General features: G+C 44.6%; 4 protein-coding genes across 4 annotated transcripts; all 4 read right to left on the bottom strand.

Annotated features, from left to right (window-relative positions):
* Window positions 1-6,834: 6,834 nt before the first annotated feature.
* LOC144266313 (olfactory receptor-like protein OLF2) lies at window positions 6,835-7,773 on the bottom strand. Its single transcript, XM_077819761.1, has one exon. It carries the CDS (start codon window positions 7,771-7,773, stop codon window positions 6,835-6,837), a length of 939 nt encoding a protein of 312 aa, XP_077675887.1.
* A 6,252-nt stretch (window positions 7,774-14,025) lies between these two features.
* Window positions 14,026-21,217, bottom strand: LOC144265902 (olfactory receptor 4S2-like). The gene is made up of 2 exons (XM_077818960.1): window positions 20,309-21,217; window positions 14,026-14,046 (listed from the first exon to the last, which is right to left on the bottom strand). The coding sequence occupies exons 1-2, from the start codon at window positions 21,215-21,217 to the stop codon at window positions 14,026-14,028; spliced, it is 930 nt and encodes a 309-aa protein (XP_077675086.1).
* A 14,191-nt stretch (window positions 21,218-35,408) lies between these two features.
* Window positions 35,409-36,347, bottom strand: LOC144266737 (olfactory receptor 5AS1-like). Its single transcript, XM_077820232.1, has one exon. It carries the CDS (start codon window positions 36,345-36,347, stop codon window positions 35,409-35,411), a length of 939 nt encoding a protein of 312 aa, XP_077676358.1.
* Window positions 36,348-50,272: 13,925 nt separating this feature from the next.
* Window positions 50,273-51,211, bottom strand: LOC144266808 (olfactory receptor 5AR1-like). The gene has a single exon (XM_077820329.1). It carries the CDS (start codon window positions 51,209-51,211, stop codon window positions 50,273-50,275), a length of 939 nt encoding a protein of 312 aa, XP_077676455.1.
* Between the last annotated feature and the right edge of the window lie 7,547 nt (window positions 51,212-58,758).

Below are 58,758 nucleotides of genomic sequence, written 5' to 3'. Positions count from 1 at the left end.
CTTGTGGTGGGGGTGGAATTGTTCATGTGGATTTTTTTTTCTTTTGTTGGCTTTTTAAAGTATGCCTTATAATGTATCATTTGAAAACTCATAATTTGCTGATCAGTATTGTCCTGACAAAATACATGTGGCAACATTGTATGTGAAGTTATAAGATTACATTGTATGGTGTTTTCTGAAAACATCCACTCAGTGTGCAGCGGTAGTCAAAGAAGTGAACAAACTGTTGGGAATCATTATGAAAGGGATAGATAATAAGACAGAAACTATAATATTGCCTGTATATAATATCTTGAATACTGCCACATCTTGAATACTGCATGCAGATGTGGTCACCCCATCTCTAAAGAGATGAATTGGAAAAGGTTCAGAAAAGGACAACAAATATTATGAGGGCTATGGAACAGCTTCTGTATGAGGAGAGATGAATAAGACTGGGACTTTCTAGCTTGGAAAATAGATGACTAAGGGGGGGATATGATAGAGGTCTCCCAAATCATGACTGGTGGAGAGAAAGTAGATAAGGAAGTGTTATTTACTCCTTCTCATAACACAAGAACTAAGGGCCACAAAATGAAATGAATAGGCAGTAGGTTTAAAGCAAACACAAAGAAGTATTTTTTCACACAATGCACAGCCAACCTGAGAAATCCTTTCCAGAGAAGATTGTGAAGGCTAAGACTATAACAGGGTTCAAAAAAGAACTTGATACATTCATGGAGGATAGGTCCATCAATGGCTATTAGCCAGGCTGGCCAGGGATGGTGTCCCTAGCCTCTCTTTGCCAGAAGCTGGGAATGAGCGACAGGGGATGGATCACTCAATAATTCCCTGTTCTGTTCATTCCCTCTGGGGCACCTGGCATTGGCCACTCTCAGAAGACAGGGCACTGGTCTAGATGGACCTTTGCTCCAACTCAGTCTGGCCATTCTTATGTTCTTAAGTTCTTATTAATACATTTCATACTGAGGTTGGCAAACCAGTCTATCCTTAACAAAGAAATCTGTGCTCTGCTTCATTTTATATTTAAGCAGTAAACAGAGTTATCAAGCAGGAATTGATATCAAGCAGGAAATGCTGCCTCTGGTTATTCAGAGTGCAAAGAGGGAAATATGTTTTATATGCGATGAGAGATTATTTTATTACACACAAATCCATTCATTCTTAAATAGATGTGATAGATATATCAATAGACAGATGTCAGCAGCAAATCAGCAAAGTGAAAATAACACTACTAATATTGTTCCTTTCGATAGATAGATAGATAGATAGATAGATAGATAGATAGATAGATAGATAGATAGATAGATAGAGGGGGTTTCTTGGGATAGATAGATAGATAGATAGATAGATAGATAGATAGATAGATAGATAGATAGATAGAGGGGGTTTCTTGGGATAGATAGATAGATAGATAGATAGATAGATAGATAGATAGATAGATAGATAGATAGATAGATAGATAGATAGATGATACTTCACTCCAGGGTTCACAGATAATTCCACTATCTATCTATCTACCTACTTTTACTGCAGGTGTCAGCAAACACCAGAGCACTTTATGAGTTCTTTAACATTGTGCATCTTGGTGTTAAAGGGCGAAGGGAGTGGACCGTCCAAACACTCAGCATTGTTGATCTTAGCCTCAGTAAGCAAAGGGCCTTGAAGTTGAAAGGCTCCGTAACCCGTTCTACTCATAATCAGGGACATGCACAGGCATTTAAATGTAACTATTTTGGGGGGACACTTTAAATATTGACCCCCCCATTCTCCCATTCCTCCAGGCCCTGCTGCCTCACCCACCCCTTTAGCTCCCCTTGCCTCCCTGGGATCCCCACCCATCCTCCCAGGATCCCGCTGCCTCCACCCCCCATTGTCCCGGGCTCCGGACACTTACTGGTGGCTGCGGGCGAGAAAGGGGCAGGGCTCCCTGGGTCCCTCCTAGCAGAACTCTGCTGCCAAACCGGCTTCCCTGTTCTGGGTGCCATCTAGTGGGGCTCAGCGGGAGTGCGAGCTGGAGTGCCGTTCCCAGGCACATCTCCAGCCATGGTCAGCCCGACTTCCACCCTGGCAGAAAGGGGGAAAGAGCAGGGGAGGGAATCTAGGGGCGGGGGCCAGTGCAGAAACTGCAGGCAGTGGCAGAGATTCTGGGGGGGCTGTGCCCCTGCTTGTCCCCCGTTGTGCACGCCCCTGCTCATCATCATCGCTTGACACCGTGACCGAGACACAAAATTTAGCTAGAAGAGGGTGAAACTTTCCACGCATAGTTTTAGCCATGGTTTTTTTGGCCAGGAATCGGGTACCATGTCGGAGGAGGAGATGGTAAAGTGGTCAGGAGTGACTCTTGAAAATGGGAGGGGGCACCGACAGGAAACTCTGGGGGCTTGTGTGGGCCACTGTGAAAAAAGGGCACCTGACCCAGTTTCTCCCTCTCACATGTTGCCGCTGAAAGTCGTGGTATTGAAATGATTCAATCAACCCAAAATGAATATTTCTTTGGCTGACACTTTGAATTCACAAATATTTTTGGTGGTTTTTCAGTTTGGGTGAAGCAGAATTTTTTTTTTCAGCAAACTGAAAAATTAGTTCCGGGTCCAGAGCTATCCATGTCCCATTCACCATACCCTGAGCTATAATGTTCCCTGAATCCCTGCTCTTCAGAGTCTAGAATATTTTCCAGGAGACCTAAAAGCAAGAACTCACAGTAAACATGGTGATGGGGTGTAAATATGTTGTGTGGGGTATGACTTTTTTCCTGTTTATTTCACTTTTACAAAAAGTGCCATCCCGCCTCCTCACCCCCAGATGCCATTTTGCTATTCAGTTCACTGTCCTAGAGGTTTTGGAGCGGTAGCCGGGTTAGTCTGTATCAGTAAAAACAACGAGTCCTTGTGGCACCTTCGAGACTAACAAATTTATTTGGGCATAAGATTTCGTGGGCTATAACCCACTTCATCAGATGCATGGAGTGGAAAATACAGTCGGCAGGTATAAATATACAGCACATGAAAAGATGGGAGTTGCCTTACCAAGTGCGGTGGTCAGTGCCAACGAGGCCAATTCAATTAGGGTGGATGTGGCCCATTCCCAATAGTTATTTACAAGTTGACAAGAAGGGGTGAATATCAACAGAGGGAAAATAACTTTTTGTGGTGCTAACGAGGCCAATTCAATCAAGGTGGATGTGGCCCAGCCCCAGCAGTTGACAAGAAGCTGTGAGTATCAACAGAGGGCAAATTATGTTTTGTAGAGACCCAGCCACTCCCAGTCTTTATTCAGGCCTAATTTGATGGTGTCAACTTCGCAAATTAATTCCAGTTCTGCAGTTTCTTGCTGAAGTCTGTTTTTGATGATTTTTTCTTGAAGAATGGCCACTTTTAAGTCTGTTATTGAGTGTCCAGGGAGATTGAAGTGCTCTCCTACTGGTTTTTGAATGTTACAATTCTTGATGTCTGATTTGTCTCCATTTGTTCTTTTGCATAGAGACTGTCCGGTTTGGCCAATGTCCATGGCAGAGAGGCATTGCTGGCAGTGTCCACAAACAGTGCACTTTATAATGAAACTTTACATTTGTTCTTACGTGTGCTGTTGTTCTCTTAACCTAAAAGAAAGGCCATTCTGACTGAAAGCCTCTTTCCATGCTTGGTGCATGGACAACAAGCCAGGTGACAATCTCTACAACTGATTTGGACAGCACAGAACACATGAAGGACAGCAGAGAACCAGCACGGTGTGTGAACTTCCCTTTGGTGCAGCCACAGAAATCCTGCACTCCACACTTGCCACTGTCTAATGAAACCAACTCCATGTCAAAGGAGAGGGAGATGGATTAGGTGCCTTATTTCTCTCCCAACACAGACAATTGCGTACTTGCAAAGCACATCACATATATTTGTATATTTAGACTTGTAACCCTAACAACCCCTCAGTGCCCACTGGCAAAGAGTCTCATGTCATGTTAAGCAACTCCTCTCAGCCCTGACAAACTCACTACACCTAACGCGTTGATGTGATGGTATTTCTCTATAAAGAACATCAGGTAAGGAATCAAATGAAAACTGATATCATACCGGTCTTCATACTCATTGTGTGATGTAACAATTAGAAAGCTATGGATATGTACTAACGATATGCTCAAATGATGAAACCAGGCAGCGCTGGTAAACAAGTTTCTCCAAGACAAAGAAATGTCGGTTTGCCTTGTGACCCTGACAGACCACATGCCAGCTCATGCTAAAGCTGAAGGAAGACAACTACAAAGCTGGAACCAGTCTGGCTCCCCTATGGGTTTGTATTGTTAAAATAGGCATGAGAATTATAGGACTGTGTTTAGAGTTTAGAGGTTATGAAATGCTTGTAAGTTTCTGCCAGTATTCATCTCACTTATAGTGCCTCTATCCCATGTCTGTTATTAGGTTATATTTAAGTGCTTGTAACAGGAAATCACCAGACAGGAGAAAAGCATGAACAAGTGTGAGATACTAGTTTCTAACATGCATCAGGGGGTAGCCGTGTTAGTCTGTATTCACAAGAACAACAAAGAGTCCGGTAGCACCTTAAAGACTAACAGATTTATTAGGTTTCAGAGTAGCAGCCGTGTTAGTCTGTATCCGCACAAAGAAAAGGAGGACTTGTGGCACCTTAGAGACTAATACATTTGTTAGTCTCTAAGGTGCCACAAGTCCTCCTTTTCTTTTTGCAGATTTATTAGGGTAAGCTTATGCCTTAATAAAGCTGTTAGTCTTTAAGGTACCACCGGACTCCAAGTTTCTAACAGGAGATGTTATCTTCTGTCCAACAAAAGAGACCCATCAACACCCGCCAACCACCGTGGAACATCAGAGCACAACAGACTTCATTGACGGCTCCCTCCCGCCCCCAGAAGAGGAGATGTGCAAGTGATTTGCTCCCAACAGCTCCACTTGCAACTTGAAGCAGAATAATCATTAAAAATAAATCAATAAAAAACCCCTAAAAAGGAAGAACTGTCTTTTCTTCTGCTTGGACTCTGAGGGGGCAAAGATTACGAAGCATAAGATTTAGCCTGCTTTTGCCCTGAAAGATACATGCAGCTTGCTTATTATAGACGCTTCTAGTACCTTTTGAAACCTGATTAACTCATCTGGGTGTGTGTTTACCAGATGTAATCTTGTAAAGAACTCTCATTTCTTTTTTCCTAGTTCATAAATCTTTAGATAGTTTCTTATAGGACTAACTACAAGTGTCTTCAGTGTGAGATTGAAGGTGCAATTGACCTGGGCTAAGCCAGTGGTCTTTTAGGACTAAGAGAAATATTAAGATTGCTGAGATCTTCAGTGTAAGAAACCATCGATCACAGAGGTAACCTTACATTGGTGGCAAGATAGATAAAGTAACCGAGGAGACTATCTGTGATTCCATGTTAAGGCTGTTGTAATGACCATGGAGTTTACACTTGCAAATTGGTCAGTGAAATCTAAGGCTAGATCTCACAACCAATTTGGGGTTTGTGCCCTGGTTGTTAACAGGCTGCCCTTGGGATGGTATTTACACTTTTGAGCCATTGCCAGCCATCTTGACATATCGGTCTGCCTAGCTCTCCAATGTAAATGGAACGGGGTAGGCCAGAGACAATGGGAATTATATTTGCATTTGAAGTCAACCGGAAAAGCCCATTAACAAAAGGGTGAGAAAACCGGCTAGACAGCAAGGCATCCACTCACCAGCAAGGCAGAGGAACTCTGGAGGTACAAGAATACATTTCAAAGGTATACGGGTCTATAAGAAGAAGGGGAAAAGACATTTTGTGCTTCATCACTGAGGGGGACAAAGAGGTCCATGAACAGCAGATCCCCAGCCATGTGGGTTGGTACTGCTGAGGAGGTGCCTTTAAGTGAGAAACAGTCTCAGGGCAGGTCTACGCTCCGGGGAAAAGTCAAGCTTAGCTACACAATTTGAGTTATGTTAGCAGCATAACTCAAGCTGAAGTAGTTTAGATCTACTTACCACAGGGTCCACACCAGGGGGTCGAAGGGAGAAACTCCCCCGTCAACTCCCCTTACTCTTCTCGTTCTGATGGAGTACCAGAGTCTACGGGAGTGCGTTTGGTGTGGATCAATCGCTGCAGCATCGACCCACCTAGTAGTGGAGATAAGCCCTCAGATAAGGATTGCAGCCTGTTGAGTTTTAGTCAGGAGAAAATGCATTGTACTTTTTCTTTCATTTGGAACCATTTTCTGTTTCTATTATCTTTGCTTAAACCTCTGCTCATTTTTAGTAAAGGTATTCTTGGTTTGACTCTCAGTTCATCTCAGTGTAATATATTAAAGCGCGAATCCTCAGCTGATTGAGCAGGCTGGGGTGTACACTATCTCTCTGAAGACAGTGGACTCAGTCATTTCGGTGACAGCCCAGGGATAGGGGCTGGATACTGCCAGGAAACATGTTTCAAGGAGCTTTCAGGGTTGGAGTGCAACTGAGGTGACCTGCAAGGCAAAGTAAAGGCTGGCTGAGCTTTGGAGGAGAATGGTTGGAGGGCGGGGATGGAGGAGGGTCAACAAGCTGGCCAGTCCGAGAGCTGACAAAAATAATTTAGCCCCTGCAAGTCGCTTGCTCACTGATACATGAGAGAGACAGGGTGACTCACAATCCTGAGTTCCCCCAGAAAGCGTCACAACCTTCTTGAACCTTTCTGGGGCTGCCAGACATTGTTGGAACACAATAAAAGAAAAAAAAAACAATCCAAATAAAGCTCAGTGATAACATGCATGATGAGGAATGAGATTGCAGTGGAGCGGGAACTGAGTTCTCCTGCTTCCACCTCCCAATAAGTAACGCAGTATGGAGTAAACAGGATCAAGAGAAAGTGAGCAATTTGTGCATCACTTTCCAGTGGGCATCTTTCACCTCCTTGTTCCTCAGGCTGTAGATCAAGGGGTTCAGCATGGGGATCACCACCGTGTAGAACACAGAGGCTATTTTGTCAGTGTCCAGGGAGTAACTGGTGGAGGGTCGGAAATACATGAAGAGGAGGGAGCCATGGAACATGGCCACGGCCGTCAGGTGGGAGGTGCAGGTGGAGAAGGCTTTGCGCCTGCCCTCGGCGGAGCGGATCCGCAGGATGGTGATGATGATATATGCGTAGGAGAGGAGAATGATCACAATGCTGCTCACGACCACGCAGCCAATCAAGGCAAACATCACAATCTCATTGACGCGTGTGTCGGAACAGGAGAGCAACAATATCGGTGGAACATCACAGAGGAAATGATTGATGGCATTGGAGCTGCAGAATGATAAACGAAAAGTAAAAACGGTGTGTACCACTGAGTCCAGCAAGCCCACGGCATACACCCCAGCCACCAGCTGATGACAGAGCCATCGGGACATGGTGACTGTATAGAGCAGCGGGTTACAGATGGCCACATAACGGTCGTATGCCATCACAGCCAGCAGGAGGCAATCTACATGACCAAAAGTACTACAGAGATACATTTGCACAGCGCAGGCATTGTACGAAATCCTTTTACTTTCGGCTAAGAAGTTCAGCAGCATCCTAGGGGAAATTATGGAGGAATAGCAGAGATCAGAGAAAGACAAATGACCGAGGAAAAAGTACATGGGGGTGTGGAGACGGGAGTCAATCTTGATTAACACAATCATCCCCAGATTCCCTACCAAGGTGACAATGTAGATCACTAGGAACAACACAAAGAGAGGGACCTGAAGCTCCGGACGATCTGTCAGTCCTGAGAGAACAAACTCAGTCACCATTGAGTGATTTCCCTTTTTCATCTCCTCTGAACCAAGACCAGGGAGCTGCAGTTACGTGGGCGGGCAGGTGGCTCAGGAATTCTATCCCCTCCCTAGAAGGAGAGGAAGGGAAGAAATTATGGAGGTTAGTTTCTTAGGGGACTCCCCTGCTGAATCAAGAAAAGGCTACAGCGCCAGAGGTTCAGAGCCGATCCAGTTATCTGAAAAAATGGACACACAGCAGAAATGTAAGAACCAGTGGGTTAACTATGCCCCACCCATGGGCATGGCTGTTCCTACACACAGCAGCAAACAGTGACTTCTGACTATTGCACTGAAATAGTCGGGCTGTAAACAAGGGGTGAGAGTTTGTGCCAAGCGGTGCTCTTCCCAATTCATACAAGGTGGGATCTGCCATTTCAGTTCTGGGTTACTTAGTGTGATCATTAAGCCTGTTCAGAAAATGAAAATGGGCTTTGCATTACTTGCTATGAAATCCCAGAGTCATAACATAATGCACACACCACACCACGCCCGCCTCCGGCACCTGTAAACTGCTGCTTTCTCCAAAAGATGAGGGTTTTTTCCTTTAGCACAAGGCATGGAACGTGATGCTTTGGCTTCCAAAGATCTTGCTTCAATCCCGGGTGATGACCACAGTGTCTGAATTTGTATGTAAGCATGATTCAGTCAAAATGCATGTACCTGCAGAAGACAGAGAGATATATCTTTGCCTCCCCCATCAAGAGAAGCTGCTACGCGGGAGAATTCAGAAGGTTTTACACTGTTCTTGGTGACCTGGGGGACCTGATCCCTGAAGCAATTGGGTTCACCAAGGCACACAACACACAATTAAAATGCACTGGGTCGGCCAAAGCTACCCTACTGTAACTCGTTCACTGGGGTTTAATCTGTTGCACTCTTTGCTCCTTTTGTTATTAAATGGCCCCATGTCTGCACAGTTACCCAGGGCAGAGCTAGGGGTACGTTTCATTCCACTGCTTTCACTGTGCGCTGGGGGACGAGTGGCATGGGTGTGATGACTATCATGGGCATGGGGAGGAAAGGAGATTGAGGGAGAAAATGGGATGTCAATGGAGTTACCCCAGTGGAAGACGTCCTGGTCTCCAAATCCCTTTTTGTACTACAAAATGATGTTGTCATCATTCTTCCAACCCCATGACTGTGATTACAGCAAACACACCCGGGATTCGGTCTGCTATCCCACGATGACCCCCACGCGCCCTGATGAATAATAATATTAACCAGAAACAGCTCCTTTATTCTTATTTTTTATTCTCCCTTCTCTCCCCTCCCTTTCACATCTCCCCATCTCTTTCCCCTAAGTCTTTGCATGGCGACTTTCTCCTCGCGTGATTTCCATTCTCCCTGCCCCCTCTCTCAGGGCTAGATTGTCACAGTCCTTCCTCAGCAAGGGAGAATAAGGCCTCTCCCCTTGCCCCTTGCTCAATGATGCTCAAATCATGGATTCTGGCCATGATGGAGATGGCAGGGGCTGCTCACCCAATAGACCCCTCTGGAAGCAAGCGGGTGAAAGAGATGACAAGGAGTGGGAGGAACTTCCCCCACTAAGCATGACAGAAACTGTGATTGTTTCTGGTCTCCTTGGGTGGTGCAGATACCCACTGACCCATACTCGGGGCAAATTGTAAGGTTAAAATCTAGAATTGCATCTCCTTCCATTCATCCCCTTTCCCATCTTCCTACTCCTCTCTCTTTCTCTAACTTGTCCATCTTCAGTGTTCTCCTCTCAGCTCCTTCACCCTGCCCCCCTCTTCTCCTCTGGTTCTCAGCCACTTCCACCTCCTCCTGTAGCTCTCGCTCATCAGCGTCGGTGCCCTTTGGGATAGGGAATCTCTCTTCTCCAATAACATAAGTGTCTTCAAATCATAGAAGATTAGGGTTGGAAGAGACCTCAGGAGGTCATCCAGTCCAATCCCCTGCTCAAAGCAGGACCAACCCCAACTAAATCATCCCATCCCAGCCAGGGCTTTGTCAAGCTAGGCCTTAGAAACCTGTCAGGATGGAGATTCCACCACCTCCCTAGGGAACCCATTTCAGTGCTTCCCCACCCTCCTAATCAAATAGACTTTCCTAACATCCAGCCTAGACCTCCCGCACTGCAACATGAGACCATTGCTTCTTGTTCTGTTATCTGCCACCACTGAGAACAGCCAAGCTCCATCCTCTTTGGAACCCCCTTCAGGTAATTGAAGGCTGCTATCAAATCCCCGCTCATTCTTCTCTTCTGCAGACTAAATAACCCCAGTCACCTCAGCCTCTCCTCGTAAATCAAGAGCTTTAGTCTTGTGACATGACTCAGTTGCAACACCATCAGCTCAAGAGCACGGCAAAGTTGAACTCTCTTCCTATAGAGCCCACAACTTGGTTATTTCTGTGATACAGATGGGCCTTTACTGAACAATCACTCCCATGGAGAATGTCCTCGCAGCAGCCCCCTGTCCCTGGTCAAGCTAAGGAAGACAGAATGTGCATTCTTGATTTAGTTGGTGTTGGTCCCGCTTTGAGTAGGGGATTGGACTAGATGACCTCCTGAGGTTTCTTCCAACCTTAATATTCTATGATTCTAGAATGATCCCCTGCCTTCTAGTGATGTCACACAGGAGAGCAAGGCTCTGTCAGAACCTGGATTCATAGATTTTCAGGCCAGATGGGACCTTTGTGGTCATCTAGTCTGACTACCTGTACAACGTAGGCCAGAGAACTGCCCCCAAATCATTCCGAGAGCTGATTTTTTTTAGAAAAACCACCAAGCTTGATTTAAAAATTGTCCTTGATGGAGAATCCACCGCGACCCTTGGTAAATTGTTCCAGTGGTTAATTACCTTCACTCTTAAAATGGGTGCCTTATTTTCAGTCTGAATTTGCTTTTGGTGCAGCATATCTTCAGAGAAGTCCTGTTATGGTGAATGAATGTCTCATGGTGGAAAGAGAAATAAGTCCCTCAAACACTTATGAATGTGAGGTGTGGGGTAAGGGTGGAATTGGGGAAAGCTCTGTCTCTTGTACTCTCAGAAAGACAGACACCCTCCTTTCCACTGTGGGATGTTACCTTGCACTTCATATGATTTTCCAGGATGATCCAAATCCTTCCCCCGTTTCCGGTCCCCATGCACCAGGCTGGTAGCACGAAGGGGGCACAAAGCCAACCCAGTCACCAAGTTGAGAAGTCCCCTGCCATGGGTGAGTTGCTGGGTAACATAGAGTAGGGGTAGCCATATCTACACCATTAGCTCTAGCCGGTTGCCAGTTTAGGGGTGGGGCCAGAGAAAAGGGGGTGTGGACAGAGTGGCCTTGTGCTCTGTTGAATCAGACTGTACAGTGGAGTCTGCCTGAGAAAGCTTGACTCATGGATCTTATCTGTACTAGGAAATTTACTACCTGCCAGATGCAATGCACGCTCTAATGAGACTGGGCACATCTACACTGCTGCTGCAAATCAAGTCTGAGATGCCCAAGGGTTTCCACTGCATTTTCTGTAATTAAACACTCTGGTAACGATTTTCAAATTAGAGCATTTGGATGTCTCCCTTTTGGCGTATGGAACATGAGATGCCCTCACAGTGCCTGGGAGAGTGGTCAAGCATGTTCTGAAAACCAGCCCTTTTATCACAGAATCATAGAATCATAGAATATAAGGGTTGGAAGGGACCTCAGGACGTCATCTAGTCCAACCCCCTGCTCAAAGCAGGACTGATCCCCAATTAAATCATCCCAGCCAGGGCTTTGTCAAGCCTTACCTTAAAAACTTCGAAGGAAGGAGATTCCACCACCTCCCTAGGTAACGCATTCCAGTGTTTCACCACCCTCCTAGTGATAAAGTTTTTCCTAATATCCAACCTAAATCTCCCCCCACTGCAACTTGAGACCATTACTCCTTCTTCTGTCATCTGCTACCACTGAGAACAGTCTAGAGCCATCCTCTTTGGAACCCCCTTTCAGGGAGTTGAAAGCAGCTATCAAATCTCCCCTCATTCTTCTCTTCCGCAGACTAAACATCCCCAGTTCCCTCAGCCTATCCTCATAACTTGTGTTCTGGTCCTCTAATCATTTTTGTTGCCCTCCCGCTGGACTCTTTCCAGTTTTTCCAAATCCTTCTCGTAGTGTGGGGCCCAAAACTGGACACAGTACTCCAGATGAGGCCTCACCAATGTCGAAAAGAGGGGAACGATCACATCCCTCGATCTGCTGGCAATACCCCTACTTATACATCCCAAAATGCCATTGGCCTTCTTGGCAACAAGGGCACACTGTTGACTCATATCCAGCTTCTCATCCGTTGTAACCCCTAGGTCCTTTTCTGCAGAACTGCTGCCTAGCCATTCGGTCCCTAGTCTCTAGCTGTGCATTGGGTTCTTCCATCCTAAGTGAAGGACTCTGCACTGTCCTTGTTGAACCTCACCAGATTTCTTTTGGCACCATCCTCCAATTTGTCTAGGTCCCTCTGGATCCTAACCCTACCCTCCAGCGTATCTCCTCTCCTCCCAGTTTAGTGTCATCTGCAAACTTGCTGAGGGTGCAATCCACACCATTCTCCAGATCATTTATGAAGCTATTGAACAAAACCGGCCTCAGGACTGACCCTTGGGGCACTCCACTTGATATCGGCTGCCAACTAGACATGGAGCCATTGATCACTACCCGTTGAGCCCGACAATCTAGCCAGCTTTCTATCCACCTTATAGTCCATTCATCCAGCCCATACTTCTTGAACTTGCTGGCAAGAATATTGTGGGAGACCGTGTCAAAAGCTTTGCTGAAGTCTAGGAACAACATGTCCACTGCATTCCCTTCATCCACAGAGCCAGTTACCTCCTCATAGAAGGCAATTAGATTAGTCAGGCATGACTTGCTCTTGGTGAATCCATGCTGACTGTTCCTGATCACTTTCCTCTCCTCTAAGTGCTTCAGAATTGATTCCTTGAGGACCTGCTCCATGATTTTTCCAGGGACTGAGGTGGGGCTGACTGGCCTGTAGTTCCCAGGATCCTCCTCAATCTGTCTCAAGCTGAGCACCCCAACAATTTAACGCACTAGGCACTCTTTACAGTCTTGGTCTCCACGCCGGGCAGTGTATGGCGTGATTTCAGATCGGCTGCAATCCCCCCTAGGAATAACATGGCTACAGCAATACGGCAAAGAATTAACAGGGTAGAAGGTGCTATCGCCACCTAGTGGGAAAAATGTAAAACTGAACATAATTCTTGCTGTGTTATCCTGTTCAGGTGGGGTTTGTTTGCTTGCCTGCAGAAGTACTGTTGTTGTGGTCTGAGCCTTCATGCAAACACATAAGACTGTGCCGCACATCCAGCAAAGGAAATGGCCTTGTTCTCTCTTAAGAAGCTGAGCAACATCTTGGGAATGATGGCAGAAGAGTAGCAGAGGTCACAGAAGGACAAGTGACTGAGGAAGAAGCACATGGAGGTGTGAAGCTGGGGCTCGATCTTGCTTTTCACCCCACTTTTTACCCCACTTTCATGGGAAAAAACTCCCACTTCTTCAGATACATAAGAAGTGGGATTTTTTACCCATGAAAGCTTATGCCCAAATAAATCTGCAAGTCTTTAAGGTGCCACCAGACTCCCCCTTAGTTAAAATGAAATGACAGGTCCGAAAAACAGATATTGTGTCTGCTTTAGAGGCTACATTATAGGGATGTCACACCTAACTTAAGACCCTTTGATCATTTTTTCTTGTACAATTTTCCCTGGATTTCTTTAATGTGGCAATAGTAGGAGGGTGTTGGCCAGACATGGAGGACAGAGATGTTCCCTGACTTCTTCTATGATGTCTGAAGATATGGATGGATCAGGGTTGTTAGTGACGTGGGAAATTGAAAGAACAGAGTGACAGAAGAGGGGCTAATTGTCTGTATTGGGGAGCCCGTCTCTGCCCTTCGTTTCTCCATCACAACCCAAATTTCTGGAGCACAGGAGCCTGTCTACCTCTGCATCTACTTTGTCTTTCTTGCTCATTGACTGGGAGGTCTCTGGCCCCACCCCTCATTCCTGCTCCCATTTCCCTGAGGCCAGAAAGAGATGGCTGAAGCATTGCTTTAGCACAGCTCCAAATCTCTGTTCATGGCTTGGTTGGGAGAGTATGATCTAGGCTACATCATGACCCTTATAGTTCTTCTGGTTAGGTCTCTATTGTTAGAGAGACATAAAGACTTGACCTAAATTGGGACTAATCACAGAGGTCCTGTCTAGAATGATTCTTCAAAGGCCAATATCCGTTGTGCGTGAACAGCCATTAGTTGTCTTCAGTTAAGACCTGACCCAGTGTCCAACAAAATCAATGGAAAATCACCTTGTCGATTTCAGTGTTTTTGTGTTAATCCTTGGTATACAGGACTGAACCTTTGGATTTCTGTTCCAGATGATATTGTGACAACTGTGACACAGGGCCAGGCCTGTTACAAAACTGGGGCAATGAGATTTCACCCAGTATTAGTTCTCAAAGATACCCTGGCTGCACTAGATGATTAGAGTTGGGAGGAAAAGCCTGGTGACCTGGCCACTGCTGCTTACATTCCAAGATGCCGCTTGTATTCCACCCCATGTTCAGTGTGGGACCCCCACTGGTGTGGAAGAGGAACCCAGAAACTTTGGGAAGGCTAGCAGTACCACTGGTTCTGCGATTTCCTGCTTTGCACTCCAGCCCCTTGACACCATTCAGAGTGAAAGTGTAGCCCACGGGGCAATTGTGCATATCTGACCTTCCTAGGTACCCAAGTGTCTCTTTAGTTCAAGCTGTACCAGCTTCTGCCTTTACTTATGGAGATCCCTGATTAAACTCATCATGTGTCAGTCCAGATGGAAGCTGTCACAAAAGCAGGATTGGAACCAGGTGGTCAAGGATATAGACTGTATTTTTCCTTCATATACCTTTACAATCTCTGTACGTGGGGAGCAGGAAATAAGGCTAGGTATCCTCTCTTCTACTTACACAGTATTCCACATATTTCTCCATTATGAGAGATGAGTGACGTTAACCACTCCTACGGCAACAAGATGGTGGGTCCCAAAAGCTCAATTGTGACCATAGCACACAAGAGAAGCCAGATGACATGATCAAACAGTGACAGTGATCCTTGGGAAATTTGCCCTTTTTTGCCAAGTGAATCATTCATGAATGCAACCCTGATTTTTTTTGACTATATTTGGTAATTCTGAAGAATACATTCAAATGTTCAGATGGGTAATTTTCACTTCTGGTTTCAGAGGGGCAGCTGTGTTAGTCTGTACCAGCAAAAACAGCAAGGGGTCCTTGTGGCATGTTAGAGACTAACAAAGTTATTTGGGCATAATCACAAACTATTCACTTGGACTCTTCCGTCGTTGTATTGAGTGCAAGAGGTTGATGGCCTGACGATCCCTTCCCAGGGGCAGGCTTAGGTAAAGTCCCGCTGTCCCAGTCATGACTGCAACCAATTCCCCTTATATCCCATTTCCAGACAAAAGCCAGGTGAACTAAGGGAGGAACCTATCCACATAACACCTCAGAGACCTAGCTCACCAGCTGCTGCTGTACTTGGACTTCACAGATCGGGGAAGTCATTTCCCCAGATCCAGGGTGTCCAATCAGCTAAGGACCTGACTGAGCCATCCTACTCAATTGTCATTTGTAGCCCCCAAAATGTATCCCCCACAGCCTGGGGTTGCCAATTCCTGACCACACTTTGCACCAAGGCTCACAAACTGACCTGCCCATAATGACCACCCTAGAAACCCCAACCTTGGTATCCCCCTCTCTGAAAAGCAGTAGATCATTGGCGTTGCTCTCCTATTCATCCATTGCTGACGCCGTCCACCCCGTTCCTGTCCCTGGCCCAGCCGTCTGGTTAGCCCTCCCTCCTAGCACAGCATCCCCTGGGATTGAAAGGTGCTGCAATTGCACAGCCTGTTTCCGTGGGGGCAGAAGAAATAACAGGAACTCCGGAAACACCAGGCCGGCAGCAGAAGCAGTAATCTGCCGAGCTTCCAAAACTCCCATTGCTCAGCCCTGCATTAACTCCTCTAGTGTATTCCCATAGGACTTGCCCAGGACTGTTACAATCTGTTGGCTCTTCAGGCACACGTGTCTAATAAGTTGGTGAGGTCTCAGTACAATTGCTGACTGGGCAGGTGTCAGCAAATCAAAAGCCACCATCACAATTGACACCAGGTGTCCCCCCCGAATCATGGGGGCTGAATTCCCCAGTCCGATAGCAGCTGTCAGGGGTGGGATCTTGCATCGTCATGGCTGAGACACATTTCGGGGGAATTTCTTTGTCTGCGTGGTGGGCACCTGGTCTAGTAATAACTGTGGAACATTCACTCTCCAGCTCCGTCAGTCCAACCCCTCTCTCTAGCCTCAATACATTTTAAATACAGAACAACCAACAAAACATGAATGGAAAATGGAAAACATGTTCCTCAAAGGGGAGAGTTTAATTGGGCTGAGCCAGCGCTAGGGTCCCAGTCAAATGCCCACTGAAGTCGATAGGAAGATTCCTATTAACGTCAATGGGTGTAGGGCCAGTTTTTAAAGGATATTTACAATTAATGTGACTTAGGCACCTAAGTACCTTTCAAAATCTGACCCCTTTGTGCTTTAATTTCTTTGTAAGAAAAGAAAAAGGAAAGGAAAACAAACTCTCAGAAATAGGTCTTATCAGTGAAAGGAGCAAGGAGTACAGTCTGAGTGGAAGACTAATTATATTTCAGCAAATTCTTCTATTTAGTGCTAGATGAAGGATGCATTAGAGATTCACAGGACAGACAGACAGTTGGGATGGTTACATTGGCTTCATTGCAAAGCTTTCTGAGGGTTTTTTTTTATTTTTTTTTTTGTAATTTCTGCTACTTTAACCTGCTCCTGAAGAAAGGTCCTTCAGGGGCAATCTGCTTAAGAACCTACAGGGAAGCCTGGTTCCTACAGGGCTATTTAAAGTGTGGCATTGGCCAATCAGTAGAGTAAAGAGTTTGTTGCCAGCTGATGTTTAAACCTCACCCCCAGGCCAGAAATGAGACCCATTCTTAGGGTCCCTCTATGCAATCCAGAGGTCACTAATGATGTGCCTAAGGATCTGGGAAGGGTATTTAATCCTGTCAGCACTGAGTTAAATTTTCATACCAAGGCCCTTCTGAGCTCAGAATGGACCAATGGCTGTTTCTGTCCTTACTGGCAGACCTTGACCTAAGTGAGTAGCTTCCTTCCCTATCTCTCTGATCAGTTCTCTTTCTTCTTCTGGCAGTCATTGATTTCCTTGGGAGGAAGTTGAAGGAGAAATAATTAAAGTAAGTTATGTGAAAACCACAGAATCATAGAATCATAGAATATCAGATTGGAAGGCACTTCAGGAGCTCATCTAGTCCAGCCCCCTGCTCAAAGCAGGACTAATCCCCAACTAAATCATCCCAGCCTGGGCTTTGTCAAGCCTGACCTTAAAAACCTCTAAGGAAGGAGATTCCACCAGCTCTCCAGGTAACTCATTCCAGTGATTCACCACTCTCCTAGTAAAAAAGTTTTTCCTAATATCCAACCAAATATCCAACCTAATATCCTCCCCCCACTGCAACTTGAGACCATTACTCCTTGTTCTGTCATCTGCTACCACTGAGAACAGTCTAGAGCCACCCTCTTTGAAACCCCCTTTCAGGGAGTTGAAAGCAGATATCAAATCCCCCCTCATTCTTATCTTCTGTAGACTAAACATCCCCAGTTCCCTCAGCCTCTCCTCATAAGTCATGTGTTCCAGTCCACTAATCATTTTTGTTGCCCTCTGCTGGACTCTTTCCAGTTTTTCCACATCCTTCTTGTAGTGTGGGGCCCAAAACTGGACACAGTACTCCAGATGAGGCCTCACCAATGTCGAATAGAGGGGAATGATCACGTCCCTCGATCTGCTGGCAATGCCCATACTTATGCAGCCCAAAATGCCATTAACCTTCTTGCCAACACTGTTGGCAAACTGTTGACTCCTATCCATCTTCTCATCCACTGTAACTCCTAGGTCCTTTTCTGCAGAAAATTCATGCACCTGGGGTTCAAACTCTGATTCCAGAAGCATTTGCAAAGCAATTCAATTTTTTATAGCATCAGCCAAGTTCTAGGTGGCAAACATTTGAGGTTTATTTTGCTAAAAACTCAACTTAGGTTTGCTGCTGTGACTTATTAAAAAGTTGCATGACACCGGGACCCCCTTAAACCCAACTTTTAATTATACTGAAGGGAACCCACTCTAAGAATTGTTAACAGATTTTATGGAGAGTCTGTGATCATAGTTACAAGCAGTGAGAATAGAAAGCAAAATCATTTGGTTTTGGAACCAATGTCCTGTCAATTTAAAAGTTAATAGGACCAAATCCAGAGCTGGTATCAGTTGACATGGCTGTCTAGACTCCAAATACCAGCTGGGGATCTGGATCACTGATTAACTTCAACAGAAATATGATGATTTATACCTGCTGGGGACTTGCCCAATGCTTGATTCCTCTGGGCAGCGCTATAGGTGTTCGACAAGGTAACGGCTCACTAAGTACTATGGTCACAATAACTAGGAGTTCAAAATACAAAAACACTTGATGTCACTGGGTTATTAGTATTTTGAACCCAAATCTGCAGCCAGCACTCAAGGGTTTAGGCTTTTTACAGGCTCTGACTGATACTCAAGACAGTAATTCTCCGGAGCATTGTCCAGGAGCTGGTGAGCCAAACAAACCAAGAGAAGGGAGAGAGAGCAGACTCTCATGCCCAGCCACCTGTCAGGGAGTGAGGAAGACCCCATTTCACCCACCCATCCCTCTCCCATTTACCAACCATCCAGAGAGATGGGGAGAGGAAAGGGATTCAGCCATGACTTCCAAGAGGTAGTTAGGGAAAGAGGATTGTGAGGAATGATGAAGGAAAAGGGGGAACAGTAGCTGCAGCCTCTCAGCTACCTCCACAGCAATCGATCCCCCCCGCCCATACACACACATGAAATTCTGTGTATAGTTTCTCTCAAGTTGCAGACTGGGCCTGGTGTGCTCCCTACTAGTTCCCCTGAAGACTGTATTTTATCTCAACTTCCTCAAGAGCTATGTAAAGATTCATCTCCAAAGGGGACTTTAATAAATAGCTGAGAAGGTGATATTACCACCTGTCCCATATATTCCATTCAATTTCCTGAGGTTGTCTGGTTTCTGCTTGCCCTGGCTCCTGGGGGTGAGGTCCAGTTAAATAGCCTCAAGTTTGTTTTGGGTATTGAAAACCAGTATCATGGTGTGGTGACATGTTATCTTTATGTTGAGTCAACAAGTCTTTTCCTAAGCTGTTCTTAGGACACAATGACATCACATGCTGATGTGACCTCACAATGCACTATCAGGGCTTCTGGGACATGACTCTTTTCTACTGTGGGGCAAACTCCAAGAGGCAGGAACCACAGGTGGAGGAGGTGATAAGCTAGGAGGCCCTTTCCCACCCATCTCAAACCATCCCAAGTCAACATGAACCAAAAACCATTGCCTTCTACCAATTGTTTTGTTGGGTGAATGAAATAACCTAGTCATCACAATACAGCTCCTTGCTCCTTGGCCTATTCGTGTTAGCCTTGTCCATGAGAGACAAGCACAAGGGTGAAAAAGTTCAGGGTTGCTCCTTCTCCGGAGATTGCTAGCCATGGTATCCAAGTGGGGTAGTTCTCTTGGGTGGCCTTGATGGCTCATAGTCTAAAAAGATGATCTTTCTGCCTGGGTATGAGATGGGAGCATAGGGAGGGACCATATACATTTGTTTTAGAGGAGTCTCTTATTCTCACAACTGGAGATATGCTCTGCTTTGTGTGTTCTGAATTTCTGGTGGTCACACTCCCAGAGTTTGCAGGAATCTGTTGATTGTGAGGAGAAGTATTCATGTCTCAAATGGAATGTCGCTTCCTTAGGAGGGTAAGTAGCTGGATTGTGGTATTCAAATGAGGGTGGAGTTGTTCATTATGGGTCATGCGCCAGATTTCAAATGTCTTAACCATTGCCACTCACAAACATTCTCTTTTCAGATAGGTCAAAAGAACCCCATTCCATGACTCTCTCCAAAATAGCTCTAATTCCAGAGAGACCCATATTGCACAACCATCTGTGGGCAGCTTAATTAAAATGTACGGCACTGACATGACATAAATGGCATTGTACTTAAACGCAAAGCTAGATGGTTCGGAATGCTGCATGCTACACCTAAGATGCAATAAGCTTTGTTTCTCCCTCGCTCAAAATGATAATTGTTTGCAAAGGGACATAGCAAAACAAGGACAGATGAAAGCTCAAAGGGATTCACACAGTTTTATACTATTTTATAGATATACATTTTCATTTAACAGATCCTCAGCAAGCGTTCACAATGAAATAGAATAGCAATAGGAGGATTCAGAGAAAATCACTGGGAATTTTCACAGAAAAACCGAACACCCCTGATATTAAACTCTCTTTTCTCTAAAATTCCTGGTGAACAGCATTACTATGCAGAACTCCCATCATTTTACACATCGCATTTTCCCTTTCACCCCTAATGTCACTTTTCGGCTCCCTAATTTTCTCATGGCTTTTTTCACCTCCTTATTGCGTAGGGTGTAGATCAAGGGATTCAGAAAGGGGATGACAATGGTGTAGAACACCGCGACCATCTTATCCGCCGAGAAGGTGGTGGAAGGTCTTAAATACATGAAGATACATGGCCCGAAAAATATAATCACTACAGCAATATGGGAGGCACAAGTGGAAATAGCTTTGCGACGACCTTCAGAGGAGCGAGTTCTCAAGGAGACTAAGATGATGACATAGGACACAACCAGCACAACAAAAGAGGTCAGGGAAATCAACCCCGTATTGGCAAGGATCATGATGCCAACAAGATAAGTGTCAGTGCAGGCCAGTTTCAGCAAAGGGTGCACATCACAGAAATAGTGGTCAATCTCATTGGGCCCACAGAAGGGTAACTGGATGGTCAGGACAGTCTGAACCATGGAATGCACAAAGCCGCCCACCCATGAAGCCATCACAAGGGAGCCACAAACACATCCAGTCATGACAGTTGTGTAATGGAGGGGTTTGCAGATCGCAATGTAACGATCATACGCCATCACTGTGAGGAGGAAGATTTCAGTGCACCCAAAGAAATGGGCCACAAACAGCTGGGCTATGCAGCCATCAAAGGAGATGGTTCTCCTCTCCACAAAGAAGTCTGCAATCAGTTTTGGGGCTGTGACAGAGGAAAGGCACATGTCTACAAAGGACAGATAGCTGAGGAAGAAATACATGGGAGACTTCAGATACTGGCTGCTCTTTACAGTGACAATGATGAGAAGATTTCCCAGCAAAGTAGTGATATAGAGGAGTAAAAAGAATACAAAACACACTGGCCATAACTTCTCATTGTGGCAAAGTCCCAAAAGGATGAATTCAGTCACATTCTGTGTGGGCTCCATGTACTCAGTTTAAATGATGGGTATATGGAATACCGCTAATCCACCTGCCACGACACAAGACAAAGATAGGAAGAATCAACACATATTGACCGGTGATGAGGTGAATATCAAGATGCATTGACTGAAGTGGTAGACTTTGTCCAAGAATAAAAATGAGCAATATGTAACTCAAGGAACTAGAGGAAATTGGCTTGAGTTATATATTGCCATGAACAGTATATACTCTAAATAATTAGAGTGGAAAATCTGAAGATGGTTCATTTTAGTCTTCCCCCACAATGAATCATTAAAGGCTTTAATTGTCAGTGAAAAACTTAACCTTAACAACGCTTTGCAATCAGCCCTTCCATGATACAAATTCTATTTTACCCTTATTGCATTTTTAAACACCTTCAGAAGTCCCATTTTTCAACCCAGGATAACCACATCTCTCACCTTTGCATGTGAGCACATAAATGCTCACAAAAGTATTGATTTGTACACGCAAACATGAAAATGAGTTACCTCGTTAAGTAACCAAGGATTGAAAACTGGTCTCTGATTATTTTCATCACAAAATTATTTCACAAAATTTATATTTAGTTGAGAAGGTATTTTCATTGAAAGAAAATGATTTCAGTGGAGACTTTTGACGAGCTTTACACAAAACCCCAATTGAAACAAGAATTGAAAGAGTAATTTATCAGCAGGACTCATGGATACACTTTAGATTATTTATACTGTTCCAAAAATGCAAAGCAGCCATGAACACTGTTTGATTCACCAGTTAACTCTGTTGCCAGAGTGGTTGAAAGCAGCTGAAGCCTACTAGCGAACTTGACCCTTTTATCATTTGATTTGAGGCGACTGAATTAAATTTTCTGTGATCAAAAGAAAGTATTTATGAGTGGTCATAAGCAAGAATGGATCAAATGTAGTGTGGGGGTGGTCATTGCTTACAGACTAGCATTGAATGAACCTATTTTATACATTTCAAAACTAAAATTAAAACAACAAATAAAAATAATATGAAGATTTTTCAAGAGAGAAGCTTGTAATGAAGATTTTAGACACATTCATGGTACTTTAGGTGAATTAGTTGGAGACTGATTGATGGAGCGGGGAATTAGATTAGAATGAATCCTAATAAGGTAGTTTTCTTTTTCTGTTACGTTGGTAGAGCTAAGCAGGGAAAGAAGAGCATAAAATACTCACCCTTGCTGGAAAACTCACCTGGGTTGTACTTGCAGATATTAAAACGGATGGTGATGGGTTTTATTTCGCCTGCTTCTAACCTGCTCCTATAGCAAAGGTGTTCAGGTCTGAACAACAGTAAGCAGTTGATGAGGGTGATCAGATACTCTCTGCTATATAGATTTTCTGCTTTGTACATTTCATCCTCACACCCGTCTTTACAAGCCCTGTCTTAGGATGTCCTTTGCTGTCTGTCCATTCTGTGAAGAGCAAATTAGTGAACTAGAGAAGTTCTTTGGTCAAGGCAGCCCTCTGGAATCTTTTCATATCAACCACTTCCCCAACTCGCAAAGCCTCAGATCTAAGAGTGTCTCCATCCCTCGCTCCGCAAAATCTAAGACCCAACAAGATCTTTGGGAAAAATTGTCTCCCTCTCTGCTGTGAAGTCACAGCAGAAATATTTAAAATCAATATGTAGTGGCAGTGCGTCATTGCCTGGTTAATGAGCTCCCTGAGGCATTTCAAGGCTTCTCCACTGGAAATAGTTGTTGAAGAAGCACTCCCCTATATAGCTTTAAACATATATTTGAAGCAAACTTTCAAAGTTCTGCTGAGAGTTAGTCCCTTTCATTGTCTTCAAACTCCAACTTTCAATATGACTCCCTCCCCCACGCCGCCTCCTCATACTTTCACCAAGGGATGGCCTTAGAGATCTTGCTATTGTCCGGTTCCCTTTACTCACGCCCCCCACATAACAAGAGGGCACAGGAAATCCTGTGTCAAGTTCCTCATTTCACTCCTATGCTTAGAAAGGGGACCTTGAGAACTTGGGCAAAAGGCAACAAGCTCTGTGGACCTGCTGTGTGTGAACAGCCATTGGATCAGGCCTTAACCGAAGAGAGCTCATGCCCAGCATAATCAATGGAAAATCACCGGGTTGACTTCAGTGGCATTTGCATCACCCCTTAATCACTGATCTACAGGATCGAACAACATTTGGATTTCTCTTCTACGTGATAATGTGACTCAACTGTGACAGGACCAGGGCTTGTGGTGTCAGTTCTCAGAGACACCCTGGCTGCACAGGATGATGGGAGTTCTGAGGAAATGCCTGGTGATGTGGCCACTGCTGCTAACATTCCAGGATGTTATCTTGTATTCCACCCTATGCTTAGTCTGGGATGCCACCGCTGTGGAAAGTTTGGGAAGTCTAGCAGCATCATTGGTGCTGGGATCTCCCACCCCATATAGGCACTTGATACCATTCACAGTGAAAGTGTAACCCGCTCGTGAATGTGCGTATCCGACCTTCCTACATGCCTGTCAAGGTTCCTTCCCCACTCTGAGCTCTAGGGTACAGATGTGGGGACCTGCATGAAAGATCCCCTAAGCTTATTCTTAAAAGCTTAGGTTAAAAACTTCCCCAAGGTACAAACTTTGCCTTGTCCTTGAACAGTATGCTGCCACCACCAAGCATGTTAAACAAAGAACAGGGAAAGAGACCACTTGGAGACGTCTTCCCCCAAAATATCCCCCCCCCCCAGCCCTACACCCCCTTTTCTGGGGAAGGCTTGATAATAATCCTCACCAATTTGTACAGGTGAACACAGACCCAAACCCTTGGATCTTAAGAACAATGAAAAATCAATCAGGTTCTTAAAAGAAGAATTTTAATTAAAGAAAAGGTAAAAGAATTACCTCTGCAAAATCAGGATGGTAAATACCTTACAGGGTAATCAGATGCAAAACATAGAGAACCCCTCTAGGCAAAACCTGAAGTTACAAAAAGACACAAAAACAGGAATATACATTCCCTCCAGCACAGCTTATTTTACCAGCCATTAAACAAAAGGAAATCTAGTCCATTTTCTAGCGAGATTACTTACTAACTTAACAGGAGTTGGAAGGCTGCATTCCTGATCTGTTCCCATCAAAAGCAAAACACAGACAGCCAGAATCCTTTGTTCCCCCCACTCCAGATTTGAAAGTATCTTGTCCCCCATTGGTCATTTTGGGTCAGGTGCCAGCAAGGCTACCTAAGCTTCTTAACCCTTTACAGGTGAAAGGATTTTGCTTCTGGCCAGGAGGGATTTTATAGCACTGTGTACAGAAAGGTGGTTACCCTTCCCTTTATATTTATGACAGTGCCAAAGTGCTGAAGCTGTTAATCTTTAATTTAAGCTGTACCAACTCCTGCCTTTACTTCCGGAGATCCCCAGTTATATCCATGGTGTGCTGGCTGTCACAGATGGAGGCCGCAACAAAAAACAGTAGTGGGACCGTGTAGTCAAGGATATCAAATATGTTTGTACTTCATATGCTTTTGCAAAATCTGTACATGGGAGTGGGGAGAGGAGAGAACATGGCTTGATGCCCTCTCTTCTACTTATGCAGCCATAGACAAACTGGCCCATCAGAAGAGAAGAGTTCATTATTCCCTGTGGCAACAAGACGTTGTGTCATGAAACCACAATTGCAATGATATGGCCAAATTGAGCAGATAGAGCAGCCATTTGAGACAAACAAACTATGCCATTGACATAGTATTCATTGGGAATTTATCCCCTTTTTTGCTAAGCGAATCATTCATAAAAGCAATACTGATTTTTTGTGACCATATTCGTAACTCTTAAGTGTACATGACAATGTTCAGATGGGTAAATTTCACTTCTGAGTTGTTCACAAACTGTTCGCTTGGACTCTTCTCTCTTTGTATTGAATTTGGCAGGTTGGTGGCCTGCCAATCCCTTCCTAACTCTAAGTGGGGATCCCAGCTGGCTTCAGTAAACTCCCGCTGTCCCAGTCATGAATGGAAACAATGAAGGGGCTGCAGAAGCCTCTTGACGCCCCTTTTAGGTCAGAGGACAGAGGAGCTAAGCAAGGAAATTATCCATGTACTTGTTTGGAGACACTGTCCGTCGACCGTGGTGCTTTGTCAGGTCAGCTGGGGCCTGACTGATTCACCCTGCCGAGCTGCTGTTTGTGACTTCCAGGGTGTCTGCCCTATAGCACAGGGAGGCCAATTCCTCAAAATGGGTCCACTAAATGACCTGCCTCAGCAGAGCAAAGCACAGGACAGAGCCCTCTGTTATCCTTGCCTGGTGGCTCTGCTGGCCCTCCTTCTCTTGCTGACCATCCAGGAAAGCTGTGCCTTGGTTTTCCCCCCTCTGAAAAGCAGTTGTGAATCACTTTCACTCTCCAACTCACCCATTGCTGACTCAGTTTCTCCCCTTGCTGTCCCTGCTCCTGCCCTCTAGGTAGCCCTACCTCCTGGCACCGTATCCCCAGGGTGGAGGGGTGCTGCCTGCTCCCAGCCTGGTCTTAGGGCAGCCGCAGAGGCTGAAGAAACATTGGGGACTGAGGCATCGTTATGGCAGGAGCATGCCTAGCTTCAAAATTTCCTTTGGGCAGCCCTGCATTAGCTCCTATGCTATATCCCCACAGGATTTGCCCAGTACTGTCAGGGATGAGGCTGGTGAAGGGGCCTGAGGTACAATACCCGATGACCCATGCCTTGGTGATGGCCAGTGTTTGCAAGCACTGTGCAACCAGAGAGTGGCCGCACCAAATGGAAGAGACGAGCACAGAATCCGTATGTCCAAGATGGTGGAGAGGGTGAAGGAATCTCCTGCCCCTCCCGCTGAATAGACACAAGGCTCAGAGTGTCCCTTTGTGGCACCCTGAAGCGAATAACCCACCCAAACCCTTATTTCTGCCAACTTAGCATGAGCTAAAAGCCAACAAGCTGTAAAGTTACAGCAGAAATATTGAGAGTGAATGAAAGCTTATGCTCTAATACATTTGTTAGTCTCTAAGGTGCCACAAGTATTCATTTTCTTCATGTACTGGTAGCATGTCATTGCCTGAGACAATGAGTTTCCAGAGGCATTTCAGGGTGTCTCCATTGGAAGCAATCAGTGAAGAGGCAGCTAAGCCATATTGCTTTGGACACATCTTTCAGGCAAACTTTTGGTGCGTTTTGACAGTTAAGCCCAGATTTTTAGACATTTCTCTGCTTGGTGTTACAACGGCTAAGGTACTTAGCTACACTGCCTTTTCAAAACTGACAGGTACTAAGCAGCCTGAGTCACACTGAAACTTAGATTGCTAAATTCCATTTTCAAAAGTGATTTAGACACTTAGAAGCCTTAGTCACTCACGCCTTGTAGTACGGAATGGAGCAACACCTAAATATCTTTAAAAATCTGGTCTTTAGTCTCTTTAAGTGTTCTTTAAAAGTGGCAAAGAGTCCTGTGGCACCTTATAGACTAACGGACGTATTGGAGCATAAGCTTTCATGTGTGAATACCGACTTTCTCGGATGCATATAGTGGAAATTCCAAGAGGCAGGTATAAATATGCAAGCAAGTATCAGGCTAGGGATAACGAGGTTAGTTCAGTCACGGAGGTTTGAGGCCTTTCTATGTCATACGGGGTTCATATCTAGTTCATTCTATTGAAACCTTCCTACATAACAAGACATTGCAGGAACTCCTGTAACCAAATCTTCAGTTGTCTCCGAATGTTCAGGAAGGGGGATCTTGAGAAGTGTAGCAATGGAGAGTTAGCCCTCTAGGAAATGGTGGGTGTGAACAGCCATCACTCCTAACGAGAGCTGTGTAAGTAGATTTTTCAGTTCGCTGGAAATTCCAAAGATAAATGGTGGGGGAGAGGAACTGTTTGGGGTTGAACCAAAACCAAAATTTTGGTAAATTGAAAAGTTTAAAAAAACTTTCATTTTGGGTCAAATGAAACATTTTGTTTGACCAATGAAGAAACATGTTGATTTAGTTTTGAGCAATTCTTAATGTTTTATTTTTTTAAATAAAATTAAAGGAAAATCAAAACAATTTTTTTTTCTGAAATTTTTAAAAGTTTCTTTCCCCTCCGACCAAAACAATTCAGTGAAATCAACACTAAGTATATCAGTTTACCTGAATCTGCATTTTTTGCTGGGAAATAAGTTTCAGTGGAAAAATGTCACCTTGTTCTAGTCCTAAACAATCACTGAAATAAGAGATTTAACAATATTCCAATTTCTGTTCTACACGCTCATGCAGTAAAGTTACAGGCCTCAATCATAACAATGCAATGGAAGGGACGATTCAGCGAGCTTTACAGCAGACACATTATAGCAAAATCAACCAGTGAGGGCTCTGGGGAAGTGCATGGCCAAATGGGTCCTACTACATTTTGTCACCAGCTGCTGCTGACATGCCACTGCAGGCCTGCTCTGGGCCTACAACTGGAGTGAAGGGAGGACCCAGCATGGGTGGGAAGTCTAGCACTACCAGTGGTGCTGTGTTCCTAGGGTGAAAGCCAGTGAAAGGTTCCCACTGATTTCACTGGGACCTGGATCAAAGGCCTGATGGAACCAGTCCTGCACTGATCCATAGTGAGAGACCTGTGATGTTAGCCTAGCTGTAATGACACAAAACCAAGACTCTGACATCTCTCTCAGAGCGGGCACATGGCAAAGCCAAACTATTCCTTTAAAACAGTATTCACTGGGAATTAGACTCCGTTTTTACTTAACAAATCATTTGTCAAATGAAACTCATTTCCTTTGAATGAATTTGGTATTTCTAAGTATTTGGACAGTAGTTGGGCGTAATGATGTTAATGAATCGTTTGTTCACAAACTGCTCATCTTGACTATTTAGTCTTTGCTATTTGTTCTTTTGTGAGACAAGACACCCAAGCCATATAATATACTTCCTACTCCCCGCTTGAAGGGATGACATTTTTCAACTGGAGAATAATGAAAGGGGGGAAAGTGCTCTTTCTGGGACCAATTTTCAAAGAATTTGCAATAATATCTGTGAAAAGTTTGGGGTTTGCAAAGACATTCATCAACACACCAGTGTTGAAACCACACAAAACAAACAACAGAACTCAATAGATCAGAGTGATCCAAAGTTCTTGCTTTGGTTGTAGATATATTCATCAATCCATATTTTGTTTTGCTTTGTTTTAACTATTAGACCAGGCATGGGAGCTGGGCTAATGTGAGTGAAGCAAACCAGTGTCTGTAATTCTTTTGTTCCACGTTTACTTCAGTGTCTGGAGATTCCCCTAATTGTATTGTGCATGGCATATTCTCACCTTGTAGCTAAGTAATTAAGTATGTGTAACAGGAAAATTTAGTTTTCAACTTGCGTCATTACAGAACTTTTCTTTTTCCCCAAAGAAGTTTTAATTATGCCCACTGGGCCTATGCTAAGTACCTCCGGATGTTACCATGGCATCCCTGTGTTGGTGTTTATCTGGGATAAGAACAAGATTATTAAAAAAAAAAAAAAAGTTATCATCAGACCCGAGTCCTACTTCAAAAGTTACTAAGTTGCCTACAATCAAAGGAAATTCTTAAAGGAACCTGCAACCTCCAGGATTTTAAAGCTCTGCTGGATTGTAAAAATAAAAGATGGAGATTCCATCTTTTGCCATGATTTGTTCTGACAATGCTGGAACACAGCTGCACTTGACTAGGAATCAAGCATTTGGCCCATTGTTCCATAAGTGCTCTGTCTGGTTTTGGTATATTTTAGCAAGGCCACGGAGTACATAACATGCTCATGTGCATCCAAAAGGTTAACAGTGGGGCTGGTCGGAAAACTGTTGTTAAAAGTTTCCTGTCCGACAATGTCATATCAAGTTAAATGATTTTTTTTTCATGAAATAATATCTCTTTCAGTGAAAATTCCCATGAAAAGACATCAGAACATTTAATTTCAGGAAAAAAATGACAACTTTTTGTTTTGAAATGTTTTCTACTTTATTTTCATTTTTATGATACTTTTATTATTTTCATCGTAGCGGTGCATAATTGTCAGGGTATGTCATAATGGGACAGCTCATGTCAGATTATGATAATATAACAGTCAACATTTTCATAGACTCATAGAACTGGAAGGACCTCAAGAAGTCATCAAGTTCCGTCCCCCGCATTCATGACAGGACCAGCACCATCAAGAACATCCCTGATAGGTGTTTGTCTAACCTAATCTTAAAAATCTCCAGTGATGGAGATTCCACAATCTTCCTAGGCAATTGATTCCAGTGCTTAACCACCCTGACGGTTGGAAAGTTTTTCCTAATGTCCAACTTAAACCTCCCTTGCTGCAATTTAAGCCCATTGCTTCTTGCCCTATCATCAGAGGGAAGGAGAACAATTTTTCTCCCTCCTCTTTGTAATAACCTTTTAGGTACTTCAAAACGGTTATCATGTCCCCTCTCTGTCTACTCTTTGCCAGACTAGACAAACCCAGTTCTTTCAATCTTCCCTCATAGCTCATGTTTTCCAGACCCCCTAATCATCCTTGTTGCTCTTCTCTGGACTCTCTCCAATTTCTCCCTATCTTTCCTGAAATGTGGCACACAGAACTGGACACAGTACTCCAGTTCAGGCCTAATCAGCGAGGAGTAGAGTGGAAGAATTATTTCTTGTGTCTTGCTTACCACACTCCTACTAATGCATCTCAGAATGATGTTTGCTTTTTTGCAACAGCGTTACACTGTTGACTCATATTTAGCTTGTGGTCCACTAGGACCCTTTGATCCCTTTCTGCAGTACTTCTTCCTAGGCAGTCATTTCCCATTCTGTTTGTGTCCATCTGATTGTCCTTCCTCAGTGGAGTACTTTGCATTTGTTCTTGTTGAATTTCATCCTATTTACTTCAGATAACCTCTCCAGTTTGTCCAGATCATTTTGTATTATAATCCTATCCTTCAAAGCACTTGCAGGCCCTCCCAGTTAGGTATCATCCGCAAACTTAATAAGGGTACTCTCTATGCCATGATCTATATCACTGATGAAGACATTGAAAAGAACCAGTCCCACAACTGATCCCTGCGAAACCTCACTTGTTATGCCCTTCCAGCATGACTGTGAACCATGGATAACTACTCTCTGGGAGCGGTTTCCCAACCAGTTATGCACCCACTTTAGAGTAGCTCCATCTAGGTTGTATTTCCCTAGTTTCTTGATGAGAAGGTCATGTGAGATTGTATCAAAAGCCTTACTAAAGTCTAGATATACCACATATACCTCATTCTCCCCTATCCACAAGGCTTGTTGCCCTGTCAAAGAAAGCTATCAGGTTGGTTTGACATGATTTCTTCTTCACAAATCCATGCTGACTGTCATTTATCACCTTATTACCTTCTAGGTGTTTGCAAATTGATTCCTTAATTATTTGCTCCATTACCTTACCTGGTACCAAAGTTAAACTGTCTGGTCTTTAATTGCCTGGGTTGCCTTTATTTCCCTTTTTATAGATAGACACTCTATGTGCTCTTTTCCAGATTCCTGGAATCTCCCGTGTCTTCCATGACTTTTCAAAGATAATAGCTAATGGCTCAGATATCTCCTCAGCCAGTTCCTTGAGTATTCTAGGATGCATTTCATAAGGCCCTGGTGACTTGAAGACATCTAACTTGTCCAAGTAACTTTTAACTTCTTCTTTCCCTATTTTAGCATCTGAGCCTACACCATTTTCACTGGCATTCTCTATGGCAATCTTCTTGGTGAAAATTGAAACAAAGAAGTCATTTAGCACCTCCGCCATTTCCACATTTTCTGTTATTGTGTTCCCCTCTTCATTTATTAATGGACCCACCCTCTCCTTCATCTTCCTCTTGCTTCTAATGTATTTGTAGAATGTTTTCTCACTACCCTTTGTGTCTCTAGCTTGTTTGATCTTATGTTGTGCCTTGGCCTTTCTAATTTTGCCCCTACATATATATTTTATTTGTTTATATTCATCCTTTGTAATTTCACCTTGTTTCTACTTTTTTATCAGACTCCTTTTTGATTTTTAGATCATTTGAGATCTCCTGGTTAAGCCAGGGTGGTTTCTTGCCATATTTCCTGTCTTTCCTATGCAGTGGAGAGTTTGCTCTTGTGCCCTTAATAATGTCTCTCTGAAAAACTGTCACCTGTCTTCTATTGTTTTTCCCCTTAGACTTGCTTCCCATGAGATCTTGCCTACCAACTCCCTGAGTTTTCTCAAGTCTGCCTTCTTGAAATCCATTGTCTTTATTTTGCTGTTTTCCCTCCAACCAGTCCTTAGAATCATGAACTCTATCATTTCATAGAATCATCAAATATCAGGGTTGGAAGGGACCACAGGAGGTCATCTAGTCCAACCCCCTGCTCAAAGCAGGACCAAGCCCCAGTTTTTGTCCCAGATCCCGAAATGGCCCCCTCAAGGATAGAACTCAAAATCCTGGGTTTAGCAGGCCAATGCTCAAACCACTGAACTATCCCGCCCCCCCCAAGTTGCCTTCCACTTCCACTTCATGATCAGTTTCCCCCAAGCTGCCTTCCACTTTCAAATTCTCAACCAGTTTTCCTTGTTTGTCAAAATAAAGCCTAGAACAGCCTCTCCCCAAGTAGCTTTCTCCACCTTCTGGAACAAAAATTTGTCTCCAATTCAGTCCAAGAACTTGTTGGATAATCTGTGCCCTGCAGTGTTATTTTCCCAACAGATGTCTGGGTAGTTGAAATCCCCCATTACCACCAAGTCCTGGGCTTTGGATGTTTTTGTTAGTTGTTTGAAAAAACTCCTCTTCCCATTCTTCTTCATGCTTAGGTGCTCTGTAGTAGACCCCTACTATGACATCACCTTTATTTTGTACCCCTTTTATTCTTACCCAGAGACTTTCAACAAGTCTGTCTCCTATTCCATCTCAACCTCAGACCAAATGTTCACATTCTTAATATATAAGGCAACACCTCCTCCCTTTTTCCTGCCTACCCTTCCTCAGCAAGCTGTACCCTTCTATACCAATATTTCAATTGTACGCATTGTCCCACCAGGTCTCTGTGATGCCAATTGTGTCATTGTTGTGTCCATTGACCAGCATTATGAGTTCTTCCTGCTTATTCCCCATACTTCTTGCCTTAGTAGACAGACATTTGAGATACTGATTTGATTCCCCCCACCCAGTTCTGTCTTGTCTCTTGTTGATCCTTGCTATTCCAGCCCATGCTCCCCCCAATTTCTGACCCTTCTCCCAGATCTCCATGTGTTTGACTTACCTGTGCGCTTTGGTCTTCTGCCCCCTTCAAACCTACTTTAAAGCCCTCCACACTAGGTTGTTGAACCAGGCTGCTGAAGCTTATTCTCCCCTTCCCCATCCAGCCTGCACCCCTTTAGCTGGGCCCCTCACCCTTGTTCCTGCCAGTCTCCCTCCACCTACGCCTCTTGCCACCCACTGGGCAATGATGTGGAAGAAATCATAAAAACATCACTGATAGTTTGCAAATGACAAAGAACAGTAACTTCAACAAAGTTAAGATCAGCATCCTACCACTGTGAGAGCAACTCCATGGAGGTTTATTTTAACAAGGAAGCGATGAGTCAAAAACCGCCTAATGACAAAACTGATGAAATTAAAAGACTTAGACTAACCATGGCGACGACTCAAGCAGCCATCATAGATTCCTAGATGGTACTTGTCCCCCAAACCACAAAACAAGAAGTGGGAAGGAAGAAAAAAAAAAGAAATCCCACAGCTGAGTGCGGCCGAATGGCAAAACTCAAGGAAATTAACTGGGCCAAACAGGTATCCTTCAGCAAATGGAATTCTACTCCCCAGAAAGCCAACAGCACATTCAAAACAGCACGTAAAGTGTACGATGGACATCAGCAGGGCTCAGAGGGAATTGGAAAAGAAAGTAGTCAAGGACCTAGAAACAACCAACAGTATATTCTTTCATGCTATTGGGAAGACCGTCAGAGAATCAGTGGTGCATGCAGTGTGGCCATGTCAGTCCCAGGATATTAGAGAGACAAGGTGGATGAGGTGATATCTTTCATTGGACCAACTTCTGTTGATAGACAAGCTTTTGAGCCTCAAGAAGAGCTCTGTGTGGCTCAAAATCTTCTCTCTTTCACCATAATGGCATTGAACCCATCTCTCAAGATCACCCCCTTCTGGTCAGGTGTCTGTTTATGGTGACCCTCTCTGGCAGTTTGTAGTGAGTCAGCCCTCTGGCCAAGTCACAGCCTGTATGGAATACAACTCCGACATCTTCAGGGGTATTTGTCCAACAAAGTCTGTATGCGCTCCCAGCACTGGTAGGGGACCATGCCCCCAGAGCTTGCTCCCTGGAGACTTTTCACCTATTCTGGTCTATCTGGCCTTAGGGAAGTTCTATATAAAGTGGGGGAAGCAAACAATGAGTGTCTTCAGCTGGCTTAAGAGACAGCCTCCCCACCACACAGAGATACCTGAAGGCACCTGGAAACAAAAGGACTGCAACCACAGGGGTGGGTGAGGCCAAGCTGGACCCAGGTCAGAAAAGGCATCTGACATGAGAAGGAGTTTACCTGAAGTAACAATTTGGGGTGAGAAGTTAACGTTTGGAACTGATTTCTGAGTGTGTTAATCTTAGCCTTGCTTGTGGGATTTTTATTTTGCTTCGTGTCTTACATTGTTCTGTCTGTTACTACTTAAAACCACTTAAATCCTACTTTTTATGTTTAAGAAAATCACTTTTGTTTATTTATAAACTCAGTGTTAGTAATTGTTAGCTGGGGGGAGGAACATATCTCTCTATCAGTGATATGTGGGGGGGAACATTTATTTTTTTACCCTGTATAAGCTTATGATGGAATAAAACAGATTTATTTGGGGTTAGGTCCCATTGGGAGCTGGGTGTCTGCGTGCTGGAGACAGGTACCCTCCTGAGCTGGTTTCAGTCTCTATCTGCAGTTTCGTGGGCGTGGCCCAGACTCTTGGTCTGTGTTGCAGCAGACTGGCTTGTCTGGCTCAACAAGGCAGGGTTCTGGAGGCCCAGGCTGGCAGGAAAAATGGGATCAGAGGTAATTTGAGCCCATCAGGTGACAGTCCCAATGAGGGTCTCTGTGACCAAACCCAGCACACTATGCACTTGCGTTTCCTGCATTTCAAAAAAACATCCCAGCCCCTGAATGATGTGCTATTCTAGTCTGGGTTTGTCATAAATATAAAGGGAAGGGTGAACCCCTTTAAAATCCCTCCTGGCCAGAGGAAAAATCCTCTCACCTGTAAAGGGCTAAGAAGCTAAAGGTAACCTCGCTGGCACCTGACCAAAATGACCAATGAGGAGACAAAATACTTTCAAAAGCTGGGAGGAGGGAGAAAAAACAAAGGGTCTGTGTCTGTCTGTATGCTGCTTTTGCCGGAGACAGAACAGCAATGGAGTCTTAGAACTTAGTAAGTAATCTAGCTAGGTATGTGTTAGATTATGATTTCTTTAAATGGCTGAGAAAAGAGCTGTGCTGAATAGAATGAATATTCCAGTCTGTGTGTCTTTTGTGTAACTTAAAGTTTTGCCTATAGGGATTCTCTATGTCTTGAATCTAATTACCCTGTAAGGTATTTACCATCCTGATTTTACAGAGGTGATTCCTTTTTTACTTCTATTAAAAGTCTTCTTGTAAGAAAACTGAATGCTTTTTCATTGTTCTAAGATCCAAGGGTTTGGGTCTGTGGTCACCTATACAAAATGGTGAGGATTTTTACCAAACCTTTCCCAGGAAGTGGGGTGCAAGAGTTGGGAGGATTTTGGGGGGAAAGATGTGTCCAAACTACGTTTTTTCAGGAACCCAGATAAAGTTTGGTGGTAGCAGTGGAAATCCAAGGGCAAAGGGTAAAATAATTTGTACCTTGGAGAAGTTTTAACCTAAGCTGGTAAAAGTAAGCTTAGGAGGTTTTCATGCAGGTCCCCACATCTGTACCCCAGAGTTCAGAGTGGGGAAGGAACCTTGACAGGGTTGCTCTCAATCTCTCCTTTCAAAGTGGTTCTACTGTGGATAACTAATTGAATAACTATTGGAACAGAAACGCGAAGTTGAGCATTTCACCCTCGAGGCGGTTCCCCTTTTCCACCAGCTTATAGAATCATTCTCTCTCTCTGCCCTGGGATACTTCCCATGTTTTGTCCACTGATCTCAGTTGGGGTCTGCAGACCTTGTTGGAATACAAACAAATTATTCATAATAACAATACAATAATGAGAAATGCAGATTCAAGAGCTGGTTAGGAGTTTATTCATTGCTTTCCACAAGGCATCCTTCACCTCCATGTTCCTCAGGCTGTAGATGAGGGGGTTCAACATGGGGATCACCAGCGTGTAAAACACTGAGGTCACTTTGTCTCTGTCCATGGAATAGCTGGAGGTGGGACGCAAATACATGAAGAGGAAGGTGCCAAAAAACAGGACCACAGCGGTGAAGTGGAAAGTGCAGGTGGAGAAGGCTTTGTGCCGGCTCTCGGCAGAGCGGATCTGCAGGATGGTGGAAATGATATACACATAGGAGAGGAGGACTGTCACAAAGCTGCTCCCTGTAATGCAGCTCGTGAAAGCAAACGTCATAATCTCATTGATGCGGGTGTCGGAACAGGAGAGCGCCAATAGTGGGAGGACGTCACAGAAGAAATGATTGATGATGTTGGAGCTGCAGAATGACAGCCGAAATGTGCAACACGTGTATATCATTGAATCCACAATCCCCACAGCGTACACCACAGCCACCAGCTGTTTACAAAGCTGCCTGGACATGGTGACCGTATAGAGCAGCGGATTACAGATTGCCACATATCGGTCATACGCCATCACAGCCAGCAGGAGGCACTCAACATCTCCAAAAGCAATAGAGAGAAACATTTGCAGAGCACAGGCCGTGTAAGAAATGCTTTTCCTTTCAGCCAATAAATTCAGCAGCATCTTAGGGGAAATAATCAAGGAAACGCACATGTCACAGAAAGACAAATTACTGAGGAAAAAGTACATGGGGGTGTGGAGTCGGGGATCAATCGTGATTAAGAAGATCATCCCCCCATTCCCCACTAAGGTGATACCATAAATCAGTAGGAACACCACAAACAGGGGGATCTGCAGCTCCAGATGATCTGTCAGTCCTGAGAGAATGAATTCAGTCACCTCCGAGTGATTTCCCTCTTCCATCTCCTCTGAACAGAGATCAGGCTGCTGCAGAGATATGGGCCGGTGGATGGTGCGGAAAACCTGTCCCTTCTCTGTCATGAAGTAAGGGAAGATAAATGGAGATCAGTTTCTCAATGGACATCAGTACCCGCTCAGGGAAGGGCTGAGTCCACAGAGCCAGATGTTCTTAGCTGGTTATTCCAGGTGTTCGATAAAATGCACACGCTCTGCAAATACAATGACACGCAGGTTAATCATGCCCTCCACACACAAAAACTCCTGTTCTCTAATCCAAACTAATCCAATCCTTAGCTAAAGAAGGGGTGAGAGTAAAGGAGTGTCAGTCTTTCCACCCTTTCTGGGCAAGGGGAGTTCTGTGGCTTGGCATGTCCGTTTCGGGTAAAGTTGCTTACTGTGCTAATTAAGCTGTTTGGCATTTACTGGAGCCTCTATAAAAACCCAGAGACATAACCGAAAGCCCTGACTTCAGGGACTAGGAAATTGCCTATTTTGTCCAACCAAGGACGTCGCTCCTTTAGCTGAAGAGGTCGGAGTTGGGGCTGAAGCTTTTGGTGCTGGAGGTCTGGAATTCAATAGCTGCTGATTCCCAGGGTGTCTGTATCTGTGTGTGTGACTGTAATTCAGGACAATAGCACGTACCTGCTGAGAAGAGAGAAAGAGAGATGTGTTGGTGTTTCCTCATCCACAGAAACTGCCAATTTGGAGCATTCAGGAAGTTTTATACGAAGATGTGTGATCTATGGGATGTGATTCCTGAAGCAACTGGGAATACCTGAGCTCAGAGAGACACAACAGCGAATTCATGCATTCAGTGAACCAAAGCCACTCTCGCTTAATTGGTGCCCTGGGGATTAATTTGACCTACTCTTTCTTACTGTGTTATTAACTGATGCAATTTCTACCAGAGTTTCAGAGTATGAGGTTGGGCTATATTTCATCCTGCTGTTTTCAGTGCAACCTGGGTACTGTGAAGAGCTTATCCACAAAGGGTTGTTTGTTTGTTTTTTTGTGAAGACCAAAATCTTTTAGTTAAAATGTAATATTTTGATTTGGAAGTACCACGGTGGTTCCTCAGATACAACACACCATTAATCTCTGCCATGGGCCAAGCTCCCAGGCTGGACTACATCCACCATGATGCATGATGGTCTCGCCTCTTGCTGAACTGCCCTGGAACATCACCAGAGTACCACAGGCATGTTTTAGGGAGGAGAGGTGTTTGGTATTTTGATGGAAAGCTTATAATTTCAGGAGAAAAGATCATTTCTTGGGAAAAAGAGTTAAATGGAAAATCCAATTTCCTACCAAAAAAACTTCTTAAGAAAAATTTTCAACCAGCCTTAGGTAGAAATATGGAATCAAAGGACCGGAAAGTTAGATACAGGTGAAACATACTAATTGTTTGCCGCTGTAGCTGATATCTTCTCAGTTATTCCTGGTTCCAGAGTGAACTCATTGTCCTGGCCCCAACAGGTGGAATGTAAAACCTGTAAGACACGTAAGAGTACTCCAGATTATTTAGCTATTTATAGCATGCCAATCACCATAGTATCCTATGTCCTTCCCTTGCTAGGTTACTCCACCAAGTAGGAAAGATAGGTTCACCCATTTTGCTTGATGGAGACCACATGATGAGCAGATGGGCTCAGAGGGAGGCCACAACATGCTACAGGCTTGTGCAGTTCACAAAACTGTCCATCTTGCATGCATATGATCTGCACACGGAGCTCAGCTATAAAATGCTAAATAAATCCTTGAGTCAACTAAAAATAGTCATGCTCTCCTCACAAATATTAATAATATTTTTATAATGTATGTGAAGTTATAAGATTACACTGTAGCATGTTATTAATACATGTTTCAAAAGCAGGCTGGCAAACTGGTCTGTCTTAAACAAAGATATGTGGGCACAGGTTAATTTTGTATCTAAACAGTAACTAGAGTCATCAAGCAGGAAAGAAAACAAAGGAAGCCCAAAAAAGGTGAGGAAAAAGCAGCAGGGAATATTCTTCTACATAGACAGTTTGTCTTCTGGTAACCAGGTGGAAATATTCCTCAAAGGGGGGGTAGGACTCAGAAGAGGCACAGAAGGCACAGAAATCCCAGGGCACCAATCTCTGTCCCTCTTTCAGTTGATTCACTGCACCTGAAGGGATAAAGGAAGCCGCCATTGGACTGGGGGAGGGGTCCTGACCTAAGAAGTTTGGACAGTGAGACTGCTGAAAGCCTGTGGTGTGGAAACTTTTGCATTGTTTTTCACATCATTTGTTAACTTAGGAACAAGTTGCATTCTCGCTCTATTTTTCTTGTAACCATCTCTGATTTCTATGCCTCCTTATTTGCACTCACTTAAAATCTATCTTTGTAGTCAATAAACTTTGTTTTATTATTTTATCTAGTCCACAGTGTTTAAATAGAAGTGTCTGAGAAACTAAGTTGAAGACATGTTAGTGCTATTAAAGAAATAATGGACAATGTAGCTTGTATTGTCCAGGAGAGGACTGGGCAGCACAGGACATACATCTTGGGAGGGAAATCGAAGATTGGGGTGTGTGTTGGGTCACCCTGCAGTATAAGCAAGGGTGGTGAGAGCCTGAGTGTAACCCATCTGTAGTTACACACACATGCTCAGGATGTGATTTGCATGCCAGACGGTGGTTTGTGAGTGGCCCTGGTGGAAGCCACTTTACCAAGACATTGCAAGGTTGCAGGCAGATGTGACACAGCTGCTGATTAGTCTGCGCTGGACCCTGGTATGTCACAGCCACCAACGTAAAAAGTATCCCAGTAACACCAAAGTATAATGCTGACTGAGAGGAGTGTTCGATTGATATGAAAGGGTGAGGTCATCACAGGGATGGGCCCATGCACTGATCCATGGCTGCAGATGTCCAAGGCCATTATGGTCATCACCTCCCACCAAGAAGATCCATGGCAGGCCCAATGATGACTCTTCCCTTCTTCACTGTGGTAGTAGAAATTATGCCCCAAGGGTGTGCAGGCTTGGTTGGTACTATCTGCGCTCTGGGGCATGTTGGTGTCCACTTCTCCTAAGTGTTCCAGCCTGTGAAACATTGCAGGGTTGATTGTATTAAGAGGAAAAATTGATGATAAAAGTCAGCTCTATTCTTTGGTATAATCCATGTGGTGGGAGGAGGGGGAGGTTACAAAGAATGTACACAACATCCTGCTTCCCTTAACACCAGTAGAAACAACCAACGACCAGCAGTCTCTGTATTCAGAAACTCCCAAGTCTGTCACTCCAGGTCTGTGCCCAGGAAACACTATGCCCCTCCTTCCTCTAGGAGTCATGCTCATATTCCTCCTCCTGGCTTACACTTACATGTTTTATTTTATTGTGTTTGGTAATTCACTTTGTTCTCTCTGTTATTACGTGGAACCACTTAAATTCTACTTTTTGTATTTAATAAAATCACGTTTTACTTATTAATTAACTCAGAGTATGTATGAATACCGGGGGGGGGGGGGTAAACAGCTGTGAATATCTCTCTATCAGTGTTATAGAGGGCGAACAATTTATGAGTTTACCCTATATAAGCTTTATAAAGAGTAAAATGGATTTATTTGGGGTTTGGACCCCATTGGGAGCTGGGTATCTCAGGGCTGGAGAGAGGAGCACTTCTTAAGGTCTTTTCAGTTAAGCCTGCAGCTTGTGGAGGACGTGGTTCAGACTTGGATCTGTGTTTGCAGCAGGGAAGTGTGTCTGGCTCAAACAAGGTAAGGTTCTGAAGTCCCAAGCTGGCAGGGAAACAGGCTCAGAGGTAGTCTAGGCACATCAGGTGGCAGTCACAAAGCGGTTTCTGTGACCCAATACGTCACACAGAGTTTACGAATAAAATTGCAAAACAATGTGGGAGGCAGCAAACGATAGGACAAGAACCGGTGGAATTCAACTGCAGCAAGGGCAGTTTAGATTGGACATTAGGAAAACCATCCCAACAGTGAGGGTGGCTAAGTACTGGAATAATTTGCCCAGGAAGGTTGTGAGATCTCCATCACTGGAGATTTTTAAGAGCAGGTTAGACAAACACCTGTCAGGGATGGTCTAGATTATACTTAGAACTGCCATGAGTGCAGGAGAGTGGACTAGATGACCTCTCGAGGTCCCTTCCAGTCCTTTGATTCTATGATCGCACAAGGAGCCCTGCACTGGGGGTGGGGGAGGTCAGCCTGAGCACTGGGCAGGGCAAGGGACTTGCACCTGCCTACACTTGACATTCAGCTCCACTGTACCCCCCACCACATTCACACACACAGTGTTCACTGCACACGAAGCACACACACACAAGCACATACAGTGTCCACTGCACACGAAGCACACACACACAAGCACACACAGTGTCCACTGCACACCAAACACACACACACACACACACACACAGAGTGCCCACTACACACACACAGCCTGACACCGACCTCAGTCAGAATACAGAATAATCTCCACTGGGAAGCTGGGAGAGCTGCAATATTTCCAACTTGCCTGAACAAAAAGAACCGCAGGGGATTCTGCTGCCCTGGCAGGGAGATAGGACTAGAGAAGTCTGCTCCTTCCAAGGGGCTAAGATTCGCGATGTGACGGAGAAACTGCAGAGACTCATCAAGCCCTCGGATCGCTACCCCTTCCTGCTTCTCCACGTGGGCACAAATCATACTGCCAAGAATGACCTTGAGCGGATCACTGCGGACTACGTGGCTCTGGGAAGGAGGATAAAGGAGTTTGAGGTGCAAGTGGTGTTCTAGTCCATCCTCCCCGTGGAAGGAAATGGCCGGGGTAGGGACCGTCGAATCGTGGAAGTCAACGAATGGCTACGCAGGTGGTGTCGGAGAGAAGGCTTCGGATTCTTTGACCATGGGATGGTGTTCCAAGAAGGAGGAGTGCTGGGCAGAGACGGGCTCCACCTAATGAAGAGAGGGAAGAGCATCTTTGCGAGCAGGCTGGCTAACCTAGTGAGGAGGGCTTTAAACTAGGTTCACCGGGGGAAGGAGACCAAAGCCCCGAGGTAAGTGGGAAAGCCGGATACCGGGAGGAAGCACAGGCAGGAACGTCTGTGAGGGGAGGGCTCCTACCTCATACTGAGAATGAGGGGCAATCAGCAAGTCATCTCAAGTGCCTATATACAAATGCACAAAGCCTTGGAAACAAGCAGGGAGAACTGGAGGTCCTGGTGATGTCAAGGAATTATAACGTGATTGGAATAACAGAGACTTGGTGGGATAACTCACATGACTGGAGTACCGTTATGGATAGTTATAAACTGTTCAGGAAGGACAGGCAGGGCAGAAAAGGTGGGGGAGTAGCACTGTATGTAAGGGAGCAGTATGACGGCTCAGAGCTCTGGTATGAAACTGCAGAAAAAACTGAGTGTCTCTGGATTAAGTTTAGAAGTGTGAGCAACAAGAGTGATGTAGTGGTGGGAGTCTGCTATAGACCACCGGACCAGAGGGATGAGGTGGATGAGGCTTTCTTCCGGCAACCCGCAGAAGCTACTAGATCACACGCCCTGGTTCTCATGGGAGACTTTAATCACCCTGATATCTGCTGGGAGAGCAATACAGTGGTGCACAGACAATCCAGGAAGTTTTTGGAAAGTGTAGGGGACAACTTCCTGGTGCAAGTGCTGGAGGAGCCAACTAGGCGGAGGGAGCTTTTCTTGACCTGCTGCTCACAAACCGGGAAGAATTAGTAGGGGAAGCAAAAGTGGATGGCAATCTGGGAGGCAGTGACCATGAGTTGGTCGAGTTCAGGATCCTGACACAGGGAAGAAAGGTAAGCAGCAGAATACGGACCCTGGACTTCAGGAAAGCAGACTTCGACTCCCTCAGGGAACTGACGGGTAGGATCCCCTGGGGGAATAACATAAAGGAGAAAGGAGTCCAGGAGAGCTGGCTGTATTTCAAGGAATCCCTATTGAGATTATAGGGCAAACCATCCCAATGTGTTGAAAAAATAGTAAATATGGCAGGCGACCAGCTTGGCTTAACGGTGAAATCCTTGCGGATCTTAAACATAAAAAAGAAGCTTACAAGAAGTGGAAGGTTGGACAAATGACCAGGGAAGAGTATAAAAATATTGCTCGGGCATGTAGGAATGAAATCAGGAGGGCCAAATCGCACCTGGAGCTGCAGCTAGCAAGAGATGTTAAGAGTAACAAGAAGGGTTTCTTCAGGTATGTTGACAACAAGAAGAAAGCCAAGGAAAGTGTGGACCCCTTACTGAATGAGGGAGGCAACCTAGCGACAGAGGATGTGGAAAAAGCTAATGTACTCAATGCTTTTTTTGCCTCTGTCTTCACGAACAAGGTCAGCTCCCAGACTGCTGCGCTGGGCAACACAGCATGGGGAGTAGGTGGCCAGCCCTCTGTGGAGAAAGAAGTGGTTAGGGACTATTTAGAAAAGCTGGAAGTGTACAAGTCCTTGGGGCCGGATGCGTTGCATCTGAGAGTGCTAAAGCAGTTGGTGGCTGTGATTGCAGAGACATTGGCCATTATCTTTGAAAATTCGTGGTGATCGCGGGAAGTCCTGGACGACTGGAAAAAGGCTAATGTAGTGCCACTCTTTGAAAAAGGGAAGAAGGAGGATCCTGGGAACAACAGGCCAGTCAGCCTCACCTCAGTCCCCGGAAAAATCATGGAGCAGGTCCTCAAGGACTCAATCCTGAAGCACTTACATGAGAGGAAAGTGATCAGGAACAGTAAGCATGGATTCACCAAGGGTAGGTCATGCCTGACTAATGTAATCACCTTCTATGATGAGATTACTGGTTCTGTGGATGAAGGGAAAGCAGTGGATGTATTGTATCTTGACTTTAGCAAAGCTTTTGACACGGTCTCCCACAGTATTCTTGTCAGCAAGTTAAAGAAGTATGGACTGGATAAATGCACTAGAAGGTTGGCTAGATTGTCGGGCTCAATGGGTAGTCATCAATGTCTCCATGTTTAGTTGGCAGCCAGTATCAAGTGGAGTGCCCCAAGGGTCGGTCCTGGGGCCAGTTTTGTTCAATATCTTCATAAATGATCTGGAGGATAGTGTGGATTGCACCCTCAGCAAATTTGCAGATGATACTAAACTAGAAGGAATGGTAAATATGGTGGCAGGTAGGGATAGGATACAGAGAGACCGAGACAAATTGGAGGATTGGGCCAAAAGAAATCTGATGAGGTTCAATCAGGATAAGTGCAGGGTCCTGCACTTAGGACGGAAGAATCCAATGCACCACTACAGACTAGGGACCGAATGGCTAGGCAGCAGTTCTGCGGAAAAGGACCTAGGGGTGACAGTGGACGAGAAGCTGGATATGAGTCAGCAGTGTGCTCTTGTTGCCAAGAAGGCCAATGGCATTTTGGGATGTATAAGTAGGGGCATAGCGAGCAGATCGAGGGACGTGATCGTTCCCCTCTATTCGACATTGGTGAGGCCTCATCTGGAGTACTGTGCCTAGTTTTGGGCCCCACACTACAAAAAGGATGTGGAAAAAATGGGAGAGAGTCTAGCAAATGGCAACAAAAGTGATTAGGGGTTTGGAACACATGACTTATGAGGAGAGGCTGAGGGAACTGGGATTGTTTAGTCTGCAGAAGAGAAGAATGAGGGGGGATTTCATAGCTGCTTTCAACTACCTGAGAGGTGGTTCCAAAGAGGATGGTTCTAGACTATTCTCAGAGGTAGAAGATGACAGGCCAAGGAGTAATGGTCTCAAGTTGCAGTGAGGGAGGTTTAGGTTGGATATTAGGAAAAACTTTTTCACTAGGAGGGTGGTGAAACACTGGAATGCGTTGCCTAGGGAGGTGGTAGAATCTCCTTCCTTAGAAGTTTTTAAGGTCAGGCTTGACAAAGCCCTGGCTGACATGATTTAACTGGGGATTGGTCCTGCTTTGAGCAGGGGGTTGGACTAGATGACCTCCTGAGGTCCCTTCCAACCCTGATAGTCTATGATTCTATGATTTCCCAACTGGTCTCTTCCAACAACAGCTTCTCTGAGGCCTGGTTTATGCTTAAATATTAGATCAACAGAGCTCCATAACAATGGGAGGGAAACTTTTCACACCCTGTGCGAGGCAGTTAGCTTGTACTGACCATCAGTGTAATTCTTCCGTTCAGCTAGCGACTGCCTCTCGGGGATGTGGATTCACTAAATCGAATGGAAAACCCTTCCATCACTGTGGAAAGCATCTACACTACGGCGCTGCTGCACACCATAGCTGAGTCAATGTAATGGCCTTCGTATAGACATTCCCTGACTCAATGTGGGAGTTTCCCCCGTTCCTATTAAAGTGATTTTTCTCTCCTTTTCCTGTCACTCTTCTCCCTCCCTTCATAAAGCTCTTTCCTTCTTTTGATAGGTAAATATGTTCAGAAAAGTTAAAATTTCTCCTCTAAGGATCATTCTTTACTTCACTTCCCGTGAATGGCTCACGGTCATTTCAATTAAAGGCTGAAATGTTCTGACACTGACTTGTTTGCCCATGACTTGGTGGTATCTCTTTGTTTTTCCTCCCTTCACTTACAATCAGCTGAGGACGGAAGCAGTACCTTCTCAAAACAGGAAAAATCAGACTGAAATTTGAACTTTCCCCTGTTTGCTAACCACACCAATGTTACACTTAATACCTCTGGAGCTGCTTTCTGGGATGACTTTGAGATTTGCTTCCTGGAGCATCTTTACTCCCAGGACTACAGGTGTGCACAGCACATGCCATTAATGTTGTTGCCTTCCTTGTGAAATGGAACAAAGAGGGCAGAGCTTCAGCTGGTCTGGATTGCTCTCTCTCCCGTGAGGGCTTTTGGATATGACACAAAACTGAGGTGACTGTATTCCACTTCATGTGTTGGTCACCTCTCCAAAAGTCTCTTTAAGTGATTTCCAAGTGTTGTAAGTATCTAGAAATGGGTGAATTTCTTCTGGACTAATCATAGAATCATAGACTTTAAGGTCAGAAGGGACCATTATGACTGTCTAGTCTGACCTCCTGTACAACGCAGGCCACACAATCTCACCCACCCATTTCTGTAACAAACCTCTAACCTATGTCTGAGGTATTGAAGTCATCAAATCGTGGTTGAAAGACTTGAAGGTGCAGAGAACCCTCCAGCAATTAACTTCTGCCCCACGCTGCAGAGGAAGGTGAAAACCCCCCAGGACTCTGACAATCTGCCCTGGAGGAAAATTCCTTCCCGACCCCAAGTATGGTGATTAGCTAAACCCTGAGCACGTGGGCAAGACTTACCAGCCAGGCACCCAGGAAAGAATTCTCTGTCGTAAGATCAGATCCCACCCCATCTAATATCCCATCACAGGCCATTGGGCATATCTACCGCTAAGAGTTGAAGATCAATTAATTGCCAAAATTAGGCTATCCCATCATATCCTCCCTTCCATAAACTTATCAAGATTAGTCTTGAAGCCAGATATGTCTTTTGCCCCCACTGCTTCCCTTAGAATGCTCTTCCAGAACTTCACTCCTCTGATGGTTAGAAACCTTTGTCTAATTTCAAGTCTCAACTTCCTGATGGCCAGTTGATATCCATTTCTTCTTGTGTCCACATTGGTAGTGAGCTTAAAGAATTCTTCTCCCTCTGTAGTATTTATCCCTCTGATATATTTATAGAGAGCAATCATATCTCCCCTCAGCCTTCTTTTGGTTAGGCTAAACAAGCCAAGCTTCTTGAGTCTCCTTTCTTAAGACAAGTTTTCCATTTCTCGGATCATCCTAGTAGCCCTTCTCTGTACCTGTTCCACTTTGAATTCATCTTTCTTAAGCTTAGAAGACCAGAACTGCACACAACATTCCAGATGAGGTCTCACCAGTGCCTTGTCAAATAATACTAACACCTACTTATCTCTACCGGAAATACCTCGCCTTATGCATCCCAAGACCGCATTAACTTTTTTTCACAGCCATATCACCTTGGCGGCTCATAGTCATCCTGGGGTCAACCACTACTACGAGGTCTGTCAAGGTTCCTCCTCCACTCTGACCTCTAGGGTACAGATGTGGGGACCTGCATGAAAACCTGCTAAGCTTACTTTCACCAGCTTAGGTTAAAACTTCGCCAAGGTACAAATTAATTTTATCCTTTGTCCCCGGATCTCCACTGCCACCACCAAACTCTAACTGGGTTTACTGGGAAACGTAGTTTGGACACGTCTTTCCCCCCAAAATCCTCCCAACCCTTGCACCCCACTTCCTGGGAAAGGTTTGGTAAAAATCCTCACCAATTTGCATAGGTGACCACAGACCCAAACCCTTCGATCTGAGAACAATGAAAAAGCATTCAGTTTTCTTACAAGAAGACTTTTAATAGAAGTAAAGAAATCTCCTCTGTAAAATCAGGATGGTAGATACGTTACAGGGTAATTAGATTCAAAACATACAGAATCCCTCCAGGCAAAACCTTCAGTTACAAAAAAGACACACAGACAGGGATAGTCATTCTATTCAGCACAGTTCCTTTCTCAGCCATTTAAAGAAATCATAATCTAGCACATACCTAGCTAGATGACTTACTAAAAGTTCTAAGACTCCATTCCTGTTCTATCCCCGGCAAAAGCAGCATACAGAGAGACACAGACCCTTTGTTTTTCTCCCTCCTCCCAGCTTTTGAAAGTATTTTGTCTCCTCATTGGTCATTTTGGTCAGGAACCAGCGAGATTACCTTTAGCTTCTTAACCCTTTCCAGGTGAAAGGATTTTTCATCTGGCCAGGATGGATTTTAAAGGGGTTTACCCTTCCCTTTATATTTATGACAAGGTCCTACTCCTCCTCTGTTATTTCCAAGTGATGCGTCCCCAGTTTATAAGAAAAATTCCTGTTACTAATCCCCAAATGCATGGCCTTGCACTTTTCACTATTAAATTTATTAATAATGTATTGTAAAAAACAATGCCATTGGGGTTGACCTGAAACTATTTACAAAAGTCTCCTAATAGCCTTGTCCCAAAACAATGTGTGTCGGTGAGGAGGATTTAGGTGCAGGTTGCAAAGCAGCCTCCGGAACGAGGTGGTGATACTCCCTCTCTTTGTAATTTTTAGCTCAATAGTTAGGCTGTTCACCTGTGACGTGGGAGATCCAGCTTTAATTCCCTGTTCTGTCCAGTGCTGGGCAAAGATGTGCACTTGGCTTTCCTGTATTTCCAGAAAGCATCCCAGCCCCGGAGTGATGTGCTATTCTAGTCTTTGGTTGCTCTCAATCTCTCCTTTCAAGGTTGTTCTATGGTGGAAAACTAATTAAAAAAACGTTGGAACAGAGACATGAAGTTGAGCATGTCGGTGCCCCGAACCACTTGTCTATAGAGTCAGTCTCTCTTTCTGGCCCTGTGATTCTTCCCGTCTTTTATCCACAATGCAACAGCTTCAACAGGAGAGACTGAGGCCATATCTACACTACTAGCTCAATCGGGACTACTGCAATAGATTAAATGGTCTTGATTGGGCAGGTCTGGGGAAGACATGCTAAATCGATGGGAGAGTTCTCACCTGTTGAAGTCTGTACTCCACCTCACTCAGACACTATGTTCCATCATGTATCTTCCTCAGGGCTGGTCTACACTAACGCTGTCTGATTATCTTTGTTACACTACTTCAGTTATGTCACACTCCAGTTGACTTAGCACGGTGTGGACACCACTGTGAGTCAGACGACCTTAGACAACTTGAAGTAGCGTAACTTAGGTCAATTTACAGCAGTAGCATAGACCAGTCCTGAGAACCATGCAGGACAGAACATAGCCCAGTGGCCAGGACATTGTCTGGCAATGTGGGAGACCCACTTTCAAATTGCTTCTCCCCATTCGACAGAGGGGGAATTGACCTGGATCTTCCACGTCCCATGGGAGTGATCTAAACACTGGGATAAAGTCTACAAGGGAAGCAGCACCATTCCCACCTCTTCCATTCCCATCACTTTTGTCAGTGTGGCCCTACATTGTCTTTACTTTGACATCAAAAAGTATCGAGGAAGGAAAGGAAATGTTCCATTTCTGATCATGCTAAATAGTTCCTTCCACCCCACAGGACATTTCTGTCAATGTTTTCAATTTGCCAAACATTTCAGGAATTTTCAGATTTGGTTCAGGTTGAACTGAATTTGTTTTTCAATGTTTACTAAACACCCATAAATGCAAAAATTAGCTATTGGCCCAGCTCTAGCCATTTCTCACTCTCTGCAACCCGAGCTGTACAATTCCCCGAATCCCTATTCTTCAGAGTCCATAGGACTTACCCACAGAACTAAGAGTAAGACCTCATAGCCAACCTGCTCCTGTGGTATAAACATCGAGTGTCTGATATGACTTTATCTTTCTGTTTAATTTATGTGCTCGAGAAACGTCACACTTCCCATATTACTTTGTATTCAGTTCAGTGCAGATTCTCACAGTGGACGCACACACACCACGTTCTCTTTTCGATATGTTACCCTTGTTCTTATTTATTTTGTTGCTCCCTTAACTTAAAATAAAGGCCATCTTGATGGAAATCACCTTTCTCCTCCACATGCGTGGATACAAACCAGGCGACAATCTACACAACAACCCCACAGAGGACGTAAAGGGCTGCAGAGGATCAGGAGGGTGCAAGGTGAAAAACTCCCTTTGTTTCAGCCATAGAAATCACACACTCTATACTTGCAACTGCATAACCAAACCAAACCCACTACAATGCAGAAGGAGAAAGATTTGATTCCCCCCTCTTCTTTCCCAATACAAATACATCTATGCTTTGAAAGTGTTATGCAGACAAAACTACACAGGATCCTTTCATGGGACAAGACAAGATGTCACGTGTATTATAACACAATTTGATTTATGATCTATAACTAATATCTAATACCTATGTATACACACACACACACACATCAAATGTTCTGCAGCTGCTAGATAGTTACCATTCCTGAATGTAGCTTGAGTTGGTGGCTTGGGTTCGTAGCTTGTGGCGGCTAACTGGCCAGGAAAGCCAGGCACAAGGAAGAACTGGGTCTCTGTTGGGCAGGCACCAATGCCCTTCTGTGTTGGCAGCAGAATGTTACCCTCCAAAGTGATCCATCTCACCCATCCTTTTTGAATCCAGAGTCTATAGGTCTTGATGTGTCACACTGCCTCTGGGTTTGGTGTGATTGATCACCCATCAATTGCAGACTTGACTTTCAGCCTAGGACCTGGCTTTGATGTTTCTTCAATTCTACTTTTGTTCTTTTCTTTTGAGGGTGGACTCTTCTTGCTTTGTCAGGGCTGTTGTCTTCATCTTCAGCCATTGGTGTTTACACTTTATTTCATCAGGACAGGCTGGGGCTGGAGGTTGATTCCATTATCCATATATACCTCATTCACACATCAAAACTACACTAATAAGATTACAGCAGGGTTTTGCAAAAATGAAGGTTGCAGCAAGCTTTTACAAAATGAAGTGAGCATTTTAAAATGGAGTTTGGGACAAGTTAAAATGGAGTTTGAGTTACAATATGGACAAGTGTAAGGAATGGCAAACAGTGAACAGACGTTACAATGTTGAAACAGTGTAAGTTTCAGTTATTTAAGCAGCAATTGGATTGAAAATAAACTCAATTAGCCAGTTATTAGGTACCTGGTTTTATGAATGAATGTATTTTCATTCATAAAACTTTATTTTTGAAGTTATATTAATAAAGTGAACAATTCTACAGAAGCATGTCACAAATATTCACACATCTGAAACAGGTGCCTCCTGGAATTTTGATGGGGTAATAGCCTAACAAAGCCCTGATTTTAGTTGGGGCCTGCAGGCCTCGTTGGAATACAAACAAATTCATAATAACAATATAATAATGAAGAATACTCCCACGGGCTCTGCCAAATTACATTGCAATGGGATGGGAATTGAATTCACCTGTTTCCACTCCCCATCACTAAACCAATGCTGAGTTAAACCGATTCAAGATTTGGTTAGGAGTTTATTCATTGCTCTCCTCAGGGCGTCCTTCACCTCCGTGTTCCTCAGGCTGTAGATGAGGGGGTTCAACATGGGGATCACCAGCGCGTAAAACACTGAGACTATTTTGTCCGTGTCCATGGAATACCTGGAGGTGGGACGTAAATACATGAAGAGGAGGGTGCCATAAAACAGGACCACCGCAGTCAAGTGGAAAGAGCAGGTGGAGAAGGCTTTGCGACGGCCCGCAGCAGAGCTGATCTGCAGGATAGTGGAGGTGATATAGACATAGGAGAGGAGGATGGCCACAAATCTGCTCCCTGTAATGCACAACGTGAAAGCAAACACCATAATCTCATTGTTGCGAGTGTCAGAACAGGAGAGCGCCAACAGCGGGGGGATCTCACAGAAGAAATGATTGACGATGTTGGAGCTGCAGAATGACAGCCGAAATGTAACACACGTGAGAATCATTGAATCCACCAACCCCACAGCGTACGCCCCAGCCACCAGCTGTTTACAAAGCTGCTTGGACATGGTGACCGTATAGAGCAGCGGGTTACAGATGGCCACATAACGGTCATACGCCATCACAACCAGCAAGAGGCCCTCAGCATCTCCAAAAGCGATAGAGAGAGACATTTGCACAGCGCAGGCAGCATAAGAAATGCCTTTCCTCTCGGCTAAGAAATTCAGCAGCATCTTGGGGGAAATTGTTGAGGAAAGGCAGAGGTCACAGAAAGACAAATTCCTGAGGAAAAAGTACATGGGGGTGTGGAGTCGGGGATCAATCGTGATTAACAAGATCATCCCCCCGTTCCCCACCAGGGTGACACCATAAATCAGTAGGAACACCACAAACAGGGGGACCTGCAGCTCCGGATGATCTGTCAGTCCTGAGAGAATGAACTCAGTTGCCTCTGAGTGATTTCCCTTTTCCATCTCCTCTGAACACAGATCAGGCAGCTATAGAGATATGGGCATGTGAATGGTGTGGAAAACCTGCCCCTTCTCTGTAATGAAAGAAGTGAAGATAAACAGAGATCAGTTTCTTAATGAACATCAGTACCCACTCCGGGAAGGGCTTAGTTCACAGAGCCAGATGTTCACAGCTGGTCATTCCAGGTGTTCGCTAAAATGCACACACTGCGTAAATATAATGACACTTCAGATTCATCATGTCCCACACAAAAACACTCCTGTTCACTCATCCAAAGAGAAAACAGTGACTTGTGATTCTGCTGTGAGAGAATCAGTCTGAAGGGATCATTTCATCACTAAAGAAGGGGTGAGAGTGAAGGAGTGTCCATCTTTCCACCCTCTTTGGGCAAGGGGAGCTCTGTGGCTTGGCATGTCGGTTTGGCGTAAAGTTGCTCACTGTGCTAATTAATCTGTTTGGCATTTACTGGAGCCTCTATAAAAACCCAGAGACATAACGGAAAGCCCTGACTTCAGTGACTAGGTAATTGCCTATTTTTCCAAACAAGGATGTCGCTCCTTGGGGTCGGAGTTGTTGCTGAGACATTAAGTGCTGGAGGCCTGGAATTGAATAGCTGCTGATCCCCATGGTGTCTGCGTGTGTGTGTGACTGTAATACAGGACAATAGCACCTGCCTGCTAAGAAGAGAGAGAGAGAGATGTGGTGGCATTTTCCCATCCATAGAAACTACCAGTTTGGAGCATTCGGGAAGTTTTATACTGAGATGTGTGATCTATGCCACATGATTCCTGAAGCAACTGGGAATACCTGAGCTCAGAGAGCCATAACACCTAATTGAAGCATTCAGTGAACCAAAGCCACTTTGCTGTAATTGGTGCCCTGGGGATTAATTTGTCCCACTCTTTCCTATTGTGTTATTAAATGATGCAATTTCTACCAGGGTTACAGAGTATGAGGTGAGGGGTATATTTCATCCTGCTGTTTTCAGTGCAGGCTGGGTACTGTGTAGAGCTGATCCACAAAGGCGGTTTGTTTATTTTTCTGTGTGGAGACCGAAATCTTTTTTGTTAGGAAATACCATAGGGGTGCATCCGATACCACACAGCACCAATCTCTTCCATGTTCCTGGCTCCCAGGCTGGACTACATCCCCCATGATGCACGATGGTCTCTCCTCTTGCTGAACTGCCCTGGAACATCACCAGAGTCCCACAGACATGGTTTAGGGAGGAGAGCAGTTTGGTATTTTGATGGAAAGCTTATAATTTCCAGGGAAAAGATAATTTCATGGAAAAAATAGTTGAAAGGAAAATCCAATTACCCATCAAAAGGCTTCTCAAGAAAAATTTTCAAGGAGCTTTCACAAGAAATTTCAAATCAAAGGAACAGAAAGTTAGATACAGGTGAAACATATTAATTATTTGCAGCTTTAGCTTATATCTGCTCAGTCATTCGTGGTTTAAGAATCACATCATTGGCCTGGCCCCAATAGGTCGAATGTAAAACCTGTAAGAGTACTCCGGATTATCGAGCATTTACAGCATGCCAATCACCATGGTATCCAATGTCCTTCCCTTGCTAGGTTACTCTCCTAAAGGTAGGAAAAGTCAGTTCACTCATTTTTGCCTCATGGAGACCACAGGATGTCCAGAGGAGCTCAGGAAGAGACCACAGCATGCTCTGGACTTCTGCAGATCACAAACTATCCCTCTTGCATGCATATTATCTGCACACAGAGCTCAACATTAACATGCTAAATAAATCTACGAGTCAACTAGAAATAGTCATGCTCTCACCGCAAATATTAATACATTTTTGATAAGGTATGCGAATTTATAATATTACATTGTATCGTGTTATTAAAAACATGTTGCAAACTGAGGTGGGCAAACTGGTTTGTATTAAACAAGGAAACGTGCTCTGCTTAATTTTGTTTCAAAACAGTAACCAGTCAAGCAGGAAGGGAAACAAAGGTAGCCTAAAAAGGTGAGGAAAAAAGCAGCAGGGAACATCCTTCTACATAGAGTTTTGTCTTCTGGTAACCAGGTGGAAATGTTTCTCAAAGGGGGATAGGATGATAAAAAGAAGAGGCAGACATCCCAAGATACCTCTCTCTCTCTCTCTCTCTGCCCATTGATTTACTGCATCTGAAGGGACAAAGGAAGCAGTCTTTGGACTGGGGGAGGGGTCCTGACATGAAATTTGGTCAGTAAGACTGCTGAAAGCATGTGGTGAGGAAACTTTTGCTTTGAATTTCACATCTTTTCTTCACTTAGGCACAAGTTGCATTTCTAGCTTTATTTTTTTTTGTAACCATGTCTAACTTCAATGCCTCCTTATTTGCACTCACTTGAAATCTCTCTTTGTGGTCAATATACTTTCTTTTGTTCTTTTATCTCGTCCAGTGCATTTAAATAGACATGTCTGAGAAGCTAACTTGCAGGCTTGTTAGTGCTATTAAAGACATAATGGACAATGTAGCTTGTATTGTCCAGGAGAGGACTGGGCAGCACAGGACGTACATTTCTGGAGGGAAATCGAAGGCTGGGGAGTGTGTTGGGGTCACCCTGCAGTATAACCAAGAGAGATGAGAGCCTGAATGTAACCCAACTATTCCTGGCCACGCTGCAGTTACACACACACGCTCAGGGTGTTATTTGCCTGCTAGATGGTTGTTTGTGAGTGGCCTCGGTGGAAGCCACTTCAGCAAGGCATTGCAAGGTTGTGACACAGCTGCTGATTAGTCTGGGTTGGACCCTGGTATGTCACAGCCACCAACCTAGAAAATATCCCAGGAACACCAAAGGTGTGGTGCTGACAGCAGTGTTCGATTGAAATAAAAGGGTGAAGTCACCACAGGGATGGGCCCATGCACTGATCCGTGGCTGCAGATGAACAAGGACATTGCTGTCATCTCCTCCCCACAAGGAGATGCCTGGCAGGCCCACTGATGACTCTTCCCTTCTTCCCTATGTTAGCAGAAATGATCCCTTCCGGGTATTCAGGGTTGGCTGGTATTATTAGTGCTCCATTGCATATTGGTGCCCACTTTTACTAAGTGGTGCCAACCTGTGAGGCATTGCAGGGTCGATTGTATTAGGAGGAAAAAATGATGATCCAAGTCAGGTATATTCTTTGGTATAATCCTTGGAGGAGGGGTTACAAAGAATGTACGCAAAGTCCTGCTTCCCTGAACACCTGTCAAAAAAACCTGCAGCCAACAATCTCTGTATTCAGAAACTCCTAACTCTGTCACTCCAGGTCTGCGCCCAGGAAACATATTGCCCCTACTTCCTCTAAGACTCATGCTCATAACTCCTCCTCCTGGCTTTCTGCCTCCTGTGACCCAGAGGTGACTGGGGCACTCCCCACTGAAAATGCCAAGGTCAGGGAAAGCTGCAGAAAGGAGGATATTCCCCAAACTGGTGGTTAACAATGAAGATCTCTGGAGCAGCTCTGCAGAAGCTGCTGAAAAATATCTCCGAGCAGGCCAACTCTGTCCCGGTTACTCTTTTCTTAATTTTAATTATTTCCTATTATTTATAGTCAGTGAAACAGAGTTTAGGAATAAAACTGCAAAGCAACATGTCTGGCGGGGGACAGGATTGGACAAGAATGGATGGACTTCAATTGCAGAAAGGGTGGTTTAGGTTGGACATTAGGTAAAACATCCCAACAGTGAGAGTGGCTATGCACTGGATTAACTAGTCTAGGAGGGTTGTGGAATCTCCACCATGGGAGATTTTTAAGAGTAGGTCAGACAAATACCTGCCAGGGATGGTCTAGGTAATACTTAGCCTTGCCATGAGTGCAGGGGAGTGGGCTAGATGACCTCTCAAGGTCCCTTCAAGTGGTATGATTCTATGATCTTACAAGGAGCCCTGCACTGGGAGGAGGGGGGACACCAGCCTTAGCCGTGGGCAAGGCAAGGGACACGCACCTGCCTCCACCTGATGTTCAGATCCACAGTACCCCCCAAAACTTGCACACAGATACTGCCCACTGCACACCAAGCACACACACACACACATAATGCCCACTAAACACACAACCACAGTGCCAAAGACACACAACACACACAGTGCCCTCTACACATAACACACACAGTGCCAACTGCACACCAAACACACACACACAGGCTCACACTGAGCTCAGTCAGAATGCAGAATAATCTCTACTGGGAAGCTGGGACAGCTGCAATATTTCCAACGAGCCTGAACAAAAGACCCTAAGGGGATTTTGTTGCCCTGGCAGGGAGATAGGACTGGAATTCCCAACTGGTCTTTAAATAAATTTAAATACCTTTAAATAAATGGATGAGTCAACTAGAAATGGTCTCACTGCAAATAGGAATACAATATTTGCTGATTCTGGAAAGGAGAGTAGAAGGCATTCACTCCGGCTTCTACAATTTCTCTGGAATCTCCACTCTTGATTTGAATAATATTTCACACACACAAAACAGTAAAAATAAGTAATAAAGCGACACAGACAGCAAAACAAAGCCACAAACAAACAAGTGACAACACTGAAAATGCAAAGAGAAGGAAAACATCAAGTGGTTGGTGATGGGTATTTTAAATGAGTGTTTAGGATCCACACTGTGGAAGGGCAACAGAGCTCTGTAGAAACAGGTGAAGTTCTCCTGCTTTCACATTGTGTGTGTCACCAACTCAAGAACTTGGAGTAGACTGACTCATTATGTTTTTACATGTGCTGCAGGACATCAACACATGGCTTTGGAGTTTGCAGAGAGATCCCCACTTCAAAGAGCTTGCAAATAAGGTCTTTATCCTACAAAACACCTAGCAGCATCCTCACTAACCCGAGTGCTGCTTGCTACTTATGAGTCAATGGGAGTACTCTGAAGAGACAAAACTATCCGAGATAGCAAAGATCTGGCCTTAATGGTTTCCTATACCTCTCCCCAAACACATGCTAAAACTTAATGGCAATCACTTGTCTAGACAAGTGATTTCCATTATGTTTTAGCCTTTGTTTAGGGAGAGCGGGGTCTCTCCTGCATTGCAGCAGCCAATGAGCTGGGGCTGGGAAGGAGGGCCATCTCTCCCCGGCACCCGCTGCCCTGGAGCTGGAGAGAGTCGCGTCTCTTTCCAGCCCGTGCAGCCCTGCACGTCCCAATTTCCCCTCACTCCCCATCTCACTCCACTGCTCCCTCACCTACTCCCTATTCCTCCCAAGGCCACCACCCATCTTACACGTGCATCCTCTCCAGGGTCCTGGAACCTAATTAGGTGCATTGCCCTTCACTGCCTCGGGCTTGGTCACCAAGGCACACACCTGAAAGGGAACTGTGGAAATGACCCTTCTGAATGGAATCACTATTATAAAAATGGCGTGTTGGACGATGGTGGTGCAGGTTTTGACAGATGAGAGGAAGAGCTTGATTTTTATGGTTTCACATGCAAAGAGTAACCATCACCTTTCTAGGCAAATGCCTTTTATTTCAAAGGAAAAGAGCAATTCAAGAATGACAAATAGTAAAGTCCCCGTGAAAGAGGGGGCAATTTAATTTCTGTGCCCTTCCATGCTGGGATCTCTTCAATGCATGGCCAGGGATTTCATCTTGTGAAATGACCCACTTGTAACACTAACAGCTCCTATGCATTGCAAATATCCATTCTCTTCCTACAGGCCTCAGGACTTGGTTGCTTCTGAAATCGAGATGAGCCCTTCCTGCACAATCTCCTGCATGGAGATGTTGCTAGTGGCAGCCTCTTGTCCCTGCCCAGCAACCTGGTGAAGCTAGGGAAGAGAGAATGTGCATCCTCCCCTGCCTTATAGTGACATCACACGGGCATCATTGGACCTTCTACATTCCTCAACTTGTGCCTCCTGAAGATGCTCAGGGCTTGTCTGCACTGTGCCTAGGTCTTCTGGATATGGATAGACTTGCTTAAAGAGGTAACCATAACATGGACGCTACCCATGAGACCACATCCCCTGCTGCTGTCAATGGATGCCTCTCCCTGGGAGTCATTGGGCCAGATTCGCAGATGGTGTAAATCACCATTGCGCTGTGGTTTTTTGGAGGTGGGAGGGGTGGGAGTGAAGAGTTTCCTGGCGATAGAATAAATTGACATTCCCACAGACTTTGAAGGGTGTTACTGTGCAATCTAGGGGTTGTTCCCATGGAATTTGTTCTGATTGTGCTGCTGATTACATAGGGCTATGGGTATGGCTACACCTGTTTCGTATGCTTCACAGACAGGAGTCCTCTCGCATTCTATGTTTCATATGTTCAAATAGCTGACTTTTTTCTCTTGTATTTGGGAGAGTGTAACTTGTGGTGGGGGTGGAATTGTTTGTGTGGATTTTTGTTTTGTTTTGTTGGTTTTTTAAAGTATGCCTTATAATGTATCATTTGAAAACTCATAATTTACTGAACAGTATTGTCCTGATAAAATACATGTGGCAACATTGTATGTGAAGTTATAAAATTACATTGTATGGTGTTTTCTGAAAACATCCACTCAATGTGCAGCGGTAGTCAAAGAAGTGAACAAACTGTTGGGAATCATTATGAAAAGGACACATAATAAGACAGAAACTATAATATTGCCTGTATATAATATCTTGAATACTCCCACATCTTGAATACTGCATGCAGATGTGGTCGCCCCATCTCTAAAGAGATGAATTGGAAAAGGTTCAGAAAAGGGCAACACAAATGATTAGGGCTATGGAACGGCTTCTGTATGAGGAGAGATGAATAAGACTGGGACTTTCTAGCTTGGAAAATAGATGTCTAAGGGGGGGATATGATAGAGGTCTACCAAATCATGACTGGTGGAGAGAAAGTAGATAAGAAAGTGTTATTTACTCCTTCTCATAACACAAGAACTAAGGGCCACAAAATGAAATGAATAGGCAGTAGGTTTAAAGAAAACACAAAAGTATTTTTTCACACAATGCACAGCCAACCTGAGAAATCCTTGCCAGAGAATATTGTGAAGGCTAAGACTATAACAGGGTTCAAAAAAGAACTCGATACATTCATGGAGGATAGGTCCATCAATGGCTATTAGCCAGGCTGGGCAGGGATGGTGTCCCTAGCCTCTCTTTGCCAGAAGCTGGGAATGAGCGATGGGATGGATCACTAGAAGATTCCCTGTTCTGTTCATTCCCTCTGGGGCACCTGGCATTGGCCACTCTCAGAAGACAGGACACTGGTCTAGATGGACCTTTGCTCCGACTCAGTATGGCCATTCTTATGTTCTTAAGTTCTTATTAATATATTTCATACTGAGGTTGGCAAACAGCTCTATCTTTAACAAAGAAATGTGTGCTCTGCTTCATTTTATATTTAAGCAGTAAACAGAGTTATCAAGCAGGAATTGAAACCAAAGAAGCTCAAAAAGATGAGGAAAAAGCAGCAAGGAAACATCCTTGCACAAGGATATTTTGTCTCCTGGTAACCAGGTGGAAATGTTTCTCAAAAGGGAGATAGAACTATAAAAAGAAGTGGCAAACATTCCTATGCACCTCTCTCTCTCTCTCTGCCTGTTTATTCACTGCATGTGAAGGGA

This window comes from Eretmochelys imbricata, chromosome 6, assembly GCF_965152235.1.
Source record: "Eretmochelys imbricata isolate rEreImb1 chromosome 6, rEreImb1.hap1, whole genome shotgun sequence".
Lineage (NCBI taxonomy): Eukaryota > Metazoa > Chordata > Testudines > Cheloniidae > Eretmochelys > Eretmochelys imbricata.
Note: the sequence above shows the minus strand (reverse complement) of the source record. Positions and strands in the feature narration are given on the sequence as shown.

What these genes read in the sequence shown, in the direction of transcription:
- LOC144266313 (XM_077819761.1), bottom strand. Translation starts at nt 7,773, where the DNA reads ATGAAAAAGGGAAATCACTCAATGGTGACTGAGTTTGTTCTCTCAGGA.
- LOC144265902 (XM_077818960.1), bottom strand. Translation starts at nt 21,217, where the DNA reads ATGGAGCCCACACAGAATGTGACTGAATTCATCCTTTTGGGACTTTGC. An exon ending in GAAAATTAGGGAGCCGAAAA is followed by an intron (nt 14,047 to 20,308) that starts GTGACATTAGGG and finishes ACACTGGGTCAG; the next exon opens with GTCTTAACTGAAGACAACTA.
- LOC144266737 (XM_077820232.1), bottom strand. Translation starts at nt 36,347, where the DNA reads ATGGAAGAGGGAAATCACTCGGAGGTGACTGAATTCATTCTCTCAGGA.
- LOC144266808 (XM_077820329.1), bottom strand. Translation starts at nt 51,211, where the DNA reads ATGGAAAAGGGAAATCACTCAGAGGCAACTGAGTTCATTCTCTCAGGA.